Below are 72,089 nucleotides of genomic sequence, written 5' to 3'. Positions count from 1 at the left end.
ACACGAACTCAGTGCATATTACCTAAGTACATTGTGAAGAAGTGCACTCTTCCCGCTGCAACCTTGAACGTTACTGAGGGCAATGTCAAGACGCACAAGCCGATTAAACCCTCTTATAGGCCAATCTCTCTCTTGAATCCAGAGAGTAAGGTGTCTGCTAAGATACTGGCCGCCAGGATAGCCAGCGTGATCACTAGCCTAGTACATCAAGATGAGATGGGATTCATGCCAGGATAAGCCACCTGTCTTAACCTCAGATGCTTTCACATGTGACTAGACGTAACGAAACGTAACCATGAAAGATCACTGACATAATGTCAATGCATACAATAATACAAAAATATTGGAAATTATCTATTGATAGCAAAATATATTGACTTCCTATACTAAACCATAAATACCAAGAACACAAATATCTTCATTAAAATTATCGATTTTTAACATATCAAAAACAGAAATATCAGATTTAAAAATATCATTAGCTTTAAATAAAAGTATGATATATGAAAAGTATCAATTCAGACAGTATTGATTACAATAGTTTTGCCAAAATAATTAAATAATCATTAATAAATATACAAAATAACACTTTTAACTTAAAACAATTACTTCTAATAAACTAAAAACATTTTATATACATGCATTTTATGCACACGCAAAAAGCTTTTACTCGGGGGCGTGGCCAGGCAAGATGGCAGGGTGGATGTGATCCACAACCGCTCTGCCACCACGTAGCTGTTTCTACCGCAAATAGTAGCCAAATGTATCTGTGAATCACCGCAATCCGGTCCCAAAGCTACAGACACCTACTGGAGTTCGAACTGCAAGCGAATCCGGGAAAAAGTGAGGAAAACCGAGGTCAGCCGTGCTTCCCAAGATGGTGCCGCCAGCCATGGGTCATAAGTCTTGGGCTATAGCTGGCCCGAGGGGAGATCACAAAGAGGGGGAAGTGGACGGCATCCTGTGTGGCCCTCGAAGGACACCGTGGGTGCTGAAACATGCACCGGTTGGTGATTGGCGCTGATGGAGCCTACAAAAAACTTTCGGGGCTGGGGAAGGTGCCACTGGCATGCCAGAGCTTGCAGCCCACAGCCTGCTGTGGAGACCCAAAGGTGAGTGAAGGTGCATCACAGGATTACGGCTGGCCATGCGGGGGGCTGGCGGGGCCTTTATCTGCAACAGAAAGGGACTGAGATGTTAGGGACTGGAGACCTGGCCCATACCGTGCCTGACCCTAAAATGGTAAACACAACGCAGCAAGCGCTGGAATGGGGAAATTGATTTAAATAAGAAGGAGACAACCAGTCCCCCATGCCGATGGTGTGACTTTTGGAAACCAGGAGATGAAGTTCCAGGGCCAGACCACTCACAGCGGCATAATGCATGTGTAATGAACTCTGCCTGACCCTAGCGACCATTGCAACAACTCGGCTGCAGGAAATTATTTCAGCGGAAACCAGTTAACCCTTTGGGGAGCCAACAAGGTTGCATCCCCTCTGGGGCTAACCCTGGGCTACGCGAGCTTGTGTAGTTGCTTTTCGCACCCATTCACAATGAGTTTTTCTTGTTCGGGAATGCTTTGTGCGTGTTCGGGACGCTGTTTGCCTGCTTGGGCTCGCAAACTTGGCCATGTCTATATTTTGCATTTTATTTCTACTTTTACTATTTTTTTAACTTTTCTACTGGTTTATATTACTTCTTTCTTTAAGCTCCTACCTCTTCCCCTAACTTTATTTTTTCCTTCTAACTTTTGTTTTCTGCCTTCCACACACCCCAAAACTATGGCAAAGGGTAGCAGCAGCACTAGCAGCGTCTTCAAGGGCAAGGCGCCTGCGCCCAAGAGCCGCCTGCCTTGCGGCAGACTGCACCCTGCAGGGGTGCAGGTCCAGCAGCTTTTTTACGAGGCGGAGATTTCTTGTTTTCTTTGTGCAGCGCCGCCTCCCCTTGACCTTGGCAGCAGGCGGCTGTCCAGGCTCCGGGTACCCTACCCTGGACCGTCACCGCCGGTGGGCGAAGGTGCGTTGGGCAGTGTTTCGCTGTTGGCCAACTCAAAGCCAAGGCAAGCAAGGAAGGAGTGGATGCATGGGTGATTGTTGGTGAAACAAACAAAGGCTTGTTGAGAGATTAAGAAGAATGATAGACATTTACTTTGAATGGATGTGATAGAGCGCTGGCTCACCTGCTCAACATACTCACCTGGGCCCATATATCTATGTATATATTAAACAGGTAAACCTACACACTCTATTCAATTGTTTTTTTTTACCATTTAGATTTTACACAATTTATCTTACCAATCCAAGTCACCGATACCTATGTCCTAAAGGATCAAGAGAGTTAGAGAGAAAATAGGTAGCAATAATAACATGTAATATTTTTATGAATAACCACAAACTCAGAAAAAAGTTTTAAATCTTTATCTAAGTATTTTTAGAAAAATGATAACATGAAATTCAGATTAACTTCTTATTCTTTAGAATAATGCAGATTTATGAAAAATATAACATTGCAAATGCATTTGGAGAAAAATATTGTTAAGCATTTAGACAGAGGGTGGGCAAGAGAAAAGGAAAACAGAACAATGACAAACCCACACTTTATAGTTTCCTATTTCGGTGTGATGACCAATCCTGGTCACGGGCTGAATCAAAGAGTAAAATAATCCCAAGTACAGGTGCCAGCAGGTAAGAACAGGTGCAAGCCAGAAATCAGAACCAGGACATGATACGGACCAAATTGGATCAGGACAGGACCACCACAGGTTAATATTCGCATCACAGTTAAAGTTCAAACGCCAGCGTTGAAAACCCTCTCTTCATCGATCTCCTTACCAATTACCCTGATTGGATTATCAAATCTTCTGAGAGAGTGCTCCACCAGAAACTCTGCTCTAGAGCACCTATTGAGTGCGTTTGGTCAGTGACAGGTCAGCTATTCGGACAAGTCGGAAAATCTAACTAACTAAGCCTACCCTAGTTATACCATTTTTCAGGTCATAGTTGTACCACCCCCAAATGTTGCAAATGTGTAAATCCCACAATGTTATTGGACAAGAATGAGGAGTAGCCATCACACCATATTTTTCTAGAGGCAACTTGTCAATCATGTATTCATGACATCCCCTCCCATAACTTTATCAACTCATGTTCTTTTTATTCTTCCCGGTAATGAAATGTATCAAATGTTTTATTTTAATAAACAATTTTATCAATTCAGCTTCCTCTGTCAAGGCAAGAAGTTCATTCTTCTCCGCCTTCCATGTCCGTCTTGGCCATGATTCAAGGCTACAGCTTCTGTAACTTCAGGACTTGTCGCGCAGTCGCAGGTTATCCAAAGATGGAGTTCAGCAAAGCATTTAGGCCCATTCAGTTAATCATGTAAAAATAGAAAAGAACAGTTTTAGAGACACAGAATAAATTAATACACTGTATACCACTTCTTTCAACTCTACTCCCATTATTTTATTTTATGCTATTGCGTTAGAGATTATGCGAAACAGACAGCCTAGCAAGGCAGCGGTGCAAGCTTCTTGCACGTTAGGACACATAAGGGCCATCTTAGTTCTACTGCGCAGAAGCAGAAGTTTTCCCTCCAAGCATATCACATGGGGATGACAGACTCATGCGCAGTAGAAAATCCCGCGTAGCAGCAGCCATTTTAGTGCAGGCGGATTATTGTTAGTAAAAGCGCATTAATAAGCTTCCCCTAATATGTCGTGTAATGCAATATTAATAAGACAAAAACATGTTAATTAGTACATTAATGTTATTACAAGAGGGTTGAGTACAAGCAAGTCACTTTACATGTAAAACATTGCTCCATCAATCCCCTCTTTGATGATATTTATATCATCACTAATTAATGAAACAGATGCCAACTTTACACTTCACCCATTTCAATTTCTTCAACCTTTCTGCTATTATTCCTTTAATTCTTCATATGAAAGTCTTTCACCTTTTTGTATAAATGTCCATTATATTCTTCTAATTCTATTTAATTGATATTTCTTTTCTTTTCTTTTTTATTTACTGCATATGTCTTCTTATGTTTACGACATTTACAACAGATTATTATTCCAAAAATCATTAGGGCTATTCCCACCATTGGTATTAGTATTTTACCTACAAAACATTTCCCTATGTTAGAAAACCAACTACCTATGGAGAAGAGACCATACATTAATCTCTTCCATGCACTATCAACCTTCAGTGGTTGAAGTTCTTTTTCTAAATATGTAATATTCCTTACATTCCTTTTCAGTTCTACACGTTTATCAGGTATGTAAGTGCAACAATGTTGCGCCCTTATCATTCTGCAGACTCCGCCCTCTTTTGCCAACAATGTATCAAGAGCAAGTCGATTTTGTAAAACCATTGATCTTACTGCAACTAATTCAGTATTGATCATCAAAAATCATCCAGCAGTGTCAGTTGATAAACGATCCACTACTGTTGACAATTTGCAAATTCTTTCAGTATTTAAAACCACTCCCACTGAAGGTATCAATGCACTAAATATGTCACCTACAATTTCTGCTATACTAGCTCTTTTACTGCGTATTAGTTAATTAGTATCTTGATTGCTTCCAGTGATTCTATTTGTGTGGTATACCTTTGGGAATACTATTCCAAAATAGCAACTCCCATACCAATAATCAGGCAATTTGTAATATGCTTTGTTCCCACAAATATAACAAATGCCAGGAAATACTGGTTCAGTTCCATCTTTGAAACCCCAACCCCCAATTACTTTATAATTGTGTTCACATTCACTAGAACCAATGAATATATTGTTAAAATAACTTGTTTTCTCCCTGTGGAGACAGAGTTTCCCTTTCTTTTCAAAGTCCAGTAACATAGCAGCATGAGTCTTGCCATTTAAGGTGTATTCTTTGTTTTCTGCCCATTTAGGAATTTCTCGTTTCTTTTCTGTAGCTTTTCTTTGGAAATCCTCTCTCCTTTTCTCAACTAAGTTCAAAAATATTTTCTCTTCTTTATGTAAAATGAATGTTAACTTATTTGTGTGTGCCTCAGCTATATCTATTGTACCTATTGTTAGAAAATGCTCTCCCATATAACGAGCTATGTTACTTTTACTATGTACAGGATTCAGGTTACTATGAATAGGAAGTTCAGAAAAAAATCACATCTAAATTAGAATTATAATATTGTAGAGGTCCTTTCTTGTAAAATAAACTAGCTAAAATACTACATGAAATACCATATGTCAGGGGCAAATGGTGATAAGTAACGCCTTCTGCTACAGACAATGGTAGCTTCATACACAGATAGCAATCGCTTATTTCCATTGCCTCTTCATAATGTACTAACAGATTTGTGAATACATTCAGGTGTGTTCTATTTCTAACTTTATCGTAATGCAATCCTTCCTCATCTGATGCTTCTACTTCTACTCTTTTCTGCCTAAAATGATCTATTCTTACGTGTATATCTGAATTTTCAGGTACATCTATTTTCTCATTAATGTTAGTGTCATTCTTATCACTTTTACTCATTAGATAAGGAATAGCTACTGTCAATCCTAACCATACTATGAGTATTATTACTACACTACATGTGCATATTCTACAGCATGTTTTTAAGCAATCTCTTTTCGGTTTACCATTAACAGTATTATCAGCCATTTTTTCGATTAAGGAGACATAACCCCTCTTTGAGACTTTTCGCAGAATTTTAACCTGCGAATTTTCAAGTTGGTCTCACTTCTTCATCTGCTAGTTCATCAATTAGTTCATCATCTTCTTCATCAATCAATTCTAGTTTTTCAAGATCTTCAAGAATGACATGAGTCCATTCAGGGCCTCTGAACTTATTATTCAGTCTTTTCAAACGCGGACTTCTTCTTTTTGGTTGTTCTGTGGAAAGCCTTGATATTTCGATTACTTGCTCTGGTTTTTCATTTATTGATTTGAGACGAAATTTCAGTTTCTTGACAAAACCAGGCCAATTATCTCCTTTTCTAAGTCTTTTAGATGGCACTGTTTTTCTTCGATTGTTCTTTTGTTCTCACTCAGTTGCGGCACAATTCGTGTATCTTCGTCGTCTGTAGTCCTCTCTATCTTACTTGGTCCAGGTCTTGCTTCTGTTTCTTCTGCCTGGATGCTAATCTGGCCTTGTTCAGGTATGTGCTGCGATTTACTTTGATTTGGTTTGTTTTCTTCTTCCTGAACACATTTGTCTATATCTATCTGGTCCTGCTCAAGTATCTTGATCTCTTGCTTCTCTTCTTCCTGAGCCTTCGCCCTTTTACCTATCTGTCCCTTCTCAGACTCTGGAACTGTGACAGGTATCTGGAATGTCTGAGTATATTGATCTTTCCTTGTCTGATCCTCCTCAGAATTACTTTTGGCTTTGATTTTGGTAATCTGAGTACGTTCTTCTATTCCTGACACATCCTCACTATCACTCTGTCTATCTAAGTAGGTTTGGCTTCTGGTTCTCACAACATCTACAGGAATGTCAATTACTGGAATCCATTCATCCTGAATAGTGTTCGGTTGTTCATCATCAACTACTTCGGAATCACTTTCTCGAGACTCCTCAGCTATACAACCTTCAGCTTCAGTTTCGTCAGGTTCAGCCACTCTTTTTGTATGGCTCACATGAATCCAATTTGGAACTCCTTTATATTTTACTGCTGTAGTGGTAAACAATATCATTTGTGTTGGTTTGACCCACCTTGGAGCTAGGCAAGATTCTCGTGTGTGCTCCTTTATTACAACCCAGTCACCTGGAATCAGATCATGTGCTGGAGTTGTTTGCCTGGTGACGGCGTCTTCTCCAACCTGTTGAGAGATAGAACGCACTTGGTCAGCCAGTTCTTTGCAGTACTCTAGTACTAAGTCATCAGATATATTTATCAACTTATGTCCTGGCACACATGCCTACATCATTGCTCTTCCCATGAGTATTTCATGAGGACTCAAGCCTGTTTTTCTGTCTGGAATGCTTCTGAGTCCCATCAGAACAAGAGGTAAAGCATCTGGCCACTCTAATCGGGTTGATTCATAAATCTTTCCCAATCTTGTCTTGATTGTGCCATTCAGTTGTTCTACCACTCCAGAAGCCTCTGGCCGGTATTCATGTAGGAGAGTAGGGTCTGCTTTCCTATGGTCACCCCATTTTTTTGCTTTTTGCTTCACTGGTTTTCGACTTAATGTGGCTGTGGGCCTGCTAATCAGACCCACAGCCCTGCTGTTCTCTCTCTAAATTCACACCATGTACTTTAGGTACATCACCAATTGGGATTTGGGTCACTCTTATGAGTCCCTGTACAGTGTACTATAGCTACCCAGGGCATAGGTGTACCCAAGGCCTACCAGGGGCTGCAGCATATCTTTTGCCACCCCTGGTTGGCCATCCAAAATGACACAACTGGCTGATCACTCAGCTGGGGCAAGGTCGTGTAACCACCCGTTGCTTAGATATAGTCTTCCTATGTCTAACCTTATATCTGGACACATATACACCTATAAGTCACTCCTATGGCAGGCCTTAACAATCCTGAATGCAGAGTGCTTGGTTTTATGTGAGATGGTGCTCTAGCATGAGCTGAGACTGTCTGCAGCTTTCGGAAGCATGTCCTTACAGCTGTTCTAGGATAATGCCATACCATATACTCTTAAGTGCATTATGAACCTCGCGGTTAAATGCTATCTTTGGTTTGGCTTTATCAAAACACGTCGTGTAAGGTGTCATACGCTTTGGAATACTACCCCCTCGCCAGTTCTGGCGACTGGGGTAGCATTCCACCCTTCTAGAGGGAGAATACATGTTACTTTCATTAATCCCGGTTAAAGTAAACCAGAGCCTCAGCATCACAAAATGGATGCTGCTGCCACAGACACAAGTCTGACCTCCTGCTGCTGGGAGCCCTTCCAGCGAGGGAGGCTTGGACAATAGGTTTCCTGTCACAGGGAGGTGCTAGCACCACCACAGACAAGCTATAGTGTATTGGGGCAGGGAGTAAGCATGGGCGGATCTAGCGGATCTCGCGTACGCGAACTTGCGGATTTACGGATTCGCAATCCGCGAAGATCCGCGAACTCTAGCGGATTTGCGGATTTTCCCGTTTTTTGTGTTGGCGCGCGTTCGCGCCGATTTTGGGACAAGTTCGCAATTGCGAACTTACTTTTCGGCTCGCAACGGCCGCGACTATGTTGTTTCAACGTCTGGTTTATCATCACAGGTTCACAGCACCCTCTGTTTCACCACTGCCACCCTCTGGGACACCCATGCCACCCTCTGGTACATCCTCACTGCCACCCATTAGGTTTATTTATCACTGTAGATTATGGTGGTTGAAAAAAGCAAGCACACCTGCCCTTCTTCAACTGCCATCAATTAATTTGTGTTTCATTAATGTGTCAGTTATTTAGAAAGTTCCAGTCTGGCTGGCACCTGCTTCCTTCCTTATCTGTAATTTGCTTTTTGTTGCAGTGAAATTTTTTTTTCACAGGACCTTTATGGTCTACTTGTAGCTATTCTATGAGCCTGCTGTTTGGGTCATAGCAGGGTCATAGAATAGTTGCAAACTTTGGAGGGGCCCATCAGGAAGCACTACCTTGAATGTTACTAATGTTAAGTTTGAACTTTTGCACCTGCTCATTGCTTTCAGTTTAGCTAAAATCGTTTTTTTCTGCAATTTCGCGCGTTTTTTGGGGCGCGAATCCGTGCGAGATCGATTTCGGAAGCCGCGAATACGTGCGAATACAAAATTGTTTTTGTTGTGACGTGTATGTTCGCGTGATCTTGCGCGTGTTCGCGAGGCGCTTCTAGCTATACGTTTGCCAAGTTACCCTATCGGTCGTACACGGGCGCGGCCATCTTGTTGGCGTGACGTAATTCCGTTTCCGCCCGCTATGTGTAATCTCGCAAAGTGTGCTGCTCGCTAGTACAATTTCGCGCGTACTCGCAAGGAAAATCTCGCGCGAACTTACCCACGCGGTCGTGAACGGGCGCGGCCATCTTGTTTCTCATTCATTGCTATGGTTCTGGGCATGCTTTCTCTATCCTCTCTCAATCTCTGCCATCCTTTGCTTGTTTGAAGTTTTTTTGATCTAATTTTACTTATTATCTATCCCTCTATTTTTCTAGCTCTATATTTTTGTGTTTTCTGCAGCTTTTAGTTACTTTTAAACTACTTTTTTAAACTCTTTTCTTTTCTTCTTCACTATTCTATTTCTTGTTTATCATTTAACTCTATTTCTGCCCAGACCATGGTAAAGGGAGCCGGGAAGCACCCTGAGAAGGGGAAGGGTCCCGCACCCCGTGCCCGGCTCCCGTGCGGGCGTTTAAGGGGGGAGCAAGTGGTCCCGAGGGAGATCTTCAGCGCGGAGGAAGTGGCGGCACTGATCTTCCATGTCCAGCGCCGCCTCCCCAAGACGATCCTGGGAGGCGGCAAGATCGCGACCGGCTATGGCATCCGGGAGCGTCGCAAGCGGTGGGAGAAGGTGTGCCGGGCCATGTACAAGATCTCTGGGGTCCGGCGCACATATAACCAGGCCACCCACCGCTGGACCGATGTCATGGACCGGGAGCGGGACTTGCTGGACGCGCTCGGCGTAGAGGTCCCCGGGCTTGGTGAGTAGTAGTAGTAGTACATTTACTACTCTGTTTTATCCTGCTCTGTTATTTGCAAATCTTTGTTCTTTACCAAGAGCAATAATGCTGCCGATTACATTGAGGTAAATTATATTTCAAAATCTTCTATGCATTTCAGGTGCACTGCTCTCCTTCTCAGTAGCCTTGCTTGCTACTATGCTTATTTGTTTTGTATGTTGTGTTCAGAAGCATTTCATTGGCCTGAGAAATTATGTATGAGTGTAGTGTAAAGAAAAGAACTGCATACTGCTAGACAGTAAGGGTCATATTTTCAATTACCGGCGCATCCCTGCAAAGTAGCAGGGATGCGGCAGTAATTGTGTGCCATGCCACCACCACCCATTGGCCCAAAACGTCACAGAAGCCTTACGCATCTGTGCCGTAAAGGCAGCGCATTGCTGGAGTTGCGTGCCAACGATGGCGCAGCTCCAGCAATGCTCTGGGGTACCCTATCTCCCCAATGCTGCATCAAGCCGTACGTCGGCTTCAAGCGCGCAGGGTTTGAGTCATGCATCATTGTCCTAAAAGTGACTGATTGACATCTTGTAGATTTCCCTCAGCCACTTTTAGGATTCGTTCCTGCGCAGGTACGCCCTCCCTTGCGCCGGAACGCCCCCTGATGGCGCAGGGCTTTACAACGTGATGCATCGCCCATATGGCCATATGTGTTTTTTTTTAATATATACGCCGCACCAACACCATGGCGAGTCTTTTGTTCTGCCGCTGCGTCAGAAAAGGCACGCAACAATGGAGGAAAATGAGCCGCAACTTCCGCAAGGGACTTCTATCAGCCCCAACAGACTGAAGTCCAGTCCTTCCTTTAGACACATGGCTATAAGAAGAAATAGTGGCGGTGGTGGCGGGTGGATTGATAGTTTGAGTATTCACTGATCTGCAAGCAGGATGGACTTTGTCTGTCACGTGTTGCGCACTGCTGCCTGCAGTGCCAGGCCTAGGCAAACCTCTTTAGTAGTCTGTTTATTGAGTTACATAGGAACTTTCTAAGTCAACGTTCCGCAAATCAGGCAATACGAATAACGTAGTATACCACATGAGATAGATCCCGTGGAATAGTTGTCTATCTATTTCCTATTTTTCCAAAATATGTTGTTATTGTTCTTTTGAAATGTTTGATTTGGTTGAAAAATCTCATCCATGTTTTCTGGTTTTTCTTTCTTTCATGTTGTACATCAGATCCCCCCAAGGGCAAGAGGACACAGGAGGAGGGTGCTGAGGATGCAGGCCAGGATCGGGCAGGCGAGGGCTCCTTTGCTGGCCCCAGTAAGTTTACATTTTAATAAACAGTACCTATTTTTTCCTAGCGTTCCTCATTCGATTTTTTCTAAATCGTCTTTGATCTTCTTGTAGACTGGATATAAATTCTTATCCTGCCTCGAATATGACTCCCTGTGGTATTACTAGACTATTCTTATTAGTCTGTCTGTGTAGCTAACTAAGATTGGACATTTGGCAATTCCATTGGACTCCCATTATATTCAGCAATACCTCTATGCACTGTCTCCTTACTGACTAGATAGTGTGGCAGAGTCATTCAGCTCCCGAAGTCACCGATTATAGATCCCCAATGATCTCTAGATTATCGTACGCAGGACAAGAGAGTAGTACGGAGTCACAGCACAGTCAAGAAGTGTCAGAGGCACTCATGCTTGCAAAAATTCCAAAACCTTTAGCTCATCCACTCTAGTCTAGAGGAACAAAAACCACAGAGTCTATTTAAGTTTAAAAGCTTTATTAAAAGTAAACACATTTATTAAAATCTACTTTGTCATAAAACTATTTAACTGAAAACGGAAAAGTGGTTAGTGCTGACGATTAATTGGACACATTTCTTGTGGTCGAGCCGAGCTCTCACCTGGTTTGAACTTGATCCTGGTCGTGTTCTTAGGACTCAGGAGTCAAGCTTCTGTCTGTTAGGAGAAAAAGTGGTGCGTGTTAAAAATCAAAAGCAAGCATTCATCAGTTGTGCATAAAAGTGCAGCAAGACAACAGCCTTCCCTGGAAAATGGGACATTTTTACTATGGAGTAGACAGTCACAAATTATTACATTGTATTCTGTTTTTTTAACATTTCTCCTAGACCAAATATTATATAGTAGTAAATGGTGTATTCTAACATTCTTAAATGTACTTTGTAGGTGTAACATCTGGTGACGGGGCCAGCGCGGAGGTGGCTGTGTTGGACCAGGACTCGGAGGCCTCTGGGGAGGAGGCGGTACAAGAGCCGGCGGACGTTCCTGTGGGGGATCAAACGGTGGTGGCGGAAACAGGTAAGCTATATATTCCTTACTTATTGAGATTGAAGACTGCATAGTGTGCTTTCTGCACGGGTGTATTACAATTACAAATCAACCAGGTAGTAGCCTCCTCGAAATGTACTTCGACTTAGCTGTGAAGTTTTTGGTGAGAAGAATCCCAATAAGTTCTTAGACGAACGTGATGGATGGGATGAACGAAAAGCGAAAGAAGGGTGTAAGTAAGTGGGACGCGAACTTGTATGATGGCTGGCAAAGAAGAACGATATGTGTTTGCTTGGCCCCCGAGGTGGCTGGGAAGGAAAGAATATGGTATGGTGCATGGCTGGATCAATGATGAAGCAAGGATGGGTGGAAGGACAGCAGCCTGGGTGGGTGAAACAGAAACTGTATGTGTGCGTATACTTTGACTGAATGGATGCCTGGAGCATGGTATTCTCTGACTCTTAGATAGCACATGTGTATCTAGAGAGAGTAGATGGTCGCCAGGTGAAGTAAGTGTTACCTTGAAGAGCATGTACCACCGCACCCGCACGTCCGTTCCAGTGCAGGGAAGGCAAGGAAAAGAAATTGTTAATGTGTCCAATACTACCATGAATAGTAGCAGTACTTTGTATTGCGTTTGCATTCACAGCATATATCTGGTTATTACGGTGGACACTCCGTACCTCTCTTAATAACTTTAGTTTACTTGTAGTACGTCATTCATGTGTGGGTGTATCACTGTTCACTCAATATTAAGCAAAGCACCTAAAGTCATCTCATCTGTCATTAAATACGTCCCATGTGAAGTGATAGATAATCAAATTAGTTAGCTTCTTCATTTTCCTTTTCTAGTACTCATTTGCACTGTAGGGTGAAAGGTAAATTAATTAAGCAGTAGCCCTTGTAACAGAGTATTCTCAGTGCCACCCGTAATAGAAAAGTAATAGCTTCACCACCTGCATGTACTGGACCGGTACAGTAACGCAAGTCTGTCTCACTCATCATGGTGTGCAACTTTTTTTCTCGGGTGCAAGTTCACTGTGCTGTCCATGTCATTCTGCCGGCTTGCATAAGATAACGTACCAATTTCCCTAAACAAGAGAGAAGAAGAAGAATAAGACTGGTGTACTGTCATAGTCGACTGTAATGGAAGTCCATAGTGGTCGTAGAATTTGTTCATTAAACTACCACTAATGTTAGTGCAAGGATGCAGAAGTGGGAGGTTACATAGATACTGTCCTCAATAGTTATGTACTGTGCTTTCAATTTGCTACTTGTACTCTGTGACCCAACTTTCGGCTCAATCACTTTGTGTTATTAATAAGGAGCATTGGTTACAGACTATGTCTTTCTTTCTTCATATAGTTGCTCCTTCCAAATCAACAACAAGGAGGGAGCAGGCTAGATTGGCCCGGCAACGGAGGCTGGAGGCCACAGTCGCCGAATATCGGCGGCTGGTGGCCCTGGAGGAGGAGGAGGAAACGCAGTCGAGCGGGGGTGCAACAACGACATCCTCGACTGTGACCACTGCATCCTCCTCCGTGACTAAGCCAGCGGGACCGAGCCGGGCTAAGAAAGACGACCGCCACCGCCAAGCAACCGAAATACCAGCTGCCCCCCACAGGAGCTGCAAGGACCGCCAACGCCGCCTACGAGTCCGCATGTCCAACCTGGAGCAGGAGGTCCTGAGGTATAAGAACTTGGTTAAGGGCCTCCGCTCCGAGCTTGCCACCCTCCGCAAGGAGTATGATGCCCATGCCGCATCATGCACCAGCACCAGCACCCTCCAGTAGTGGAGTGTCCCTTGCCCTTTTTTTATAGACTTTTGGGGGGTGGGATTTGGGAGTTGGGATCGTTTTGGGACGTTTCAGAGACAATCGTTGGGGTTAGGGTGGGTGAGGGAGATTATTTTGTTAGGGCTAAATAAATATATTTTTCAACTTTATCTGACCATACCTGTTTTTTACTGCTTTTCAGTCTGGTGGGTGGGGGGCGGGGGTGTAACAGTAACTTTGTTTTCCTGAACAGTCGTAGGACTTTAGTAGTACAACCGTCAATCTCTTGTCTACTCCGAAATAATACTCCATTATACTACCTCCCACCAAACGCTTATCTTACCTGTAATTTGTGTTAGAAATTAGGGCTAGGCCCAGGGCTGGCTCCAGGTGAAATGGGGATTAACGTTGTCAATCCTGGGCGGGTGACATTTCCTCATTGCGGTGGTACTAGTGGTGTGACACAGTGGCAGTTGCATGCCTATGGAAAAAAAGAAAACAAAACCTTGTTTGTCCTCCTTACTGTAGCATTACAACGGTTACGGTACGATCGAGAAAATAGCAGGTGACAGTACACTAGAACAGTGCCATAATGTAGCCTAACAAATGGTAAAGTATTTGCTTGCAAGTATAACTAGTACTTGCGTTGAATTTATTTGACATTGGCTACTACTACTAGAAGATATAGTACTGAAGCTGAGTAAGTCTAGAAGATATCCTCGTATTCCTTCACCAGCCTGTTGCTGCCATGACCTTATCCTCCCCAGCAAGTGTGTGGAATTATTGATGTCATTTTAGTCAGACATCAAGCAAAACAACACAGCCCGGGGGAAGAGGGTTAGGGTTTGTAAAATGGATGGGAATGGGGGTTTCTTTTTGGGTAGGTTTTGTTGAGAGAAGAAAAAAAAAAAGCAGAGCATGGACAAACAATAATTGAAGATACAGACAATCTTTGGTTACAAACTAAAGGTAAGCACATGCAGTCACACTCATAGAATAAAAGACAACAATGGATACTGTATCTGTATTGCGTATGTTGTTGGAGTTGTCCTGTTGAATTTGGTAAGTAATAAGCATGCAGCAAACAATTCCTCTTATTGGCGGCACTCCTCCATTCCAGCTGACGCTTCGTCCATCAATGTGGTGACCACTGACAGAAGACACCCTGTCCACTGCCTGCCTGGCGGATGTTGACTGAAACCCGGCCTGTAATTATTGAACGGAAAACAGGAAGTGCTATTACGATACCACTGATAAATAAATAAAAGGTATGTACGCTGTGTGGTTCAAAAAGTGACACTTTGATTTCCCTAATAGACAGTACAATATTTTTGAAATTGCGTGCTCTGTCTGAGTCACCTTTTTAAGGATCAATAAGTATGGCCAAAATATTATAGCGGATCTTTCCCCTCAAGGTAGGTGTACTACTGTGTTTTAGAACAAAATTTGACCTTCCCAGCAATGCTCCCACCAAGACCCTTACTAAAGCCAGTCGCAAAAATATAGAAGAACCCCAATCATATCTCCAAAAACGATGCCTAGCAGAAAAATGGTTACAAAACGTACTTTGAAAGTAACAGTAGGCCCAAATACAGACCGTGGATTGTATTCAAACCACTTGCAAGCAAGCAAAAGTATCCATAGCCAGCATCGCTCCAACAGTGCTCTACAACAACAGAACTGCGTTGCAATAGAACCCCCCGAAACACATGCAATCCTGCTGCTAGGGCTAACCCTAACGAACCCTAACTTACAAAACGTGCCAAAACTGGTGTTTCCTTATGGATTTTGTCCAACAAACTTCTAGCCGGTATTAGACCTTCCCAGGAATGCCCCAGGCAAGACCCGCCAACCCACCCGCAAAAAAACACCCGACACAACACCCCCAAACAGCGAAAAAGCTAAATCTCATACTTACAATGTCTCTCGGCCTTCGGTCAAAACGCGGCGCTGTGCAGCTAGGTCATCATCATCATCAATCATCATAACTCCTGTTTTCCACCACGGATTTCCTGAAAAGCAAATGCAATCAAGATTAGACTGTCGCAGCAGTGCTTCGACAGAGACCCCGGCCGCAACCCACCCACGAACAGCAGGAAGCCCCCCAAAACGCTACATTGAGCAAGATGTCAGAAGAAATAGCAAAAAAAAGGCTGTTCCTTATGGATTTTGTCCAAAACACTTCTATCCGGTATTAGACCTTCCCAGGAATGCCCCAGGCAAGACCCGCCGGCGCCAACCCACCCGCAAAAAACCACCCGACAACACCCCCAAACAGCGAAAAAGCTAAATCTCATACTTACAATATCTCTCGGCCTTCTGTCCAAATGCGGCGCTGTTCAGCTAGGTCATCATCATCAATCATCATAACTCCTGTTTTCCACCACGGATTTCCTGAAAAGCAAATGCAATCAAGATTAGACTGTCGCAGCAGTGCTTCGACAGACACCAAAAATTACCCACAAACCCCCGGAACCCCGCCAAAGAGCACCTCAAAGGCAAGCAAGTCAGCAAAAACGGCAAGAAATTTCCACCTCATATTTGGTCCAAAACACTTTTGTCCATTATTAGAGCTTCACAGCAATGGGCCCAAATCCGTCAACTCACCCGCAAAGAAGTACAACACCCCCACAAGTGCTGAGTCTTTCTTCATTGGGCGTAATCCAGCACTCTGCTTGGAGGGAAATCGCAGTCTGGAGGAGGAGGATAGAGGATCATGTTCTTCGGAACTTGTGAACCTGAGGAATGTAGACTGCGGCACCTTCAAAGCAATAAGCAAACAAGTGAAGACAGTTCTGATGATGGTCTTGTTTTTGGGATTAGGTGAGTAAAGTTTGAATTTAATTAACTGTGCAAAACAAAGAAAGAGAGACACAAAGCACACAGGAATAAAAGTGAATAAGGACGAAAAAGAAAGTTCTTGATTGATTGTCTCATTTTCAGGGCTCGGTGTCAGGGAATAAGAACAAGATTTCGTCATCATACTCTGCGAATTCAGGCTGGATGAGGTCAGTGCCACCGAACAGAGAAAAAAATCCCCTCATCCACGTTGCCGTCCTCCTCGTCTTCATGCGGCGTGCTTTCTCGTACTTTGTAATCTGGTGGTATGAGGTGCTGATTCATCTTGATCATTGTCAGCCGCTCCACATTTTTGGGCGAGAGGCGGCTCCGTTTGGGAGTTACAATGCCACCAGCAGCACTGAAAACACGTTCAGAAGACACACTTGCGAGTGGGCAAGACAAATAGTTTATAGCCAGGTTGTAGAGCTGTGGCCACAATTGTTTTTTGCCATGCCAATACTGCAATGGCTCCTCATTAAGAAAGACCACTGTTGAGTCATTCATATAGTCCTGCACCATCGACTCAAGGTCATCAACGGTTCCTCCACTTTGCTTACTTTTTGCTGTGGCTGTGACATTTTTTCGAGAACCATACCCAAGCAAACTTAGCCAATCCTCTACAACAGCCACTGTTTTTGTTGTGTGTGGTGCAGATGATCCAGTTGCCGGTGTCTTTAACGGCTGAGAGGTTACTTGTGCCCCAGCCACAGGTGCAGAAGTGGATTCTTGTGACTGGGGATGGCCTGCTGATGCTGATGCTGATGTACTGGCTTCTCCTTCAATAACCTGCCGTTCTTTTTCAAACCTCTTGGCTGACAAGGCTAACCAATGTTTGTACTTTTGAACATCTGCATCATCAAAAGGAAAGAATGCTTCGCCTGCCAGCGCCTTTTTGTAGCGTGGATCCAGAATAGTAGCACAAATGTAATGCTGATCTGACTTGATCTTTTGAAGACGTTCATCACCACGTAGGCGCTCTAATAATTTCTCTGACAAAATGAAATGGTTTTTTTTTTCTTCATCTTCTTTTTCAAACTCAGAAGACACCGCCATCAGTTGGTGCTCCAGCATGCACAACAATGGGATAGCTTTTCCCAAATTACAGTCCTCCTGGCTGACTGCACGCGTGAAGAACTCAAAAGGACGAAGCATGTCTGTCAGGCTTTTAACTATGTCCCATTGCGCCGCACTCATCCGCAGGTCCTCCTTCTGAGATGTACCCTCTGTGAAGAAATATTGATCGAGTACCGTATACTGCTCATACAGACGCTCAAGCATGTAGAAGGTTGAGTTCCAACGTGTTGCCACCTCCTGGATGAGTGCTTTCACTGGCATTCTACGTTGAAGTAGCAGTCTCCGCAGATGCTTCCGGGCCTTAAAAGAATGGCTGAAATGGTTGCACATTTTGCGGCAGGTGGCCATTACCGCGAACGCTGCACTGTCTCTATCACTCAAGAATTTTTGAACTACCAGGTTGATACAGTGCGCCAAACATGGCACTCTGAAATAGCCACCCTCCGACATGGCCTTAACTACATTGGAGCCATTATCCGTGGAAACATAACCAATCTTGCGTTTTAGGGGGGATAGCATTGTCAAGACCTTTTTGTTAAACTCTTGCAAAAGGTTTTCTGCTGTGTGACTTTTCTCCAAGCCAAACATGGCTAGTGTTGCATGTTTCCGAGCAGCTTTGAAAACTTTGTCCGGGTCAACATCTGCGTTTAGCTTTGCTTTAACACCTGAAAAAGAGACCCAGTGTGCAGTGATGCACATGTAATCATGGCCTGGGCCACTGGTCCACATGTCTGTTGTCAGATGTATTGTGTGAACAGCACTCTTCTGCAAAGCTGCCCCAATCGCCTGCAGCACATCTTCATGTAGTGCTGGAACCGCAACTCTGGCAAAATAGAACCGGCTCGGAACTTTCCATTTAGGGCAGAGCGTTGCCACTAATTCAAGAAAACCTACCGCTTCTACAAAAGAAAAAGGTAGAAGGTCCACAGCTAGCATTTTAGCCAGCTTAGTGTTATACAGACGCGTCAGTGGGTGGTTGCGTTCATATGGCACGTCTGAAGTAAGCATTGTTCTAATGTTGGCCTGGACCAAGCATTTACGGGCTGATAATGACTTCGTTGACCCAATTTTGCTCGCTGGTGAACTTTTGTGCGTTGGTGTCTCACTCGCTCCAACACTCTTAGTGTGCCTCACATTGGGTGTGCTGCTGACAGGGGTACTGGGTGTAAGGGACGTGTTTGACACGTCTTCTTCCTGCTCGTCATCATCAGATGAAACATCAACGTTTCCTTGATTTTGGCCTTTCTTGATCGCATCTAGGTGCGCAAACCATTTGACAGCGTGCTTTCTCTCAAGATGACCACTCTGGCCGCCGGTACCATAGTTGGTACCTGACTTACCACGACTAACTGCAAGCTTACAAAGGGTACAAATGGCAAACTTTGGATTTTTGGGACAAACAGTAAAGAAGTCCCAAACTGGGGACTTGAAGTGTCTGTGGGACCTGGAGGAGGCGGCGATACTGGTGGTGGTGGTCATGAAGCTAATGCCAGATGAAGTGGAGGATCTGGATTGCCCAACATTTGTACGTTTTGCACTTTCACCGCCACTAATTAAGGTCGAGGTTGACGGAGGTCTCTTCTTGCCAGAAAGAAATATCGAAGCGGGACGAGTTGGTGTACTACTTAACTCCAATGATTGTGGTGTTTCCACTGCCTCCTCATCGACAACATCATCATCATCATCATCACGCGCAGCAGCTCTTCGGGCTAGGGTCAAAATGTCTGTTTGCTGCATGCCCGCTGGGGCTGCAGTGACCTTTATGATGACTGGGTCGTCGTTGGCAGAGTCTTCATCAACAGCAGTATCCGCCACTTCTTGTTGAGCCTCATCACACTCCATAACTCTGAGACTTTGGACGAGCTTCCTTTTACGCTTAACTACCTTTGTTGGATCATGGTGTGCCTCACTCTCAGACGGCTGTGGTGCTGGTTCCCAAGTTTGATCCGTATCATCAGAAGGAGGTGTGCTTGAAGAGGATGTAGACACCACCCTTGATCTCTTCCTTGCTAGGGGTGTGGAAGACAATGAAGGATCATCAGGAGGAGTGGCTTCCTCAAATGATACCTCGCCTTGATTGTCGATTTCCTGATGTGCCCCTACTTCGGGAGGAACAACTATTGTGGGCACTTGTGACCCTCCATGCACCTCTGCTTGCGCATCTCCTTGCGCTGCCTCTCCTTCCACATGTACTTGGGCTTGTACTTGCACATGTGATTGTTGTTGCGGCTGTGGTTGTTCAACACTCGTCAGATGAGGTACAACAACCTGTGTTGATTGAGGGACATTGCTGCTGCTTTCTTGCGATGAGCCAACATCACTGGTCGATGGTGATTGAAGAACTATACTGGCTGCCTCTGCAGCACTCAAGGGCTTGGACTTAAGTTGGCGTGGTGGTGGTGGTGGCACTGAGCCCAATGGAGCGGGGGTGCTGCTGCCAGCTTGGTCCCCAGCAGATCCCGCTGCTGCTGCTGCAGGCATACTTTTTTTTTTACTCCCAAAAAAAGGGGCGGGCGGCACACCAGTCTCCTTGGTAACTTGCTTCTTCTGCTCCTTACTGGCACGTTTCTTGCTAGAGGAGCTACGGGTTACTTTTTTTGGGGCCATCCTCTTCAGAGCAGGTCAGCAGGCAGCAGTTGCACGAGTTGCAGAGGGTTCTGTGTCCAGACGTGACGTCGCGTGACGTTATGCTGCACACACCGCTGCAGGACTTCTTCCTGGCACTGGTGGTTCTCTTGAGTCTTCTTGTGCACCTAAAAGCAATGGAAGACAGAGGAACATCAGTTCAGTTATACACCCCAAAAAATCGACAAAACACAGAAAAATGAGCACAATCCCATGCCATCCTTGATGTTTACATTGAAGACACCCCACAGAAAGACTACGGACATGCAAGTATGCAACACTCACTACCCCTGGGCATAATGGATGAAAAGTAGGCAAAATAAGTGCAGGCCTCAGACACTGCCTCTCCTCAAAATGGCCCCCTTACACCCCAAGCACATGTTGCCTGTACCAGCCAGCACTCAAGATGGCCACCACCACCACCCACATGGCCAGTCCACATCAACAGTACACCCCCAAAAAACAGAAAAACAGCCAGAAATCATCACAATCCAATGCCATCCATGATGTTTACATCAAAGAGAGTGAGACCACACCACAGGCACACTCAGTCCATGCACCACCACCACCCCTGGGCAAGCAAAAGGCCACACCAGCAGCCCCCCAAAAACGACAAAAAACAATAAAATAAGCACAATCCCAGCCCATCCATGGCCTCAATTATGTTTAAATTCAAGAAGACACCCCACAGAAAGACTAGGCCCATGCAACACTCACCACCACCCCTGGGCAAAGGGCCACACCAGCAGGCCCAAAAAAACGACAAAAAACAAAAAAATCTGCACAATCCCAGCCCATCCATGGCCTCAATGGTGTTTAAATTCAAGAAGACACCCCTCAGAAACACTAGGCCCATGCAACACTCACTACCCCTGGGCATAAGGGATGAAAAGTAGGCAAAATAAGTGCAGGCCTCAGACACTGCCTCTCCTCAAAATGGCCCCCTTACACCCCAAGCACATGTTGCCTGTACCAGCCAGCACTCAAGATGGCCACCACCACCACCCACATGGCCAGTCCACATCAACAGTACACCCCCAAAAAACAGAAAAACAGCCAGAAACCACCACAATCCAATGCCATTCATGATGTTTACATCAAAGAGAGTGAGACCACACCACAGGCACACTCAGTCCATGCACCACCACCACCCCTGGGCAAGCAAAAGGCCACACCAGCAGCCCCCCAAAAACGACAAAAAACAATAAAATAAGCACAATCCCAGCCCATCCATGGCCTCAATTATGTTTAAATTCAAGAAGACACCCCACAGAAAGACTAGGCCCATGCAACACTCACCACCACCCCTGGGCAAAGGGCCACACCAGCAGGCCCAAAAAAACGACAAAAAACAATAAAATCTGCACAATCCCAGCCCATCCATGGCCTCAATGGTGTTTAAATTCAAGAAGACACCCCTCAGAAACACTAGGCCCATGCAACACTCACTACCCCTGGGCATAAGGGATGAAAAGTAGGCAAAATAAGTGCAGGCCTCAGACACTGCCTCTCCTCAAAATGGCCCCCTTACACCCCAAGCACATGTTGCCTGTACCAGCCAGCACTCAAGATGGCCACCACCACCACCCACATGGTCAGTCCACATCAACAGTACACCCCCAAAAAACAGAAAAACAGCCAGAAATCACCACAATCCAATGCCATCCATGATGTTTACATCAAAGAGAGTGAGACCACACCACAGGCACACTCAGTCCATGCACCACCACCACCCCTGGGCAAGCAAAAGGCCACACCAGCAGCCCCCCAAAAACGACAAAAAACAATAAAATAAGCACAATCCCAGCCCATCCATGGCCTCAATTATGTTTAAATTCAAGAAGACACCCCACAGAAAGACTAGGCCCATGCAACACTCACCACCACCCCTGGGCAAAGGGCCACACCAGCAGGCCCAAAAAAACGACAAAAAACAATAAAATCTGCACAATCCCAGCCCATCCATGGCCTCAATGGTGTTTAAATTCAAGAAGACACCCCTCAGAAACACTAGGCCCATGCAACACTCACTACCCCTGGGCATAAGGGATGAAAAGTAGGCAAAATAAGTGCAGGCCTCAGACACTGCCTCTCCTCAAAATGGCCCCCTTACACCCCAAGCACATGTTGCCTGTACCAGCCAGCACTCAAGATGGCCACCACCACCACCCACATGGCCAGTCCACATCAACAGTACACCCCCAAAAAACAGAAAAACAGCCAGAAATCACCACAATCCAATGCCATCCATGATGTTTACATCAAAGAGAGTGAGACCACACCACAGGCACACTCAGTCCATGCACCACCACCACCCCTGGGCAAGCAAAAGGCCACACCAGCAGCCCCCCAAAAACGACAAAAAACAATAAAATAAGCACAATCCCAGCCCATCCATGGCCTCAATTATGTTTGAATTCAAGAAGACACCCCACAGAAAGACTAGGCCCATGCAACACTCACCACCACCCCTGGGCAAAGGGCCACACCAGCAGGCCCAAAAAAACGACAAAAAACAAAAAAATCTGCACAATCCCAGCCCATCCATGGCCTCAATGGTGTTTAAATTCAAGAAGACACCCCTCAGAAACACTAGGCCCATGCAACACTCACTACCCCTGGGCATAAGGGATGAAAAGTAGGCAAAATAAGTGCAGGCCTCAGACACTGCCTCTCCTCAAAATGGCCCCCTTACACCCCAAGCACATGTTGCCTGTACCAGCCAGCACTCAAGATGGCCACCACCACCACCCACATGGCCAGTCCACATCAACAGTACACCCCCAAAAAACAGAAAAACAGCCAGAAATCACCACAATCCAATGCCATCCATGATGTTTACATCAAAGAGAGTGAGACCACACCACAGGCACACTCAGTCCATGCACCACCACCACCCCTGGGCAAGCAAAAGGCCACACCAGCAGCCCCCCAAAAACGACAAAAAACAATAAAATAAGCACAATCCCAGCCCATCCATGGCCTCAATTATGTTTAAATTCAAGAAGACACCCCACAGAAAGACTAGGCCCATGCAACACTCACCACCACCCCTGGGCAAAGGGCCACACCAGCAGGCCCAAAAAAACGACAAAAAACAATAAAATCTGCACAATCCCAGCCCATCCATGGCCTCAATGGTGTTTAAATTCAAGAAGACACCCCTCAGAAACACTAGGCCCATGCAACACTCACTACCCCTGGGCATAAGGGATGAAAAGTAGGCAAAATAAGTGCAGGCCTCAGACACTGCCTCTCCTCAAAATGGCCCCCTTACACCCCAAGCACATGTTGCCTGTACCAGCCAGCACTCAAGATGGCCACCACCACCACCCACATGGCCAGTCCACATCAACAGTACACCCCCAAAAAACAGAAAAACAGCCAGAAATCACCACAATCCAATGCCATCCATGATGTTTACATCAAAGAGAGTGAGACCACACCACAGGCACACTCAGTCCATGCACCACCACCACCCCTGGGCAAGCAAAAGGCCACACCAGCAGCCCCCCAAAAACGACAAAAAACAATAAAATAAGCACAATCCCAGCCCATCCATGGCCTCAATTATGTTTAAATTCAAGAAGACACCCCACAGAAAGACTAGGCCCATGCAACACTCACCACCACCCCTGGGCAAAGGGCCACACCAGCAGGCCCAAAAAAACGACAAAAAACAATAAAATCTGCACAATCCCAGCCCATCCATGGCCTCAATGGTGTTTAAATTCAAGAAGACACCCCTCAGAAACACTAGGCCCATGCAACACTCACTACCCCTGGGCATAAGGGATGAAAAGTAGGCAAAATAAGTGCAGGCCTCAGACACTGCCTCTCCTCAAAATGGCCCCCTTACACCCCAAGCACATGTTGCCTGTACCAGCCAGCACTCAAGATGGCCACCACCACCACCCACATGGCCAGTCCACATCAACAGTACACCCCCAAAAAACAGAAAAACAGCCAGAAATCACCACAATCCAATGCCATCCATGATGTTTACATCAAAGAGAGTGAGACCACACCACAGGCAAACTCAGTCCATGCACCACCACCACCCCTGGGCAAGCAAAAGGCCACACCAGCAGCCCCCCAAAAACGACAAAAAACAATAAAATAAGCACAATCCCAGCCCATCCATGGCCTCAATTATGTTTAAATTCAAGAAGACACCCCACAGAAAGACTAGGCCCATGCAACACTCACCACCACCCCTGGGCAAAGGGCCACACCAGCAGGCCCAAAAAAACGACAAAAAACAAAAAAATCTGCACAATCCCAGCCCATCCATGGCCTCAATGGTGTTTAAATTCACGAAGACACCCCTCAGAAACACTAGGCCCATGCAACACTCACTACCCCTGGGCATAAGGGATGAAAAGTAGGCAAAATAAGTGCAGGCCTCAGACACTGCCTCTCCTCAAAATGGCCCCCTTACACCCCAAGCACATGTTGCCTGTACCAGCCAGCACTCAAGATGGCCACCACCACCACCCACATGGCCAGTCCACATCAACAGTACACCCCCAAAAAACAGAAAAACAGCCAGAAATCACCACAATCCAATGCCATCCATGATGTTTACATCAAAGAGAGTGAGACCACACCACAGGCACACTCAGTCCATGCACCACCACCACCCCTGGGCAAGCAAAAGGCCACACCAGCAGCCCCCCAAAAACGACAAAAAACAATAAAATAAGCACAATCCCAGCCCATCCATGGCCTCAATTATGTTTAAATTCAAGAAGACACCCCACAGAAAGGCTAGGCCCATGCAACACTCACCACCACCCCTGGGCAAAGGGCCACACCAGCAGGCCCAAAAAAACGACAAAAAACAATAAAATCTGCACAATCCCAGCCCATCCATGGCCTCAATGGTGTTTAAATTCAAGAAGACACCCCTCAGAAACACTAGGCCCATGCAACACTCACTACCCCTGGGCATAAGGGATGAAAAGTAGGCAAAATAAGTGCAGGCCTCAGACACTGCCTCTCCTCAAAATGGCCCCCTTACACCCCAAGCACATGTTGCCTGTACCAGCCAGCACTCAAGATGGCCACCACCACCACCCACATGGCCAGTCCACATCAACAGTACACCCCCAAAAAACAGAAAAACAGCCAGAAATCACCACAATCCAATGCCATCCATGATGTTTACATCAAAGAGAGTGAGACCACACCACAGGCAAACTCAGTCCATGCACCACCACCACCCCTGGGCAAGCAAAAGGCCACACCAGCAGCCCCCCAAAAACGACAAAAAACAATAAAATAAGCACAATCCCAGCCCATCCATGGCCTCAATTATGTTTAAATTCAAGAAGACACCCCACAGAAAGACTAGGCCCATGCAACACTCACCACCACCCCTGGGCAAAGGGCCACACCAGCAGGCCCAAAAAAACGACAAAAAACAAAAAAATCTGCACAATCCCAGCCCATCCATGGCCTCAATGGTGTTTAAATTCACGAAGACACCCCTCAGAAACACTAGGCCCATGCAACACTCACTACCCCTGGGCATAAGGGATGAAAAGTAGGCAAAATAAGTGCAGGCCTCAGACACTGCCTCTCCTCAAAATGGCCCCCTTACACCCCAAGCACATGTTGCCTGTACCAGCCAGCACTCAAGATGGCCACCACCACCACCCACATGGCCAGTCCACATCAACAGTACACCCCCAAAAAACAGAAAAACAGCCAGAAATCACCACAATCCAATGCCATCCATGATGTTTACATCAAAGAGAGTGAGACCACACCACAGGCACACTCAGTCCATGCACCACCACCACCCCTGGGCAAGCAAAAGGCCACACCAGCAGCCCCCCAAAAACGACAAAAAACAATAAAATAAGCACAATCCCAGCCCATCCATGGCCTCAATTATGTTTAAATTCAAGAAGACACCCCACAGAAAGGCTAGGCCCATGCAACACTCACCACCACCCCTGGGCAAAGGGCCACACCAGCAGGCCCAAAAAAACGACAAAAAACAATAAAATCTGCACAATCCCAGCCCATCCATGGCCTCAATGGTGTTTAAATTCAAGAAGACACCCCTCAGAAACACTAGGCCCATGCAACACTCACTACCCCTGGGCATAAGGGATGAAAAGTAGGCAAAATAAGTGCAGGCCTCAGACACTGCCTCTCCTCAAAATGGCCCCCTTACACCCCAAGCACATGTTGCCTGTACCAGCCAGCACTCAAGATGGCCACCACCACCACCCACATGGCCAGTCCACATCAACAGTACACCCCCAAAAAACAGAAAAACAGCCAGAAATCACCACAATCCAATGCCATCCATGATGTTTACATCAAAGAGAGTGAGACCACACCACAGGCACACTCAGTCCATGCACCACCACCACCCCTGGGCAAGCAAAAGGCCACACCAGCAGCCCCCCAAAAACGACAAAAAACAATAAAATAAGCACAATCCCAGCCCATCCATGGCCTCAATTATGTTTAAATTCAAGAAGACACCCCACAGAAAGACTAGGCCCATGCAACACTCACCACCCCTGGGCAAAGGGCCACACCAGCAGGCCCAAAAAAACGACAAAAAACAATAAAATCTGCACAATCCCAGCCCATCCATGGCCTCAATGGTGTTTAAATTCAACAAAACAGTTGTATCATGCACCCATAACCAACCCTGGTCCTACTGGATACTGTGGCTACCCACAATATAATTTATTTAATTTTCTGAAAAAGTTCAAAAATTGTACTTGCAGCAACTGTAATGCCCCAAACAAACTTACTTGTGAAAGTTGATTTCTAATCCAAAAGTGATCCAAAGACAATCAAAAAGGCCTCAAATCCAAATATCCAGCAGCACCCACAAAAAGTAATCCTTCCAGCTCCAGATCCAAATGAAAGTGACCAGGAGATGGACAAAGCACTGGGAGGAGCCTGCTGGACAGGAACAGGAAGTTGGAGACTGTAGGGCACTTCCTTACTCCCCCCCCCCAAAATGGACTCCTTGCAAAAAAAAAAGGCCATGCAAATGTCAACCTGAGGAGTGATTCTGATAAAAATCATAATTTTCTGAAGGTTTATCCTGTTTGCTGGTGATTTTCTTGTGCGAAATTGCAAAATCTCTATTTCGCAAGTGCGAGATTGTTCCTTTCCGCCGCAACTACGTGTTCGCAATTGCGAACTCTCGCGAGGTGTGCTGTGCAAGGTGGCAAGCCGCGAGTACGTATTCGCGGGCGACAAACTCCCGCGGGAACACGCAGCAAGATCTAAAATGGCGCGTCACTCGCAAAGAAAAACAACTCGGCAAACGCTAAAATGACGGAAAGTGAACGCCGTGCACCACGCCGCGCGCCGCAACCAAGCAAAAAATCCGCCGCGAGCGGATTCACGGATTTTCGACAAATTCGCGAGCGTTCGCGGATTGCGAATTTGCCGAAAATCCGAAAAATCCGCGAGCGGAGCGGATTTTACGCCCATGCTTAGCAGGGAGGGCTGAATGAAATGAGACACTGCCTGGGGCACACAAGGTGTCCCATGCATAGTCCAGTTCAAACCAGTGCTGGGGCACTCCAGCCCCATCTCTGGCGCAAAACTGGACAAAGGGAAAGGGGTGTAACCACCCCCTTCCTGGGTCCCACCCATAGGAGGGACCTAGCAGGTAATCCAGTCCCTAGATTTGGTATATAGGTAGGTGCTGTGTCCTTAGACTTTAAATATATCCTGACTGAAACTTTGATACGAAACTCTGGACCTTCGACATCCTACTCGACGTAGAAGACTAAAGAATCTCCCTTGAGGTCAAGGAGTGACCACCCTGTGCAAGCAGGCACCATCAATTGCTCAACGGTTTGCTTTGTCGTTGCTCCCGCCAGAGCTTGAACACAGAGCCTGACAAGACCCGGACTTCCAGACATCCAACAGCCCGATCCACAGCCACAGCAAAGCTGAGACCCGTGGAGGCGACGAGAGACGTGGGACCGGCCATTTTGGAAAGCCAGTGAATTGCTTTCCGTGCAACTTCTGAGGCACCCTCGAAATTGTGCATTGGGGATTGAGAATTCCCAGCCCCGAGCACCAACTGCACCGAAGATCACCTCTCCACACTCACTGAGTGCTGCGTGGGGCCATTTTTATTATTCAGTCTTTTCAAACGCGGACTTCTTCTTTTTGGTTGTTCTGTGGAAAGCCTTGATATTTCGATTACTTGCTCTGGTTTTTCATTTATTGATTTGAGACGAAATTTCAGTTTCTTGACAAAACCAGGCCAATTATCTCCTTTTCTAAGTCTTTTAGATGGCACTGTTTTTCTTCGATTGTTCTTTTGTTCTCACTCAGTTGCGGCACAATTCGTGTATCTTCGTCGTCTGTAGTCCTCTCTATCTTACTTGGTCCAGGTCTTGCTTCTGTTTCTTCTGCCTGGATGCTAATCTGGCTTTGTTCAGGTATGTGCTGCGATTTACTTTGATTTGGTTTGTTTTCTTCTTCCTGAACACATTTGTCTATATCTATCTGATCCTGCTCAAGTATCTTGATCTCTTGCTTCTCTTCTTCCTGAGCCTTCGCCCTTTTACCTATCTGTCCCTTTTCAGACTCTGGAACTGTGACAGGTATCTGGAATGTCTGAGTATATTGATCTTTCCTTATCTGATCCTCCTCAGAATTACTTTTGGCTTTGATTTTGGTAATCTGAGTACGTTCTTCTATTCCTGACACATCCTCACTATCACTCTGTCTATCTAAGTAGGTTTGGCTTCTGGTTCTCACAACATCTACAGGAATGTCAATTACTGGAATCCATTCATCCTGACTAGTGCTCGGTTGTTCATCATCAACTACTTCGGAATCACTTTCTCGAGACTCCTCAGCTATACAACCTTCAGCTTCAGTTTCGTCAGGTTCAGCCACTCTTTTTGTATGGCTCACATGAATCCAATTTGGAACTCCTTTATATTTTACTGCTGTAGTGGTAACCAATATCATTTGTGTTGGTTTGACCCACCTTGGAGCTAGGCAAGATTCTCGTGTGTGCTCCTTTATTACAACCCAGTCACCTGGAATCAGATCATGTGCTGGAGTTGTTTGCCTGGTGACGGCGTCTTCTCCAACCTGTTGAGAGATAGAACGCACTTGGTCAGCCAGTTCTTTGCAGTACTCTAGTACTAAGTCATCAGATATATTTATCAACTTATGTCCTGGCACACATGCCTACATCATTGCTCTTCCCATGAGTATTTCATGAGGACTCAAGCCTGTTTTTCTGTCTGGAATGCTTCTGAGTCCCATCAGAACAAGAGGTAAAGCATCTGGCCACTCTATTCGAGTTGATTCATAAATCTTTCCCAATCTTGTCTTGATTGTGCCTTTCAGTTGTTCTACCACTCCAGAAGCCTCTGGCCGGTATGCATGTAGGAGAGTAGGGTCTGCTTTCCTATGGTCACCCCATTATTTTGCTTTTTGCTTCACTGGTTTTCGACTTAATGTGGCTGTGGGCCTGCTAATCAGACCCACAGCCCTGCTGTTCTCTCTCTAAATTCCCACCATGTACTTTAGGTACATCACCAATTGGGATTTGGGTCACTCTTATGAGTCCCTGTACAGTGTACTATAGCTACCCAGGGCATAGGTGTACCCAAGGCCTACCAGGGGCTGCAGCATATCTTTTGCCACCCCTGGCTGGCCATCCAAAATGACAAATCTGGCTGATCACTCAGCTGGGGCAAGGTTGTGTAACCACCCGTTGCTTAGATATAGTCTTCCTATGTCTAACCTTATATCTGGACACATATACACCTATAAGTCACTCCTATGGCAGGCCTTAACAATCCTGAATGCAGAGTGCTTGGTTTTATGTGAGATGGTGCTCTAGCATGAGCTGAGACTGTCTGCAGCTTTCGGAAGCATGTCCTTACAGCTGTTCTAGGATAATGCCATACCATATACTCTTAAGTGCATTATGAACCTCGCGGTTAAATGCTATCTTTGGTTTGGCTTTATCAAAACACGTCGTGTAAGGTGTCATACGCTTTGGAATACTACCCCCTCGCCAGTTCTGGCGACTGGGGTAGCATTCCACCCTTCTAGAGGGAGAATACATGTTACTTTCATTAATCCCGGTTAAAGTAAACCAGAGCCTCAGCATCACAAAATGGATGCTGCTGCCACAGACACAAGTCTGACCTCCTGCTGCTGGGAGCCCTTCCAGAGAGGGAGGCTTGGACAATAGGTTTCCTGTCACAGGGAGGTGCTAGCACCACCACAGACAAGCTATAGTGTATTGGGGCAGGGAGGGCTGAATGAAATGAGACACTGCCTGGGGCACACAAGGTGTCCCATGCATAGTCCAGTTCAAACCAGTGCTGGGGCACTCCAGCCCCATTTCTGGTGCGAAACTGGACAAAGGGAAAGGGGTGTAACCACCCCCTTCCTGGGTCCCACCCATAGGAGGGACCTAGCAGGTAATCCAGTCCCTAGATTTGGTATATAGGTAGGTGCTGTGTCCTTAGACTTTAAATATATCCTGACTGAAACTTTGATACGAAACTCTGGACTTTCGACATCCTACTTGACGTAGAAGACTAAAGAATCTCCCTTGAGGTCAAGGAGTGACCACCCTGTGCAAGCAGGCACCATCAAGTGCTCAACGGTTTGCTTTGTCGTTGCTCCCGCCAGAGCTTGAACACAGAGCCTGACAAGACCCGGATTTCCAGACATCCAACAGCCCGATCCACAGCCACAGCAAAGCTGAGACCCGTGGAGGCGACGAGAGACGTGGGACCGGCCATTTTGGAAAGCCAGTGAATTGCTTTCCGTGCAACTTCTGAGGCACCCTCGAAGTTGTGCATTGGCGATTGAGAATTCCCAGCCCCGAGCACCAACTGCACCGAATATCACCTCTCCACACTCACCGAGTGCTGCGTGGGGCCCTTTTTATTATTCAGTCTTTTCAAACGCGGACTTCTTCTTTTTGGTTGTTCTGTGGAAAGCCTTGATATTTCGATTACTTGCTCTGGTTTTTCATTTATTGATTTGAGACGAAATTTCAGTTTCTTGACAAAACCAGGCCAATTATCTCCTTTTCTAAGTCTTTTAGGTGGCACTGTTTTTCTTCGATTGTTCTTTTGTTCTCACTCAGTTGCGGCACAATTCGTGTATCTTCGTCGTCTGTAGTCCTCTCTATCTTACTTGGTCCAGGTCTTGCTTCTGTTTCTTCTGCCTGGATGCTAATCTGGCCTTGTTCAGGTATGTGCTGCGATTTACTTTGATTTGGTTTGTTTTCTTCTTCCTGAACACATTTGTCTATATCTATCTGATCCTGCTCAAGTATCTTGATCTTTTGCTTCTCTTCTTCCTGAGCCTTCGCCCTTTTACCTATCTGTCCCTTCTCAGACTCTGGAACTGTGACAGGTATCTGGAATGTCTGAGTATATTGATCTTTCCTTATCTGATCCTCCTCAGAATTACTTTTGGCTTTGATTTTGGTAATCTGAGTACGTTCTTCTATTCCTGACACATCCTCACTATCACTCTGTCTATCTAAGTAGGTTTGGCTTCTGGTTCTCACAACATCTACAGGAATGTCAATTACTAGAATCCATTCATCCTGACTAGTGCTCGGTTGTTCATCATCAACTACTTCGGAATCACTTTCTCGAGACTCCTCAGCTATACAACCTTCAGCTTCAGTTTCGTCAGGTTCAGCCACTCTTTTTGTATGGCTCACATGAATCCAATTTGGAACTCCTTTATATTTTACTGCTGTAGTGGTAACCAATATCATTTGTGTTGGTTTGACCCACCTTGGAGCTAGGCAAGATTCTCGTGTGTGCTCCTTTATTACAACCCAGTCACCTGGAATCAGATCATGTGCTGGAGTTGTTTGCCTGGTGACGGCGTCTTCTCCAACCTGTTGAGATTTAGAACGCACTTTGTCAGCCAGTTCTTTGCAGTACTCTAGTACTAAGTCATCAGATATATTTATCAACGTATGTCCTGGCACACATTCCTACATCATTGCTCTTCCCATGAGTATTTCATGAGGACTCAAGCCTGTTTTTCTGTCTGGAATGCTTCTGAGTCCCATCAGAACAAGAGGTAAAGCATCTGGCCACTCTAATCGAGTTGATTCATAAATCTTTCCCAATCTTGTCTTGATTGTGCCATTCAGTTGTTCTACCACTCCAGAAGCCTCTGGCCGGTATGCATGTAGGAGAGTAGGGTCTGCTTTCCTATGGTCACCCCATTTTTTTGCTTTTTGCTTCACTGGTTTTCGACTTAATGTGGCTGTGGGCCTGCTAATCAGACCCACAGCCCTGCTGTTCTCTCTCTAAATTCACACCATGTACTTTAGGTACATCACCAATTGGGATTTGGGTCACTCTTATGAGTCCCTGTACAGTGTACTATAGCTACCCAGGGCATAGGTGTACCCAAGGCCTACCAGGGGCTGCAGCATATCCTTTGCCACCCCTGGCTGGCCATCCAAAAAGACACAACTGGCTGATCACTCAGCTGGGGCAAGGTTGTGTAACCACCCGTTGCTTAGATATAGTCTTCCTATGTCTAACCTTATATCTGGACACATATACACCTATAAGTCACTCCTATGGCAGGCCTTAACAATCCTGAATGCAGAGTGCTTGGTTTTATGTGAGATGGTGCTCTAGCATGAGCTGAGACTGTCTGCAGCTTTTGGAAGCATGTCCTTACAGCTGTTCTAGGATAATGCCATACCATATACTCTTAAGTGCATTATGAACCTCGCCGTTAAATGCTATCTTTGGTTTGGCTTTATCAAAACACGTCGTGTAAGGTGTCATATGCTTTGGAATACTAACCCCTCGCCAGTTCTGGCGACTGGGGTAGCATTCCACCCTTCTAGAGGGAGAATACATGTTACTTTCATTAATCCCGGTTAAAGTTAACCAGAGCCTCAGCATCACAAAATGGATGCTGCTGCCACAGACACAAGTCTGACCTCCTGCTGCTGGGAGCCCTTCCAGCGAGGGAGGCTTGGACAATAGGTTTCCTGTCACAGGGAGGTGCTAGCACCACCACAGACAAGCTATAGTGTATTGGGGCAGGGAGGGCTGAATGAAATGAGACACTGCCTGGGGCACACAAGGTGTCCCATGCATAGTCCAGTTCAACCCGGTGCTGGGGCACTCCAGACCCATCTCTGGCGTGAAACTGGACAAAGGGAAAGGGGTGTAACCACCCCCTTCCTGGGCCCAACCCATAGGAGGGACCTAGCAGGTAATCCAGTCCCTAGATTTGGTATATAGGTAGGTGCTGTGTCCTTAGACTTTAAATATATCCTGACTGAAACTTTGATACGAAACTCTGGCCCTTCGACATCCTACTCGACGTAGAAGACTAAAGAATCTCCCTTGAGGTCAAGGAGTGACCACCCTGTGCAAGCAGGCACCATCAAGTGCTCAACGGTTTGCTTTGTCGTTGCTCCCGCCGGAGCTTGAACACAGAGCCTGAGAAGACCCGGACTTCCAGACATCCAACAGCCCGATCCACAGCCACAGCAAAGCTGAGACCCGTGGAGGCGACGAGAGACGTGGGACCGGCCATTTTGGAAAGCCAGTGAATTGCTTTCCGTGCAACTTCTGAGGCACCCTCGAAGTTGTGCATTGGGGATTGAGAATTCCCAGCCCCGAGCACCAACTGCACCGAAGATCACCTCTCCACACTCACCGAGTGCTGCGTGGGGCCCTTTTGCATTTTCCTGCTCGACGCGTCTGTCCGGTCACTTGCCCGTTGGCTAGTGTCCTCTGTGACGACGAAACCCGAAATCTACACCACTGGCCTTGTTGCTCCAGACTGGCCCTTGCTTCCCTGCAAAGAAGAAGCCCCTCAGTCCTTACTGGCCTGAGTAAGAAGCCACAGAACACAGAGCCTGACAAGACCTGGACTTCCAGACATCCAACAGCCCGATCCACAGCCACAGCAAAGCTGAGACCCGTGGAGGCGACGAGAGACGTGGGACCGGCCATCTTGGAAAGCCAGCAAATTGTTTTCCGTGCAACCTCTGAGGCACCCTCGAAGTTGTGCATTGGGGATTGAGAAGCCCCAGCCCCGAGCACCTACTGCACCGAAGATCACCTCTCCACACTCACCAAGTGCTGCGTGGGGCCCTTTTGCATTTTCCTGCTTGGCGCGTCTGTCCGGTCATTTGCCCGTTGGCTAGTGGCCTCTGTGACGACGAAACCTGAAATCTACAAGGCTGGCCTGGTTGCTCCAGACTGGCCCTTGCTTCCCTGCGAAAGAGAAGCCCCTCAGTCCTTGCTGGCTTGAGTAAGAAGCCATCTTTGACTGCTGCGTGGGTTGCATTTGCCAAGGCCTGTTGACTCTGAATCGAGAACCGACATGGCCGACAGCGAGAGCCTTTGTGGGACAGTCCGTATCCAGGCCCTGGTCATCGTAGACACCTCCTGGTCCACGTGGCTGCAGAGACAAGCTTCACAACATCACCTGATTTCTTCCCGATATCGCCTGGTTCCATCCTGGTTCCTTCCTGGTCACTGAATAGTGACCCAGACCCTGTCCCCTCTGCTTTCAGGTACTCTTCATCCTCGATCCACCCTTGGATCCAACTGGAATCTTCTCTCCTGGTCGCCTGCAGCATCTTTTCTCCAAGGCTCCATAGAACTCCACAACGAAACCCGACACACTTTGGGACCTATGCACCCGCTTCCTGTGGGTGAGGTAACGCGAGTACTGCGGTGCTCCTGTGAAGATTAACTCTCCTAATGTCCTAGTTTCAAGTGGTTAGCTTCTAGTCCAGTCGGAAGACTCCTAATTCCTTAACTTTGTAACTTTACGCACCCATTGACTTCTATGTGTGCACGTGTGCGCAATTAGACACTGCACACGCATCCCGTGGGCCTCCTGCTCCCTAACAACTGTTAGTCCAGTGTAGCCCCAGCGATTCCCAAGGCCCTAGGCCTTACCATTGTTCGTGAAGTGGTTCTTATACCACTATTTTAGTATATGGTTTAGCGGGCCACCAGGGCCTATCCATATTTGTGCAACTTATTGTATGTTATATTAAGTTTCTTGTTATGCGCTTGTGCCTCTGACCTCATAAAGAGGTCAGAGGATTGATTTAGAAATAAACACATATATATTTTGAATATATAACATGTTTGGTGTCCTTTCATTTGGTATTAAAGGGATTGCATGTGGTAAAACAGCTGGCTTCACATGCCCTCTTGAGTTAAGCCTAAGACTGCTTTTGTCCATGCTACCACTAGGATAGCTGGTCTATAAGGTTGACCTTACAACCATCACCATAAGGGTTGTTTGGACTGGTGCAAGGTGCTCACTAGAATAGTGAACATCATATACCAGGCCAACTTCTCACATTGGTGTGCAGCGGTTGGGATTTGAGCTTTGATGTTGTTTTACCAATTGTAATCTTTGAGATATCATTTGAAAGATCACATTAGGTACCATAGGTACATATAAACAAGACTTAGAATACATAAGTTCTACTGAACTTAGTTGTTGTAGACCAAAGGGCTTAGCACACCCTGACTACAACTCCTAGAGAGGTTCTAGTGGGAAACACATAGTGTAGGTAGGTGCACACACCACACCTCACTAGAATCATGTCTAACACAGGTGAGCCAGGTGTGACTCTCCCTGTGGGTGGTGACCCTCCCAGGGCACCCTCTAGATATGAAATGCTCAATTTCCAAGAGATGAGACATTTGTATACCTCAAGGAGATTGAAACAGGGTTCCAACCCTACCATCCCCCACCTAATAGAACTCTTAGAGAGGGCTGATGCTGAGAAGGCCTCTAAACAAGGTCCCTCAGTTCATGCAGATGATGCATCAGATACCACTATCATAGGTGAAGAAGGAGATGAACCAGAGGAAAAATCTGAAGAAGAGGTTTTCCAACACAGCCAGGTCCAAGTTGGGAGGCTTAGCCAGGCTAACCTGAGCCTACATGGGGCTGAACATGGGCTAGCCCCATAGAGACCTATTAGTAGACTTAACCAGGGGTATGAGAGGAGGAGGTCTCGCTCAGGTGACTCCCACCACTCTCAGGCCTCTAGGGGATCCAATACCCTTGCTCAGAGAGGGATGACCTCTCCTGAAAGGAGAGAGCATCAGGCTAGGATGAGGGCAGCTAATCTGAGGATTGAGAGGCAAGAACTAGATGTTGCCCTTGCCAAAGAGAAGCTTGCCCTAGCTAGCGAGCAGAAGTTGAGTGGGTCAATACCCACTGGTAGCAGCAATATCTCTAAGGATAAAGAGAGGTCCCATGAGAATACTAGGCACCTGAGTAAGATAGTGCCCCCCTATAAAGTTGGGGATGACATCCACACATGGATAACTGCTTTGGAAAGGGCCTGCAAAGTACAGCAGGTCCCCCAGAGTCAGTGGGCAGCTATCTTGTGGCTCTCCTTTGAAGAAAAAGGCAAAGATAAGCTCCTCACAGTTAGTGATGCAGATGCTAATAACTACCCTGTCCTGAAGAGTGCTCTAATTGATGGGTTTGGCCTAACATCTGAACAGTACAGGTTGATGTTCAGAGATACCCAGAAGACACAGACTCGGGACTGGACTGATTTTGTTGATTGTGCCACTAAGGCTCTGGAAGGTTGGTTACTGGGGAGCAAAGTTAAGGACTATACATGATTGTATAATTTGATAATGAGAGAGCAAATCCTTAATAATTGTCAGAACCAGTTGTTGCACCAACACCTGATTGACTCAGATCTGACCTCTCCCCAAGAATTGGGAAAGAAGGCAGACAAATGGGTCAGAACCAGGGTTAAGCAGAAGCCCCAGAGCCAAAGTGGTGATCAGAAGAAGGCAGACCAAAAGGGTGGGGATCAGGAATAAAAAGACCAGAAGTGCTCATCAGGCTTTTCTTCTCTTCTACATACCCAAATAGAATCCCAGCAGTACTGTGGGTTTCGCAGGTACGTGATCAGCTGACACGAAGAACCTAACAGGAGGTGTGCGGGTATGTTGCAACTTCGCCACCTCAAGGTAAATGTGTTTTAAATGATCCAAGTGCACTACGGGTAATTTGTTATTACCATGTTTGTTTTGTACAGCGATTTTTAATGTTATCCACACGCCATTGTCTACCACTGCAGGTGTTGAACCGAAAACACAGTGGAATGAGTGAAAGGATGAACCCCTGTAAGCCCTGATGAAGTTGCGAAACAAGACAGCAATGAAACATGTTGGCAATTCAATATTAGGTTGGGTACAACAGAAACCAATTTTAGTTTGAAAGGTTTGCAGCCCAGAATAAAAGTCAAAGTGGCCAGCAAGCTTCTCAATTTTAGTGGTGAAAATTACACTTTTGATTTTTCACTAGGGGTGTTTGTGTTGATGTGTGTACAAGTGGGAGTTATTATTTGTGTCTCCTGAATAGTGAAATTATCTGTTGATTTCACTTCCTTTTCTTTTCTCTTCCTTTCACGAGTGAGAGAGAGTCATCAATGATGATAAATGGGTAAACTGGTAATCACTAGCCAGTAACCCCTTGTGGCGGTTCTTCCGTGAGGTGCTCTCTCTCTCTCCTCACATTTTTTCATTGTATGTAATGTGGGGTTTGTAGGTAGCAGTTGACGCCTTTTATTTATGAATCTGACACAGTGACATATACGAATAAATATAATTCATATAAATAGGGAATGAAAGAATATTGACTATCCCAAGATGTCACGTTTATATTGAAAGATGTGTCCTGAAGAAGGAGTCTCTTGTTGTTTATATAGGCCTTCAGTGGGGGGCAGCCTCCTCCTTCTTTCCCCCTGGGCTCCAAGTAGAGTGAGGTCTTCATCAGGCCCCCAAAATTCTAATGAAGGGGGGTCCCAAACTTCCAAGAAGAAGAAGAAAGAAGGTCCAAAGAAACCTTAGTGTAATTACTGTAAAACTGCCTCTCTCTGGTTTAGTGAGTGCACCAAGAAAGGTACAGCCCCTACCTCTGCATCCCCTAAAGCAACTGCACCCCCTAGTACAGTCAGCAGTGATAGTTCCCAACCCAAGGCTATAGTGGGGTTAACCATGGGTACTGAGGTGGATTCTGGCCTAGTCAGGATTCCTACTCAGGCTGTTCTGATCTGTGATGTGGACATGGCTATGTCCACTGCTGTGAGTCCCAATACTTTGGGAAAGTACAGCCAGACACCTTTGATAAATGATAAAGTGACTCAAGCCTACAGGGACACATGTGCCAGTGTCACTATCGTGACACCTAACTTTGTGGACCCTGGACAGATTGTATTGGGTGATAATTACCTGGTGACCAATGCTAGCAATGTCACTACTACACATAGTGTGGCAGTTGTTAATTTCTCCTGGGGAGGGGACTCTGGCCTCAAAAGAGTTGTGGTAAGTGCAGACCTCCCTGTTGAATGTCTTTTGGGCAATGATCTGGAAAACTCAGTACGGTCAGAAGTGGAGTATAGGACTCATGCAGAGATGTTAGGCATATCAGCTCATGTCCTTGCTGTGACCAGGTCACAGGCCAAACAATGCCAAACTGAACAGGCCTTGGATCCTGAAACTATGGACCAAGTGCCATCCAAGAGAAAGAGCAGTAGGGTTAAGGCAGTGCCTTCCCGCCTGACCTCAAGTGAGGATCGGCCTTCTCAGGAAGCTGATTCTGAAACTCCTGAAGGAACTGTCCTGGAGGAGCTTGAACCTGAACAGGTTGTGTTTCTGGGGACAGGGGGACCTTCAAGGGCAGACTTGAGGTAGGCTCAGTTAGACTGCCCCTCTCTTGAACCCCTCAGACAGCAACCTGCTGCTGAGGCTGCTGGGAATGCTCAAGGTACCCATAGAGTGTATTGGGATGATGGTCTCCTTTATTCAGAGGCTACAGACCCCAAGCCTGGTGCTTCAAGGAGGTTGGTCATACCTCTGCAATTTAGGGGCTTCCTTCTTACCTTGTCCCATGATATTCCCCTAGCAGGACATCTAGGCCAGAACAAGACTTGGGACAGGCTTGTCCCTCACTTTCACTGGCCCCATATGTCAGAGGATACTAAGGAGTTTTGTCGCTCCTGTGTGACCTGCCAAGCCAGTGGCAAATCAGGTGGCACAACAAAGGCCCCCCTCATACCACTACCTGTGGTGGGGGTACCCTTTGAAAGAGTTGGGATTGACATTGTTGGACCAATGGATCCCCAAACAGCCTCTGGGCACAGATTTATACTGGTGGTAGTGGATCATGCCACTAGGTATCCAGAAGCTATTCCCCTAAGGACCACAACAGCACCTGTTGTGGCCAGAGCCCTCCTGGGAGTTTTCTCAAGAGTGGGCTTTCCAAAGGAGGTCGTGTCAGACAGAGGTGCAAACTTCATGTCTGGGTATTTGACTGCTATGTGGAAGGAGTGTGGTGTTAATTACAAATTCACTACACCCTACAATCCACAGTGCAATGGGCTTGTTGAAAGGTTCAACAAGACCCTCAAGGGTATGATCAAGGGTTTACCTGAAAAGCTTAGGCGGAGATGGGACATCCTTCTACCCTGCCTTCTGTTTGCTTACAGAGAGGTCCCACAAAAGGGGGTTGGCTACAGCTCTTTTGAGCTTTTGTTTGGACATTCTGTAAGGGGACCCCTATGTCTGGTGAAGGAAGGATGGGAGTTAGCTCTCAAAAAGCCTAAACAAGACAGAGTGGACTATGTACTTGGTCTCGGCTCCAGGATGGCTGAGTATATGAAGAAGGCTTCTAAAAACCTTGAGGCTAGCCAAGAACTTCAAAAAGCTTGGCATGACCAAAATGCTATGCTGACTGAGTACCAGCCAGGACAGAATGTGTGGGTGTTGGAGCCAGTGCCCCCAGCAGCACTCCAGGACAAATGGTCTGGACCCCACACCATTGTTGAGAAAAAGGGAGAGGTCACCTACTTGGTGGACCTTGGAACCCCTAGGAGCCCCCACAGGGTGCTCCATGTCAACAGACTCAAAGCATATGTTGACAGGGCAGACATGGGCTTGCTCATGGCTACAGATGAGGGACAGGAGGAAGAGAGGGACCCTCTCCCAGACCTGTTGACTCAGAACCCTGATGATGGTTCAGTTGATGGTGTGTCCTTAGCTGGCAGCCTCACTGACCAGCAGCAACAGGACTGCAGGCAAGTTCTACAGGCCTATAGACATATGTTTTCATTGACACCTAGTCAGACTAACTGGTGCACCCATGAGGTGGACACTGATGACAGTCTGCCTGTGAAGAGTAAGATCTACAGGCAACCTGACCATGTCAGGGACTGTATAAAGACTGAGGTACAGAAAATGCTTGAGTTTGGAGTAATTGAGCCATCAGTGAACCCCTGGGCCAGCCCAGTAGTCCTTGTACCAAATCCTCACACCTAAGATGGTAGGAGAGAGGTGAGGTTCTGTGTGGACTATAGAGGTCTCAAAGCTGTCACTAGGACAGATGCTCACCCAATTCCAAGAGCAAATGAGCTCATTGATAGATTGGCTTCTGCCAAGTTTCTGAGCACATTTGATTTGCTGGCTATTGGCAAATCAGGTTAGCTGAGGTTGCCAAGGCCAAAACTGCTTTCTCAACCCCAGGAGATCATTATCAATTTGTGGTAATGCCCTTTGGCTTGAAGAATGCAACTGCCATTTTCCAAAGGTTGGTGAACCAAATCCTCACTGGGTTGGATGACTTGTGTGCAGCTTATCTTGATGATATTGCTGCCTTCAGCTCCACCTGGGAGGATCACCAGATCCACCTGAAGAAGGTTTTAGAGGCCCCTGCAAAAGGCAGGCCTAACTATCAAGGCCACAAAGTGCCAGATAGGGCAGAGTAAGGTTGTGTACCTGGGCCACCTTGTAGGTGGGGGTCAGGTTCAACCACTGGAGAGTAAGATCCAGACCATCAAGGACTGGGCTCCTCCAACCACCCAGGCACAGGTCAGAGCTTTCATGGGCCTGTCTGGGTACTACAGAAAATTTGTCAAGAATTATGGGTCCATTGTGACACCACTCAATGCCTTGACTTCAAAGAAGATGCCAAAAAAGGTTCAGTGGACAGTTAGCTGTCAAAAGGCATTTGATGACCTGAAGAAGGCCATGTGCTCTGCACCTATCTTAAAGAGTCCTGACTACTCCAAAGAGTTTATTGTCCAAACATATGCTTCTGAGTTGGGGGTGGGAGCTGTGCTTTCACAACTTAATGTAGATGGTCAAGACCAGCCCATTGCTTTTATTAGCAGAAGGCTGACCCCTAGAGAGAAACGTTGGTCAGCTATTGAGAGGGAGGCCTTTGCTGTGGTTTGGACCCTGAAGAAGTTGAGACCATACTTGTTTGGCACTCAATTCAAAATTCAGACAGACCATAAGCCCCTCTTGTGGCTAAATTAGATTAAGGGTAAGAATCCCAAACTGCTCAGGTGGTCCATTTCCCTACAGGGGATGGACTTTACAGTGGAGCACAGACCAAGGACTGACCATGGCAATGCAGATGGTCTCTCCAGGTACTTCCACTTAGAACATGAAGACACAACTGGTCAAGGTTGGTCTAATGTCCCTGCGTTTGGGGGGAGGTTATGTAGGAGAGTAGGGTCTGCTTTCCTATGGTCACCCCATTTTTTTTGCTTTTTGCTTCACTGGTTTTCGACTTAATGTGGCTGTGGGCCTGCTAATCTGACCCACAGCCCTACTGTTCTCTCTCTAAATTCACACCATGTACTTTAGGTACATCACCAATTGGGATTTGGGTCACTCTTATGAGTCCCTGTACGATGTACTATAGGTACCCAGGGCATAGGTGCACCCAAGGCCTACCAGGGGCTGCAGCATATCTTTTGCCACCCCTGGCTGGCCATCCAAACTGACACAACTGGCTGATCACTCAGCTGGGACAAGGTTGTGTAATCACCCCTTGCTAAGATATAGTATTCCTATGTCTAACCTTATATCTGGACACATATACACCTATAAGTCACTCCTAAGGCAGGCCTTAACAATTCTGAAGGCAGAGTGCTTGGTTTTATGTGAGATGGTGCTCTACCATGAGCTGAGCCTGTCTGCAGCTTTCGGAACCATGTCCTTATAGCTGTTCTAGGATAATGCCATTCCATATACTCTTAAGTACATTATGAACCTCGCGGTTAAATGCTATCTTTGGTTTGGCTTTATCAAAACATGTTGTGTAAGGTGTCATACGCTTTGGAATACTACCCCCTCGCCAGTTCTGGTGACGGGGGTAGCATCCCACCCTTCTAGAGGGAGAAGACATGTTATTTCCATTAATCCCGGATAAAGTTAACCAGAGCCTCAGCATCACAAAATGAATGCTGCTGCCACAGACACAAGTCTGACCTCCTGCTGCTGGGAGTCCTTCCAGCGAGGGAGGCTTGGACAATAGTTTTCCTGTCACAGGGAGGTGCTAGCACCACCCCAGACAGGCTATAGTGTATTGGGGCAGGGAGGGCTGATTGAAATGAGACACTGCCTGGGGCACACAAGGTGTCCCATGCATAGTCCAGTTCAAACCGGTGCTGGGGCACTCCAGCCCCAGCTCTGGCGTGAAACTGGACAAAGAGAAAGGGGTGTAACCACCCCCTTCCTGGGTCCCACCCATAGGAGGGACCTAGCAGGTAATCGAGCCCCTAAATTTGGTATATAGGTCGGAGCTGTGTCCTTAGACTTTAGATATATCCTGACTGAAACTCTGATACAAAACTCTGGGCCTTCAACATCCTACTCGACGTAGAAGATTGAAGAATCTCCCTTGTGGTCAAGGAGTGACCATCCTGTGCAAGCAGGCACCATCAAGCGCTCAAGGGTTTGCTTTGTCGTTGCTCCCGCCGGAGCTTGAACACAGAGCCTGACAAGACCCAGACTTCCAGATATCCAACAGCCCAATCCACAGCCACAGCAAAGCTGAGACCCGTGAAGGCGACGAAAGACGTGGGACCGGCCATCTTGAAAAGCCAGCGAATTGCTTTCCGTGCACCTTCTGAGGCACCCTCGAAGTTGTGCATTGGAGATTGAGAAGCCCCAGTCCCGAGCACCAACTGCACAGAAGATCTCCTCTCCACACTCACCGAGTGCTGCGTGGGGCCCTTTTGCATTTTCCTGCTTGATGCGTCTGTCCAGTCACTTGCCCATTGGCTAGTGGCCTCTGTGACGATGAAACCTGAAATCTACACTGCTGTTGTGGTTGCTCCAGATTGGCCCTTGCTTCCCTGTGAAGGAGAAGCCCCTCAGTCTTTGCTGGCATGAGTAAGAAGCCATCTTTGATTCCTGCGTGGGTTGCATTTGCCAAGGCCTGTTGACTCCGAATCGAGAACCAACACTGCCGACAGCGAGAACCTTTGTTGGACAGTCCGTATCCAGCTCTTGGTTATCGTCGACACGTCCTGGTCCATGTGGCTACAGAGACAAGCTTCACGACATCTCCTGATTGCTTCCCGACATCGCCTGGTTCCTTCCTGGTTCCTTCCTGGTCACTGGCTAGTGACCCAGACTCTGTCCCCTCTGCTTTCAGGTACTCTTCATCCTCGATCCACCCTTGGATCCAACCGGACACTTCTCTCCTGGTCGCCTGCAGCATCTTTTCTCCAAGGCTCCATAGAACTCCACGACGAAACCCGACATACTTTGGGACCTATGCACCCGCTTCCTGTGGGTGAGGTAACGCGAGTACTGCCATGCTCCTGTGAAGATTAACTCTCCTAGTGTTCCAGTTTCAAGTGGTTAGCTTCTAGTCCAGTAGGAAGACTCCTAATTCCTTAACTTTGTAACTTTACGCACCCATTGACTTCTATATGTGCACGCTTGCGCAATTAGACACTGCACACGCATCCCGTGGGCCTCCTGCTCCCTCACAACTGTTAGTCTAGTGTAGCCCCAGCAATTCCCAAGGCCCTAGGCCTTACCATTGTTCGTGATGTGGTTCTTATACCACTATTTTAGTATATGGTTTAGCGGGCCACCAGGGCCTATCCATATTTGTGCAACCTATTGTATGTTATATTAAGTTTCTTGTTATGCGCTTGTGCCTCTGACCTCATAAAGAGTTCAGAGGATTGATTTAGAAATAAACACATATATATTTTGAATATATAACCTGTGTGGTGTCCTTTCATTTGGTATTAAAGGCATTGCATGTGGTAAAACAGCTGGCTTCACATGCCCTCTTGAGTTAAGCCTAAGACTGCCTTTGTCCATGCTACCACTAGGATAGCTGGTCTATAAGGTTGACTTTACAACCATCACCTTAAGGGTTGTTTGGACTGGTGCAAGGTGCTCACTAGAATAGTGAACATCATATACCAGGCCAACTTCTCACAATGCACAGTGCAGCTTTTGCTCAATTTTAAATGCTTCACAGATTAGACCAATTATTTCATTATTGAAATGTCTTCCTCTGTCTGACTCAATCGTTACTGGAAAACCGAAACATGGTATGAGCTCTCTTAGTAGTAGTTTTGATGCTATCATTCCTACGTGTAGGGTAAGCTTCCACCCATTTTGAAAATAGGCAGACAATGACAAGAACGTACTTCATTCCTCTGCAAGGGGGTAACTGAATGAAATCATTCTGAAGTCGAATAAAAGGACCTTCTGCCTTTCCAATCTTTCCTGAAAACACTACAGTTCTTTTCCCAGGATTTATTTGTTGGCACACCAAACACCTATGACAAAGACTCTCTGCAACGTTCCTGAACCTTGCATTCAACCAAGTTTGTCTGACTAATCTAATCATAGCGTCTCGTCCTAGATGAGAATCACCATGATACATCCTAGCCATAGGAGCAAGCATACAGTTTGGCAACACAGGCCTCCCATCAAGGTAAACAATGACACCATCTCCAGCCCTTCTCTGACATCCTATTTTTGCCTAATCTTCCTTTTCTTCCTGGTCTGCATCATTTTGCAAATCTTTCACTTCTTCCTATGTTTTCACTCTCTCAAGCAACATAAGTTGGCAGCTGTTTCTTTTTGGTTCAATTTTCGTGTTTATTGCCATTTTATTTTTGGCACAATATTGAGCTAGTTGGTCAGCATATCAATTACCTGCTGTCACTTTGTCGTTGCCAGATTGGTGAGCAGCACACTTGACCACAGCTACAGTTTCTGGTAATTGGATTGCTTTAAGCAAATCTTTCACAAATTTTCCATTTTTGATAGGAGCACCTGATGAAGCCAGAAACTCTCTTTGCATCCAGAGTTGACCAAAATCATGCACGTCTCCATAGCAATATTGACTATCAGTAAAAATGGTTACTTTCAGATTTTTTCGAAATTTAAAAGCTTTTGTCAATGCAATTAGTTCTGCTGCCTGTGGAGATTTTACTCCTGGTAAATATGATGCTTCAATTGGACACCATAGAGTGCAAACTGCGTAAGCAGCACTCAAACCTCCTTCTTCATGTCGCATACATGAACCATCTACAAATACTTCATGTTCTGAATTAATTAATGGCTGTTCTCTTATGTCCGGGCGTGGTTTAGTACAGTATTCTGTAAGATCAATGCAATTATGTTCGATTTCACTCTTGACCTCTGCAAAGTGCGATTCAGGTAATAATGTTGCTGGGTTAAGAATATTACACCTAGCAATTGTCACATTTTCTGCACCTACAAGAATCCGTTCATACTTAGTCAGCCGACTAGTTGTTAGGTACGGAGTTTTTGTCCTTGTCAATCAAATCACAACTGCATGTGGAACATACACCGTTACTGGATGTCCCATGATAATAGACTCACTTTGCTCTAGACTCGCACAAGTTGCTGCTACTGCTTTCAGACATCCTGGCATTGCTGCTGCCACTGGATCCAGAGTAGAGGAAAAATATGCAACAGGACGTCTCATCAGACCATGAGTCTGAGTCAAAACTGAATGTGCACAATTGTCTTGTGTAATGTGGAAAAGTAAATTTTGCCATGTTCTGTGTCCCTACGCCTCATCCATCATATGTTATGTGTGCATGACCAATATGCATATGTTATTCCCCATGTCTGATTAATGACGCAATTACAGTTGTGTCCACCTCTGGTATGTCAGTTTCCAGTCCTCGTGAATACTACGAATATCAGGCCTATGTAAAGTTATATTGCCACGTTTCTCAGTGTGCACGTTATTTCATTATAAAGTCCCCGTTTCCAGGCCTCAAAAGGGCCCGGACAACAGATTCAGCTCCTGTCTCCTGAAAGCCTCGCTGAGGAGCGATACAGCCCCCACCTGTATCCTCGACCCTTCACTTACTTCCTGCCTCGCAGTGCCCGGTGCAGCTTGGCTCTGCCTCTGAGTCTGCCAAGAGTATGTTATGATTCCAGCTATCAGTTCAGTCCTTCTTCTCTGCATTCCTAAGCTACTGAACTGCATCAATAGTTTCCGTCATTGTCTAGCCTATTCGGCTCCACGTTAGAGAAATACTGTATTAATGGTCATTTAATATTCTTCATCACGCACTACATGTAGAATAATGCATGGTCCAGTCTTAGAATCAAGTTAGCTTTTCCCCTCATGACTTCTAGTTTGTATCAACATGTTCCCTAAACCTCAGATACCAGATAGGGTTTAGGTACATGTCGCTCCGACCCTCCAGACTCAAGTCTCCGCTCCTAGCACAGAGTTCGTAGCCCCCAGCTTCTCCTAGTAACACGTCATTGTCAGTTTACGCGCACCACCAGGTTAGAGGTCCCGGCTCCTTAGGTAGCCCCCTCCAATGATTCCGCCCATTCATGACATATTCTGTTACGTTTGCATCACATGTCTATGTATACTCCCAGTTACACCTACTTTTACTGTTATCTCTCGCGACTGCTACGCGTCACGCCTTCTGCTCCACCCACTGTTACGCCTACTGCAATGTAATGCTATGTGTTTGCGCTATGTATATAAGTTGATGTATTGTTATTAAAAGTTAGCGCGCTCATCCCAGACCTAGCCCCGGCAGCTGCCGGGCCACTCTAGCCCTGCCATTCTGTTCCTATGCAGGTTGTCCTGATCCTGTCCTTTATGCTGTAATAAACCTGCAGAAACTCCTACTACCTCGAATCTTGACTCTTATTTTATTGAGCTATCTGTTATGATTTATGCCTAGTCAAAAATAGGGTATTATTTATTTATTTACCACATAATGGCGCCCGAACAGGGACTTGCCCTTTCCCCACGCGTCGGTGAAGCCACGCCGACCCCCTGACCCTCTGCAGCCGTGACGGAACCATACCGGCCACGTGCAGATATTTCTGCCTCAAGTATCCCTCAGGCCCACGGAGGAGACGGAGGAGGCGGTCCAGCATCCGAACGAGACGGTGGAGGAACGCGGCGAGTCCCGACCAGAGCCCAAGCCAAGAGTCCAAGGTCCGAGGTATCCGGAGGCCCACCCGTAACTGAAGTCCGAAGTTCGTCGTCCGTCGTCCAGTCCAGTCCGAGGCCTTTCCGTTCTTGCTGCCCGGTGAGTACCATTGCTGGGGTAGTATCTAGACAGGACCAATCTAAATTGACTCCTGGTCCGTGGGTTGGTGGTGCCCAGACTCACAAACGAAGTGTTCACCTAGGTGGATACGGGTCTTGATGCGTCCCTTTATGGGACCGGTATGTTCCGTACTGTTATAGCAGTGCATCCAGTAACTCTAGTCTGTTCCGTTCTCGAGAAATTCTGTTCTGTTTCTGTTCTCAGTATTCCAGGTAATATTCTGTTCGACCTGTCATTTATAATGTTGTTCAATGTATTTCCAATGTCGTGGTATGCCTGAATTGTTTTCCCAATTGTTATTGTTTTTCGTGTATTGTATTGTGTTCCGATTCAAGTTTACAATGCCGCTCTTTTCCAAGTTACGTCAGTTAAAAACTAGAAAGGGTTTATTAGAGGAAGCAGTTCCTGTCCCGCCCAGGGACAGTCCAGGTCATTTTATGTATCAGAAACATGGCATAAGCGCCATATTGTATCTAGATTTATGGGTAGAGTATACCAAACAGTTAGACGAAAAGTATAGATGGCCCGTATCGGGTACATGGGATGCCGAATGTATCATGCGAGTAGAAGAAGCATTATGGAAAAAGAAAGCCAGACAGTCACAGAAAGATGCCATCGAGTTATGGCGTAAGGAAGCCCATAGAAGGACCGAGAAAGAAGTCAGAAAGTCAGAGTTAAGTAGAGAATCCCAGGAACGAGCCCAAGAAAGAGAATTAATCGAGACAGGTGAACAAGTCAAAGCCGAACAGTCAGACAGACAGAGGCATGCCCTCATTAAGGGTATGTATCCTCTTCTTGCCGAAGGTTTGCCAAAAGCGACCCCAGAGGCATCTAGTAATTTCCCGCCACCATTAGTTCCGACCAAGCTACGTCACAAACCGACCGCAGCTGATATTTTTATTTCGTCCTATCTGGACGACACAGTCCCCGAATATGCAAATCCTGTTCGCGCTCCGCCAGTCCCTGTAAACCAGGTAGTTCATGCTCCTCCAGACACCGGGGTGCCCTTAACAGCTTCCCCGGTCCAGCCCGCCATACAAGTCCAGCCCACGTTACAATTACCGACCCTGCCAGGACGAAGGATGTCAGTCGACGATTCTAGTCTAGGGGCCGCAGGAGGAGGTCTTCCTCAAACCCCGCCGCCACACAAGCGTTTAACATTACTCGAATTACATGCTCAAGCGTTACAGCGCACGCCTAAACATCAGTCTGTTACAGAAATCAGGCAAACCCTTAACGAATGTGTCTATGATCCAGTTCCAGGCGAATATAATATGGTTTTATATTCCTTACGTGTAAGGAGAGTGACCGAGTATCTAGTCACCTTACCGAATATGAAAGAAGATCTAGACAGAATATATCGTTTCATCCGTACAGGGGATGATCCAGAAAGTATTGGCGAGATTATGTCTCAAAGGAAAGCCGAGATCCAGCTCATGATATTAAAGTTCCTGATCAATTGTCTAATAAGAGAACAAGATTACCCGTCTAAAGATTCCGCCGAGATGAAAATTCTGACAAGGTGGAGTGATAATATAGCCGAGGGTAAGCACAAGACCGTCAGTGCTATGGAGAGTATGTACAAGAAAATCCGTAAAGAAATAATAAAGATACACGAACAGCGTAAAGCAGCACTAGTAAGCGAGAAAGAAAGTATCTCTGATCCTGAAGAGGAAGAGAACGAGAATCCCGCCAGAATAGCGTATGTAGGAAAATCTAGATTTCCAGATCGCCATTTACGTCTAGAACACAAGTCTATTGTTCATCATCCAGCACCAGAACAAGGTTCTCTAGAACAAGTATTCCAAGCTACCGATCACGAGTCGGTTACAGTGAATTAAGTACTATGCACGAACAAGAACTAGCCCGATCAGCAGTCCGATGGATTACTGATTCTACCACTTTTCCAGACGAAATAGTGGCACAAATGTTTCTGAAACTGCCCCCAGCCGAGCAACGACTGGTGGGTATGTATATGATCCAGTACCTCATTACTCTGTATGAGGGTCAACACTCTGATCCAGGTCCGTTACACGATATCCTGAACGAGTTACTCCAGTATAGATGGAGAGGTCTAGGTACCGATTTAGTTAGTGTCATTCTAGAACAGCGTCACAAGTATAGAACGTTTCTGAATCCGCATTTTGTTCATGTTTCACCCCCAGAAAGCAAATCATTCTACATAGACAGACAGAATCCGTTACGAGAAGTCCACCCAGTCCAAGGGGCGGGTGGCGAAATGCAACGAGTGTTTGTATACACTCCGATTTCAAAGATGGAACTTCTTGAAATGAAGAAATTAATTCCCTGTCATGACAAAGATCCAGCAGGGTTCCATAGAGAATTAAAAGACATGCTCCGTATGGGAGAATACACTTACCCAGATATCATTAAAATGTTAAAGGTCCTGCTACCCGCAGGGGTGTATGAAAAGCTAAAGGAAAAAGAATGGGAGGTGGGAGAGAAAAAGATCGATTGGGCAGTCCTAGAAGCAGAAGACAAGGCACGGGTACCAGGTACCGGTCTTGGAGATAAATGTAAAGAATTACCAGAATTACTGATTCAAGTTTTACCCAGATTATTGACAACGAGAAAAGAAGACTGGGATGCAATCTCAGCCTGTAAACAGAAACAAGATGAAGATATTAGTGATTTTTATTCTAGATTTGAGAAATGTTTCAGTATTAACAGTGGTCTCAAGACAAGTAGTGAGTCATACCCTCACCTTTTCGTTACTAAATTAGTCGAGAATTCAAGTCCACAAATTAAAAACCGAGTTCTGAAAGTCGAAAGCACCTGGCAAGCAAACACCCCGTCCCAGATGCTCCAGATGCTCCAGTATCACCAGAATAGAATCAGGGAAGAGCAAGAACACGAAAGAAAACGTATGAAAGACACGAAAATGAAAGTGCTAGTTGCACAATCTATTCCTCAAGACAGTCAGAAGAGGGGTCCGAATCAAGCCAGTCATCCTGCAGCTCCCGTTAAAGGGAACTGCAATTATTGTAAACAGCCAGGTCATTTTATAAACGAGTGTGCAGTTCTGAAACATAATATAGCTACTGGTAAGACTAAAGAAAGACCACGTCCGCCTAGACAAGAACAAGTTTCACAGACTCATCAGCCACAGAATGCACAACAGACAGTTCCCGCACCGCAGCCCATTGCTGCAACACAGCACGTTACATCGCAGATGTACCAGTATGCTCAGACAGAGTATCCAGAGTACCAGCCATATTCATGAAACAGCCTAGAGAGGGAGGTAGGCTTGCCTCTCATCGAGATACCTGTAGATCAAGAAGGTCCCTATGTTCACAGTCAAGTATTAGGGAAAGACAGAAAGTTTTTGATCGATACAGGGGCAAGTAGGACCACAATCAGTCACGCCGAAGTTCCAGGGGCTCCGCTCTCAGGCTCAAGAAATGTTTCCCTTGGATTTTCAGGAAAGCCAATAGTTAACGAGATTTCAAAGCCAGTCACTCTAGAAGTAGGTCCATTGTCCCGTACTACTGATCTGTTACTTACTAAGTCATGTCCAGAAAATCTATTAGGCATTAAGACACTGAAAGAATTAGGTGCAGTTATTTGCTGTTCCCCAGAGGGAATACGTCTGTTCCTACGTGACTTCAAGGGTCACTATGTATTACGAGATTTTGATTCCAGATTGTCTAATGTTCCGCAGCATTTATGGGCGCAAGGTCCAACTGATGTAGGTTACATGCAAATCACACCCTATCGTGTGACTCTCAAACCAGGTGTAGTGTTACCCCGAATCAGACAGTACAGATTGCCACCTGAGGCTGTAGCAGCCTTATCCAAAATTATTGACGAGCTCATGGCTCAAGGAGTAGTTGTAGAAACTGACTCCAATGTATGTAATTCTCCGATCATTCCAGTCATGAAACGTACTGATCCAAATGCACCTCCAGTATATCGATTAGTGATTGATTTACGAGAGCTTAACAAATGTATTATTCCTCAGTACCCAGTTGTCCCAGACATTTCTTCCCTGTTAACAGCTATTGATTCCGAAGCTACGTTTTTCACTGTCATAGACCTCAAGAATGCATTTTTCAGTGTTCCAATTCATCCAGACAGCCAGTTTCTTTTCGGATTTTGTTTAAATGGAAGGAGCTATATGTTCACACGCGCTCCTCAAGGTTTCACAGAAAGCCCTAGTATTTACAGTCAAGCACTCAAGAGACAACTAGACAACATTCACATGCCAACTGACACTGCCCTACTCCAGTATGTCGATGATCTACTGATCACAGCCCGTTCTGAACGTGACTGCGAGCGAGCATCACTTACAGTTTTGTGTTTTCTAGCCGAGATGGGGCACAAGGTGTCCCCTTCTAAGCTTCAATTCTGTGTCCAGCAAGTGGTATACTTAGGACACTTACTGTCCAAGAGGGGTAGGCAGTTGACACCAGACCGTATCCAGTTAATAGCGAGTCTTCCTCAGCCCAGAACCCAGAAGGAGGTACGTGCCTTTATCGGCCTTACTTCTTATTGCAGACAATGGATTCCCCAGTATGCATTTCTAGCCAAGTCACTGATACAGTTAACGACACAGGAGGCAGCCGTATCGACTGTCCTCCCTTGGACATCTGAACATACACTGAGTTTCAACGAGTTAAAGAAAGCTTTATGCCAAGCTCCAGTTCTAGCTACACCGAACTACAGTAAGCCTTTTACACTTTTCGTTACTGAACGCGAAGGTACAGCATTATCTGTTCTCACACAAGATCAAGCAGGACAATACAAGCCCTGTGCTTATTTTTCGAGCACATTAGATCCAGTCGCCCAGGCGTTGCCTGCGTGCCTCAAGTCAGTTGCAGCCACAGCACTAGCTATCAGACAAAGTGATTCCATAGTTTTAGGACATTCCCTGACAGTACAAGTTCCACATTCAGTAGAAGTTCTTTTAAACCGAACACAAACTCAGCACTTGACAATTGCACGTTTAACAGGTTATGAATTGACACTGTTCCAGCCACACATAGAAATTAGACGCTGCAACGTCCTGAATCCTGCTACACTGTTACCATCAGTTAGTTCAAATCCAGCCACACATGACTGTGTGGAAGTAGTTAACATTACGACAAAGCCAAGACAAGACCTGACAGACATTCCGTTACCAGACCCCGACCTGACACTTTATGTGGATGGTTCATGTATGAGAACTAGTACAGGAGAACTAGTCGCCGCGTATGCAGTGACTACTGACACTGAAGTTATTGAAACACACCGTATTGATACCCTGTCCGCTCAAGCAGCAGAGCTAGTCGCTCTGACACAAGCCTGTATACATGCCAAGAACCTGAAAGTTAATGTTTACACAGATTCACGTTACGCATTCGGAGTTGTACACGACTTCGGAGTGCTCTGGCAGGAGAGAGGTTTCATGACTTCTCATGGAACCAAGATTCAGCATGGTCTCCTTATTCAAACCCTGTTAGATGCCATACATTTACCGACATCCATTGCCATCATGAAATGCAAAGCACATACGAATGTTACTGACATTATTTCCCAAGGTAATGATCTAGCAGACCGCACAGCCAAGCTTACAGCACAGAATCCAGACATTCCAGTTAACATAATACATACTCCAGATCCGATTACATGCATGACAGTTAAGGACCCTACACAGGATGTCATAGATATCCAGTTACATGCTACTCCCGACGAAATCAAGAAATGGTCTGAACAAGGAGGGGTCCAGACAGATCAAGGATGGTTAACGAAGGGTAGAGCCACATGGTTTCTCCCCGATTCTATGGTTCAAGTCATTATCAATACCGCACATAGTCCAGCACATTTAGGAGAAAAAGCTATGTTAGACAGTATCCAGAACATTTGGTTCAACAAGCATTTACGAGCTGCAGCCAAGCAGAAAGTCCGTACCTGTATGATATGTTGTCAGTTTAATCCAGGTAAAAGTGTCCCGGTGGAACAAGGTGGTTTCCAGCCCCCTGACCACCCTTTTGAGGTCCTCCAGATGGATTATATTCAGATGGAGCGATGTCGAGGTTTCAAGTATGTCCTTGTAGTTGTATGCGCTTTGTCCAGGTGGACAGAAGCATATCCAGTCCCAGATTACACAGCCGCGACCACTGCCAAGCAGTTGGTTCGTGAATTCTTCCCTAGATACGGACTCCCTAGAGTCGTATATTCTGACAACGGCCAGCCATTCTCCTCTGAACTGATGAAGCACGTTTCCCTGTTGTTAGGGTACCAGTGGAAGTTTCATTGTGTACGCCATCCTGAAGCAGCCGGTCTAGTCGAGAGACATAATCAAACCCTGAAAATCCGTATTGCCAAAGTTTGTAAAGAAAAAGGTGTGGACTGGCTAGTAGCTCTGCCAGTTGCTTTGTTTTATATGCGCATGGTCGCACATTCCAGATCAGGTCTGTCCCCGTATGAGGTCGTATTCGGCCGCCCCCCTAATATGTGGGGTACTCCTAGACCCCGAAGTATTACCGATGTTTCATGTAATATGCTGACAGATTACCTAGCTTCCTTGATGTCTGCCCTCAACTCATGTCGTTCACAGGTTGCTGCCGCATTTCCAGACAATACCGAGGTGGCACCGCATGAAATCGTTCCAGGTTCCCTAGTGATGGTCCGGAATTTTGACCGATCAAGTCCGCTGGAGCCTCGTTGGAAGGAGCCCCGTCAGGTCCTCCTCACCACCCGTACAGCCGTCAAGTTGGAAGGCAGAAAAGGATGGATCCACCTTTCTCATATTAAACTTTTTAAAGGATTGAAATCCGTTTCTAAAAACATTCCCCAGGATTCGAAAGATTGCCAGAACATTGTTTTAAAGGACTGTCCCGCAAAAGACATTACTACAACCCCTCCCTGGTTAGAGAAAACTCCGCAGCAGGAGTATAAGCAAAAGCTCAGGTCTAATAAGTCAGTCAGTTTGATTGTATAAGTCCTCCCCTAGGTGAAACGGTTAGACTGTTTCTGACATGTATAAAATAGACCCCCATAGTGAGAGAGTCAGTCGAAGTTCAATTCAATGTATCGTTTTTCTGAGTTTCGTATTATTCATCAGCATCTTGATTTCCTGCACCAGCTATGCGTTCTATCTGTATTTTCCAGTTCCTCATGTAAATATGTCTGCTAATACTACAGTAGAGCACACGTTTAGTGATCTGCCTCCTCACGAATATTCATACCGCCTCGCTATGCGCAACAACACATTTATCCGTATGTTACATTACTCACACCAGACCAGCAATGCCACTAATTGTTGGGTGTGTGGTCGACTCCCCCCTTTCCAGACACCGAAGGGAGTTCTGCCACTCTTTCCTTATCCATTCTCACATAATGGTTCGTGTGGAGCATGGTCCACGCTAACGTCATCCTCAACAGATATGTCTTTTCTTAACAGTACATGTTTTTCAGACAAGCAAGGTTTCCCCCACAGAACAGGTTTAGATCTAGAAAATGAAGTATATAATTTAGGTAATTATTCGTCGAATTTTATGGTCCTGAATGTTCAGTCTGATACTACTCCAGGCTTACCTGCTATTTCAGTACTACCTGTCAAAGGCGAATTATGTGTCCGTAGTCATGGTTCTGTACATGTAGGACATAGTGAATGTACTACTGTTATCCAGTATAGTGACAGTGGGAAATCTGTTTTCAAAGCTTCACGTCATTCTTATTTTATTTGTGGTCAGACCGCATATGTCCGTCTGCCCCTCGATTGGGAGGGAACCTGTTACATTGCCTTCCTACTGCCACCTGTTTTCCTAGCCCCATCTGATTATCACAGAAACACACATCTAGTACACATTAGACATAGAAGGGAGTCCCCAATTGTCGATTATACTGAAACTACTCTAGAACAGTATACAGATTTTAATAAAGGTTTCTTCTTCTTTGTAGGACCTGTCCAGAATAGTAAACTGATCCGTAGGTTAACAAGAACCCTTGAAGCTGTAGTAAATGAGACTGCCTCTGCTCTAGGTAACCTAACCGAAGAACAATCTGCTATGAGATTTGTCGTTTTGCAAAATCGTCTCGTCCTTGACGTCATACTGGCCGATAGGAGCGGGGCCTGTAGAGTCATCGGATCTAGTTGCTGCATTTTCATTCCAAATAACGCGCCGTCTGTTTATTCAGCTATAACCAGACTCCATAAAATTGCCCATCTGTTACACCAAGATCCAGGCACCTGGACATGGTCCGGTTGGTTCTGGAATATAATTTCCGCATGGGGATGGAAAGTCCTGTCCTTTCTAGGTATTGCAGTAGCGATCATATTCAGCTGCTGCCTCTGTATACAATGTGGCCCTGCGATTTGCAGCATGTGTGCTACCTCTTGTATTCCTAGTCCCAAGCCCCGTTCTAAATCCCGTTCCAAGACAATTCGAGACGAGCAAATGGTACTGTATGAAATGATAGATGGTATCATGAATATTGATGTTTCCTGATGGAAGCGTAGTGACAAGGAGGGAATGTGGAAAAGTAAATTTTGCCATGTTCTGTGTCCCTACGCCTCATCCATCATATGTTATGTGTGCATGACCAATATGCATATGTTATTCCCCATGTCTGATTAATGACGCAATTACAGTTGTGTCCACCTCTGGTATGTCAGTTTCCAGTCCTCGTGAATACTACGAATATCAGGCCTATGTAAAGTTATATTGCCACGTTTCTCAGTGTGCACGTTATTTCATTATAAAGTCCCCGTTTCCAGGCCTCAAAAGGGCCCGGACAACAGATTCAGCTCCTGTCTCCTGAAAGCCTCGCTGAGGAGCGATACAGCCCCCACCTGTATCCTTGACCCTTCACTTACTTCCTGCCTCGCAGTGCCCGGTGCAGCTTGGCTCTGCCTCTGAGTCTGCCAAGAGTATGTTATGATTCCAGCTATCAGTTCAGTCCTTCTTCTCTGCATTCCTAAGCTACTGAACTGCATCAATAGTTTCCGTCATTGTCTAGCCTATTCGGCTCCACGTTAGAGAAATACTGTATTAATGGTCATTTAATATTCTTCATCACGCACTACATGTAGAATAATGCATGGTCCAGTCTTAGAATCAAGTTAGCTTTTCCCCTCATGACTTCTAGTTTGTATCAACATGTTCCCTAAACCTCAGATACCAGATAGGGTTTAGGTACATGTCGCTCCGACCCTCCAGACTCAAGTCTCCGCTCCTAGCACAGAGTTCGTAGCCCCCAGCTTCTCCTAGTAACACGTCATTGTCAGTTTACGCGCACCACCAGGTTAGAGGTCCCGGCTCCTTAGGTAGCCCCCTCCAATGATTCCGCCCATTCATGACATATTCTGTTACGTTTGCATCACATGTCTATGTATACTCCCAGTTACACCTACTTTTACTGTTATCTCTCGCGACTGCTACGCGTCACGCCTTCTGCTCCACCCACTGTTACGCCTACTGCAATGTAATGCTATGTGTTTGCGCTATGTATATAAGTTGATGTATTGTTATTAAAAGTTAGCGCGCTCATCCCAGACCTAGCCCCGGCAGCTGCCGGGCCACTCTAGCCCTGCCATTCTGTTCCTATGCAGGTTGTCCTGATCCTGTCCTTTATGCTGTAATAAACCTGCAGAAACTCCTACTACCTCGAATCTTGACTCTTATTTTATTGAGCTATCTGTTATGATTTATGCCTAGTCAAAAATAGGGTATTATTTATTTATTTACCACAGTATCGCAAAATAATGCAAAATCTTTTGTATAGTCAGGCATTCCCAATGCTGGAGCTGAACACAGACAATCTCATAATTTTAGGAAAGATGACATGCTTCCATCATCCCATTCTACTGGGTCCTTTGCTCTTTTTCTTGTCATTTGTATCAATGGTTTTGCTAAAACTGCAAATCCCACAATCCATTGCCTACAATAACCTACAACCCCAAGAAACATTCTGATTTCTTTCTGTATTTGAGGTAGATTCATGTTTTGAATTATTCTGATTCTCTCAGAGGTAACCCTTCTGACACCTCTCTCTATCTGGTGCCCCAGATTTTTCACTGATGTGGTACAATACTGCAATTTCTCAGGTGATACTTTGTGTCCACCTTTCCCTAATTGATTCAACAAAGCAATTGTATCAGTAATAACCCTGGGCAAAGGACTTCGCTCCGTCCACGGAGTGGGCGTAGTGTTGCCCACTTCGCGCTTCGCAAAGTAGGCGTAGTAGGCAACACTACGCCCACTTCGTGATGGTGCAAAGTTGCCTGCCACCCGCCTCCCTCCTGCCCTCTTCTACACCCGTATTATTACTATTAAACACAGTAGAATAAAAGAAAAAGGCACCTACATGGATGCGGCATCCAGGCACTCCCTCTTCCTGTTGACGCGCCGACTTCTTCAGAGGAATGCACATGTGCGGGCGCCCGCGTACGCGCATTCCTCGCAAGAAATGCGCATGCGCGGGCCCGTAGTCCTGTCTCAATTTTCATGCACATTTTGTCACATGCCTAGAGCAGCATATAAAGGGGAGTGTCTATGTGGAGCCCGGTGCTTGTTATCTACTTTGTTGATGCTCACCCGAAGGATTGTGTTTCTGGAGTCTTCAGTGCCTCCCCCTACCCTCGTGAGGATCGTGGTTCGTTTTGGGATCCCTTCAATTCCTGTCTGCTCTTGGTTTCGAGTCAGACAACATATGGGGCCATCGCGGTAAAATCGTAGAATTCCGCGGATGGTCCTGAACTATCCTAGAAGCATTGTGGCAGCCATGAGGAGCCTTATGATTTTTTAATAAGACGCATTGAAATTGGATTCCCCTGTTTCTGGACAGATAAAACGCGATATCGCCTTACCGGTGACTCGCGTCTTTTGCTTTTCCTGATCTTTTGTATCCGCTTCACCTCGTTGTGTGGAGTTTGGGTCAAAACGCGAGTGTGTGATTACATCGCGTTTTTCCTTCTTGTTTAGTAGTGGCCACTATTTTTGTTGTATTTTCGGGCTGCTTCAGTTTTGGCCTGGAAATAGTAGGGGTTTTTCTCTGTTTGCAGAGTTTTTTCCCCTGGAATGGTATTTAGTACTGTCTATGAGAGGAGTGGTATTCTGGGACATTGATGTCTTTAAAGTTTCCCTGGACCCCAGTATGAGGACACATCACTAGCCTGGACTGGTAAGGGTTTCTTCAGTTATACTACGGACTGGGCTTGTATGTGCATGTTTATTGAGACACCTACTGTATGGATAAGGATTGTTGTTTGTCTCCTTGTACAGGTGCTGTCCGTGCCCTATGCAATATATAATAGGAGAAGGAGGAAACCAGAGGTGTGTTTTCCTGTTCTCCGTGTCTTGTCTTTTTTCTTTTTTCCACCCTCCCCCGTTACCCCAGTGATAGGTTAATATGCAATTTGCCTTGCCTGTAATGTATGCCCTCAGAGAGACCCAAATTACATGTTGTACCGGGCTTAAATTTAAAGCTAGCAAAGAAAATTAAAAAATAGTGGTCGGGATCAATTAATAAACAAACAACAACACAACACACAGTCGTAATGATTGAAGAGAAAAAAGGAATCAAATTAATTAAAAGACGAATGATGAATGATACTAAAGTTACTGTATTATCCTCGTCCAATTGTGGAGTTGCATCTCATCATTTTTCTTGGTCCTCCCTTCCATGGACGCTCCACACATCAATCTTGGGTGCCACTGCCTGCCTGATCCGGATTGGTAAGGTAAGTGTGAGTAGTTTCTCCCCCCAGCATAGCACAAGGTAAAGGCCAGCCTGTAAGTGTAGAAGAAGAAAAAAAGGGGTTTTGAAAAATAAATGAATTAAAAAAAGCCTCAATTATGGTGGAGTGCAAGAAGACAAGACTCTTGAGAGAGCACTTGCAGACTGAGGTGGCTTGGATACATCGTGTCTACTCTGTTTACAGCATTAAGCTACAACAACAACAGGACTGGAGTCAGAAAAGAACAGACCCGGGCTGTGACCCAACCTCCATTTACCTTAAATTTTGACAGAGCCAGACAAAAGGCATATACAGAAACCTAGCATTTTCCAAATCAAGTGACTAAATCAATGCGCCGCTGTCAGTCATACCACTACACCCAACTCCACCACTACGGACATGTAGCCTAGGTCTGCTGTGGTTCTTGTTGAATTGTTGTGTTTACCTTTCATGCCACTTCATGAAATGCAGTTATTCCATCAATCATCCCCGATCCTACTGACTGACTGGGGGCAAAGATAGTATGGACATCATCATCGTGTGGTACATGTTGTCCAACACCAACTCAGTCTGTAGTGACTCTGATTAAGTCCATATTCCATATTAAAAAATTGCAATGGATATCGGCCTGCACCTTCAGTAGTAGAAGTACAATGCGGTTATTTAACAACAAGGAAACATTGACTGTCACTTGAGTCACTTTTACTTTGTAGATTAACTAGTAGGGTTCGACTTCATGCACATTCGCTCAGAGTCAGCAAGCATCCAATGCAATGCATGCCATCATTCATTAATCATTACCTGTCTTGCTCTTCTCTTTGGCTGTCAGATCAGATACCTAGCCTTCTGACAGTGATGAGTTAACTTTTTGATGCCTGCCCAAGTTCTGACAGTGAAGAGTTGTGGATGCCTGCGGACAGAGGTTACTTCGGACAGTGATTAGTTTCGGCTCGGAAACAAAATGGAGGATAGTTATAGTCACGTTTCACTACTTATAAAGGGACTGTTAGAGGTAACATTTCTTGTACTATTCTCTATCCCCTTCCAATGTCTGGCTTGATGGAAATGCATTTAGGGCGAGTCAGGAAGATGGAGCAGGACTCTGAGGAGTGGAGTGGACAGTTATGCACAGATGTGCAACTCCAATAGGGAAATAATAAGAGAAGACGGTAGTGATGGATTTGTTGTGATTTGATTTGAACCAGAAAGACAGATACACACACAAATAAAGGAAGGAAGAAAGTAACAATTTGAAAGCCTAGTTGTCAGGGAAGAGGAGCTCATCCTCAAACTCTGGTGGTTCAGTCAGAAGTAGGTCATGTAACCCACTACTTATGTCATCAAAGTCGCTCTCCTCTTCCTGCTGTGATTCACGTGTTTTGTACTCCGGTGGTATAAGGTGCTGATTCATTTTGACCATGGTTAACCTCTCCACAGTTTTGGGCGAGAGCCTGGTCCTTTTTAAAGTTACAATGGCACCAGCAGCACTGAAAACATGCTTGGAAGAGACACTTGCGACAGGGGAAGCCAGATACTTTATCGCCAGCCTGCGGAGCACTGTCCATTGGCTTCTTTTCCCATACCAATACACCAATAGGGTCGATCCATGGATCATCCAGATAGGCCTGGACCGTCCGCTCAATGCTCAGGGGTGCTCCGATGTGCTCTACCTCTTTTGCCTTTGCAGATTCAGCACTAGACTTATCATAACCCTGCTGTATAAACTAATCAGTTGCCGATTGTACTGTGGATGATCCTGTTCTTGCTGTTGTTGATGTTATTGGTAGTGTTGGTGTCGGTGACTGCTGGGAGGCAAACGCGCTGCCCTCAAGCACAGAAGTAGAACTTGACTCTGGAATGTGCTCTGCAGTACTTGTTCTGGCCTGGGGCAGGGGGGCCTCTATTTACCAGCTGTTTGTTTTCAAAGTCAATGGCTTGCTCAACTATCAAAGTGTTGTACTTGGCAACATCCACTTCTGAAAAAGGAATTACTGCCTTACTGTTCAGAAATACTTTGTACCGTGGATCCACAATTGTGGCAGTAATGTAATGTGGATGTGACCACATGTTATTGTGAATCCTTGTATTGTCAGATAAGCGAATGGCTAAGGATTCTGCCAAATAATATGTGTTTTGTTTGTCATCCACACCCGCCTACATTTCAGACACCTCCTTCAGCTGTTGCTCTAGCATGTGCAACAATGGGATAGCTTGGCCCATAGTACAGTCCTCCCTGCTGGCTTCACGTGTGAAGACCTCAAAAGCAAGTAGCATCTCTGTCAGGCATTTAACGAGGTCCCATTGGCCCATCTCAATAGTCATGCCTCTAACAGTAGTATCCCCTAATCTTGTCATGTCATAAGCATTGAGTGGTATGTTTGCTCAAACAGACGATCAAGCATATAATAAGTTGAGTTCCAATGTGTTGGCACCTCCTGGATGAGTGCTTTGACTGGCATTTTATGCTCACGTTGAATGACCCTCAGCTGCTTCTGGGCTTTATAAGAATGGTCAAAATGTGTGCATATTCTTCTGGCAGGTGGCCAGTAAGTTGCTGACTTTGCATTCATTTTTCAGAAAGTCTTGAACAACAATGTTAATTAAGTGTGCCAAACACGGGACCCTGAAATAGCCACCATCTTTCATGGCCTTAACTACGTTACTGCCATTGTCTTTGGCAACAAAACCAATGTTACGCCCTCGTGGGCGCAGCCACTCAAAGTCTTTGATGTTAAACTCCTCCAAAATGATTGCAGCAGCATGAGATTTCTCCATGCAAACATGGCTACAGTTGCATGTTTGCGAGTGGCATGAAAAATATCAGCAGCGTCAACACCAGCAGATATCTGCATCTAACCCCCACAAAAGAGATCCAGTGTGCAGTGATGCACATGTAATCAGTGGCTTGGCAACTGGTCTACATGTCTGTTGTCAGGTGGATACTATGAACAGCACTCTGCTTCAAGGCTTTTCCAAGCAATTCCAGCACATCGTGGTGTAGTGCTGGAACAGCAACTCGGGCAAAATAGTAGTGGCTAAGAACGTGCCATTTTGGGCAGATTGCTGTCACAAATTCCAGAAAATCCGCCCCTTCAACAAAAGAAGAAGGGAGAAGGTCCAGTGCTAACATTTTAGCCAGCTTTGCATTGTACAAGCATTGTACAAGCGTGCTATTGGGTGGTTGCGTTCGTACTGCCCCTCCCCCCTAAACATTCTGATAATGGTAGGCTGCATGATTTTCCTTAGGCTTAACTGTGCACTTGTTTTCATTGAGGTACTCCTTGCTGTCCCAGGCTGACTCTTACTCTTGTGCCACTGAGATGATGCTGAAGAAGATGTGGGCGATGATAACACTGCACTGCTGGGGACAGGGATACTTTGTGTACCACTACCTGTCAGGTCTGCCGTGGTTGCTCCTCAGGATCGAGTCGATGCTATAAAGGGGCCCACCTCTCGATCGTCCCAAGTCCGCCTGACAAGTGTCACAGACTGTTAAGGAGATCAAGCGGGGGAAAATAGAAATGTCCGGAGGGGAACAGCTGGGCAACTGGGACCTCGACCTGTAAGTACAGAAGCAAGGGGTAAGTATAATGACAACCCTACCAGTGAATAAATGTTAAGGTATCTAACACTTGGTACCTCACCTGTATACCCTACAGGCATGCGTGAACGAATGGAGAATCTACAGGGCTGCTTCTAAATCCCCTGGCATGCGCTACTAGAAGACATAAGACAGAGAACATTAAACAACCCCCATGTTCCCTCCCATCAGGTGACCGGAATCTTGAAAAAGCAGCTATGATATTAGGACACCTACCCAGTTTTGGGATAAAGAATACCCAAACACAAATGCCCAAACTATGCACGAAATGTGATCACATCCATTCGCGGTCCGTACAAAACAAAAGGCTCCTCCTCCTAGGAATTGTATGATAATATTGTTCACTGGGCAGTTCAGGACAAGTCAACCCCAGTTATGATGCATACAATCCCTTTTTGTTAGGTGTTGATAGAAATGAAAGGAACACAAATATGCCCAGCATAAAATATAAACAAAGCGTCTCTACAGATCCTTCTCTGTAAGCGCTGAGGAATGATATAGGGCGATGACTGGTATCGCGGCACCCAAGCCCAGGTGTCCTGCAAAACCCAGATCAAAAGCTAACTGGTGAATATAGATAGGAGAAGTACACCAAACCTTGGCTCCACCAGCGAGAAACTAGCCCCACACTTGTTTGTTAGAAAAACCTGATTCTCTGTAGTCCGGTGTCCAAACGGGCGCTTCCTAAGCCCCACCAGAGTAATCCCAGGAATCAAATGTTCAGACGTCAGAGGACTTCTCCGTAGTAGGCGCTTCCTAAGCCCCACCAGGGTATTCCAAGCACACAAGTAAAGCAAGGTGATACACAGCGCTAGTAGTGAGCGCTACCAGCCCCCACCTCGGGAATTCGAATACCGGATAGCGCGAACAAACGCTTTCCGCCGCTGCAACCAAAGAACCTTCCAAAAGAGACAGGAAACAACAACCAGAGACTCTCCTCGCCAAACAGGAATAATCGGCAGCGCGCCTCCAATGAGACGCAGTATTAACCACTCCAGTCGCACAGCGTCATAGGAACGCGCCGCCGCAAAGGATCATGGGATATGTAGTTCCCCAACCTGTTCAGTTCCAAGGAGCAGGCAGTGATTTACCAGCGGTCGGGGGAATCGTGACAGTACACCCCCCCCTCCGACATTCACTGACTGCCACCAGGCTTCCCAGGATGAGACAAGTGGAACCTCTGAACCAGCCGAGGAGCATGAACAGCACCAACCGGCTCCCAAGAGTCCTCCTCCGGCCCGTAACCCTTCCAAGACACCAGGTACTGGAGTTTCCCCCTCACCCTACGAGCGTCCAGAATACGCCGCACCTCATACTCCACCTCCCGCTCAACCCTCACAGGCGCAGGTGCCACAGGGCCTGGACCCCGAGCAGGTTTGAGCAGCGAGACATGGAATACCGGGTGTATTCGGAAGTGTGAGGGGAGTTTCAATTTCACCGCCACCGGGTTAACATGGCGCATCACCTGGTACGGACCGATGAACCTTGGGTTGAACACGCTGTACTTCCTGAAACGAATGTTCCGAGTGGACAGCCACACCCAATCCCCCTGTTTGTACTCAGGACAATGCCTTCGGTGTTTATCAGCCTGGGATTTGTATCTCAGTTTTGCTTTTTCAAGATTCCGCCTAGCATGCAACACCGTCTTCCTCAACCGCACTAATCTGGACTGCAACTGTGGAATAGGAGCATCAGTGACTGGTACACTCAAGGGTGCGAACCTGGGGTGGAACCCATATGTACAGAAAAACGGGGTATGCCTAGTAGAGGAATGAACTGCGTCATTATAGGCCACCTCAGCAGACCACAACCATTCCACCCATGCCTCAGTAGTGGTGTCAACAAAACACCGCAGGTATTGCTTGAGGGTCTGATTCAACCTTTCGGTCTGCCCGTCCGTTTGTGGATGGAAGCTGGTGGACAAAGAAGAGGCAATACCTAATCGGTCGCACCAGACCCTCCAGAACTTTGCGGTGAATTGTGCTCCCCTATCGGAAACGATAACCTTGGGAAGGCCATGCAACCGAATCACATGTATTAGCAGGATATGGGCTAATTGACTAGCTGAGGGAACCCCTTTATAGGCGATGAAGTGGCCCATTTTCGTCAAGTAGTCCACAACGACTATGATAGCCGTCATCCCTTGGTCTTTAGGGAGACCCACCACGAAATCCACAGAGAAGCTCTCCCAAGGGCTCACAGGAGTGGGCATGGTTTGTAACAGCCCTTGTGTTGGTCGATGATCGCTCTTAGATTGCGAACAGACGTCACATCGTTGAACCCAAGCATACACATCCGGTCTGATTGTTGGCCACCAATAGGATCGTAGCAGTTTTTCCAAGGTTTTCATCCCTCCAGTGTGTACGGCGCATGGCAGATTGTGGCACCATCGAAACACTTGTTGTCTTAAGGCGAGCGTGGGGAGAAGGAGCTGGGACCCCTTTCTCGGCAATCCTTGCCGTATTCTCCATTCCGGGTGTAGACGGATCCATGTTTTCCAAGCAAAGGTCTGGATACCTCTCTTGACCTTGTGGAGAAACTCAGCCGTGTGGATCACCCCTACCACTTGTCGAGGTTCTATGATGCTGGTCTCTGGGGACGCCGTCAGTTCTGGATGACTTTCTTGCCGCGTAAGAGCATCGGCTTTCCGATTGTCACAACCCGGACGGAAGGTTACCACGAAACGAAACTCTGAAAAGAAAAGCATCCATCTTAGTTGTCTGGGGGTAAGGTGTCTGGCTGCTCGCATAAACTGTAAATTACGGTGGTCGGTGTATACAGTGATTTGATGTGAAGCGCCCATTAGCCAATGCCTCCATTCCATGAAGGCGTCTTTAATCGCGAGCAGTTCCTTCTCCGCGATGGTATAATTGGGTTCTGCTGGATTTAACTTACGCGACATGAAGGCGATGGGGTGGAGATGGCCGGTACTCTCATTCCTTTGCGAGAGGACTGCTCCCACCGCTAGTTCGGACGCGTCAGCCTCAACCACGAAGGGGAGGTCCGGTTCGGCATGGACCAGTATCGGTGCTGACGTGAACGCGGTTTTCAACCGATCAAAAGCGTTCTGTTCTTCCTTCCCCCATACAAAGGGGGTGTTCTTCCGAGTCAGTTTTGTGAGCGGTGTGACCATATCGGAAAAGTGCGAGATAAACCTCCGATAGAAGTTCGCGAATCCAAGGAGTTTTTGGATGTCTTTCACAGAGGTAGGTCTTGGCCACTCCACAATGGCCCGTACTTTTCTTTCGGCCATTATCTGCCCCGATGGAGTGAGCATGACTCCCAGAAATTCCACCGTGGTGACGTGAAACTCACATTTTGTTAGTTTACAGTACAGTTGGTTTCGTCGTAAGGCCTCCAGCACCTGACTCACATGTTTGATATGTTCAGGTTCATCATTCGAGTATATTAAAATATCGTCTATATAGACTACTACAAAGATATCCAAGTAGTCTCTCAGTACCTCGTTAAGGAAAAACTGGAAGGAGGCAGGGGCGTTGCATAGCCCAAAGGGCATAACCAGGTACTCAAACAGCCCGTACCTGGTTTTAAACGCGGTTTTCCATTCATCTCCTGCACGTATGCGTACCAAATGATAGGCTCCCCTCAGGTCCAATTTCGTATAAATCCTGGCAGATCGTACTTGCTCTAACAATACCGGTATTAATGGGAGAGGATATTGATTCTTTGTTGTTATGGCGTTTAACGCCCTGTAGTCAATACAACAGCGTAATTCCCCGTTGGCCTTTGGTATAAAAAAAAGCGGGGAAGCTGCTGGAGATCTTGATGGTCGGATGAATCCCAAGGCAAGGAGATTATCCAGATATTCCCGAAGATGTTTGGTTTCAGGTTGTGACAACGCATAGATTCGACCACAAGGAACCACTGACCCTGGTGTTAGGACAATGCGGCAGTCATATTCTCTATGCGGAGGAAGGACTTCCGCTTTCACCTTACTGAATACCTCCTCATACTCCTGGTAACATCGAGGAAGTTCTACCTCTTTTTCAGCGGCTGTAGAGATCATATGAGTGACTGCAAGTATCCTGGAAGGTCGATGAGACTCCTGGAGGCAGTGGTCAAGGCAATAAGAGGAGGAGAACACCATAGTCTGTTCATTCCATTGTATGGTGGGTTCATGCTTCTTCAGCCAAGGGAGTCCCAATATTATTCCATAGGTAGGGGCCTGGATGAGGTTGAACGAAAGCCGCTCCACATGATAACCCCCATACCACATTTCGTACTCCGGGGTGTGTTGGGTAATAGGACCGGATTCCAACACATGACCGTCTACTGCAAATACGTCTTCGGAGACGGATTTATCCACCGGAGTTACTCCCAACTTCCTTGCTTCAGTCAAGTCCATAAAGCAACCTGTGGCTCCCGAATCTACCATGGCCCGGACCTGCTTAGGGTGTTGATCGATCCATAATTCTATGTCCACGAAGAACAGATGTTTTCCCTCGAAATCCTCCTCTGTTATTGAAGGGATGAAATGTACACTCGAGTCCCTCCCTTCCTTTGGACTCAAGCGTTTGAGTTTTCCGACCCTTTGTCCACTGTGGATACTACTCCTTGTCCTGCACGATAGCGTCCTCCCTTTGGTTTCACAGGACATTCGCGCAGGAAGTGTCCTTTTTTACCGCAGTACAGACACAGCCCGAATTTGCGACGATGTTCTCTTTCACTTGCGGTGAGGGATGCTCTCACCACTCCTATATCCATGGGTTCAGGTTTCGCCTCGGCTTTCTCCCCACCGTTTGGTTTCTCCCCGAACAACAAAGGCCTGTCCTTTCTTCCCGTCTCTCCTTTTCTCTCTCTCAGCCGGTGGTCCAGACGTAAGGCCAAATCTATTAGGGCCGCACATGTGGTAGGCTGGGGCTCAACTTGTGCAATGACGTCTTTTAGGTTATCTGTGAGCCCTTGGTAGAACAGAACCAACTGTTTGGATTCAGGCCAATCGGTTTCAGCAATTAACCTCCTGAAATGGTTTAGATATGTCACTATATCGGAATTACCTTGCTTAAGGACAAGCAACTCCTTATCTGCGGAAAAGGTTTCTGCTCTCCTGTCGAAGGTTTTTTCAAATTCTGCCCGAAACAAGTCCCAATCGTACAGGATCCCATCGTTATTCCGAACGATAGGGACCGCCCACTGAGCTGCCTCGCCACCCAAATAGGAAATCAAAAAGGAAACCCGTGATTGGTTAGTAAGAAAACATTTGGGCTTACAGGTGAAATGCAACATCACCTGTGTCATGAACACCTGCACCTTCTTTCTATCTCCCATAAACCTTTCCGGGGGGGCTAAGGGTACAGGGGAGGGCATTTCCACCACCACTGATGCAGGCTGAGGGACAGGGTTTCCTGCATCAAACGGATTCCGCTGCATAGCATCCATTCGTGCCTGTAACGCTGCAGTATCCTGGCGGGAGGCGGCTAGTTCCGCCTGTACTAAGCCTAATGCGGTTAGTACCTCATCTAAGGAGGCCATCCTTTATGTCAACCCAACCGGGAGGAGCAAATACTCTTGGGCCGATTATTCTGTCAGGTCTGCCGTGGTTGCTCCTCAGGATCGAGTCGATGCTATAAAGGGGCCCACCTCTCGATCGTCCCAAGTCCGCCTGACAAGTGTCACAGACTGTTAAGGAGATCAAGCGGGGGAAAATAGAAATGTCCGGAGGGGAACAGCTGGGCAACTGGGACCTCGACCTGTAAGTACAGAAGCAAGGGGTAAGTATAATGACAACCCTACCAGTGAATAAATGTTAAGGTATCTAACACTTGGTACCTCACCTGTATACCCTACAGGCATGCGTGAACGAATGGAGAATCTACAGGGCTGCTTCTAAATCCCCTGGCATGCGCTACTAGAAGACATAAGACAGAGAACATTAAACAACCCCCATGTTCCCTCCCATCAGGTGACCGGAATCTTGAAAAAGCAGCTATGATATTAGGACACCTACCCAGTTTTGGGATAAAGAATACCCAAACACAAATGCCCAAACTATACACGAAATGTGATCACATCCATTCGCGGTCCGTACAAAACAAAAGGCTCCTCCTCCTAGGAATTGTATGATAATATTGTTCACTGGGCAGTTCAGGACAAGTCAACCCCAGTTATGATGCATACAATCCCTTTTTGTTAGGTGTTGATAGAAATGAAAGGAACACAAATATGCCCAGCATAAAATATAAACAAAGCGTCTCTACAGATCCTTCTCTGTAAGCGCTGAGGAATGATATAGGGCGATGACTGGTATCGCGGCACCCAAGCCCAGGTGTCCTGCAAAACCCAGATCAAAAGCTAACTGGTGAATATAGATAGGAGAAGTACACCAAACCTTGGCTCCACCAGCGAGAAACTAGCCCCACACTTGTTTGTTAGAAAAACCTGATTCTCTGTAGTCCGGTGTCCAAACGGGCGCTTCCTAAGCCCCACCAGAGTAATCCCAGGAATCAAATGTTCAGACGTCAGAGGACTTCTCCGTAGTAGGCGCTTCCTAAGCCCCACCAGGGTATTCCAAGCACACAAGTAAAGCAAGGTGATACACAGCGCTAGTAGTGAGCGCTACCAGCCCCCACCTCGGGAATTCGAATACCGGATAGCGCGAACAAACGCTTTCCGCCGCTGCAACCAAAGAACCTTCCAAAAGAGACAGGAAACAACAACCAGAGACTCTCCTCGCCAAACAGGAATAATCGGCAGCGCGCCTCCAATGAGACGCAGTATTAACCACTCCAGTCGCACAGCGTCATAGGAACGCGCCGCCGCAAAGGATCATGGGATATGTAGTTCCCCAACCTGTTCAGTTCCAAGGAGCAGGCAGTGATTTACCAGCGGTCGGGGGAATCGTGACACTACCAGAGAGAATGCCTCCCTGTCCTTCCTCTTCCACCATGAACAGATCTTCTACTTGTTTATCCCCACCAACAGAAATTGTTGCAGTTCTTATGCCGCGAAGGTGGTTCTCCCAGTCGATCATTTGGTGTTTTTTCAGATGGGTTATTTTGCCTTCGGTGCCATAGTTTGTACCAAGCTTACCCCGACTAACAGAGGTATTACAAATGGAGCATTTAGCAATGTTCCCCTCCTTTTCACTAACTGTAAAGAAGTCCCAAACTTGGGAGATTAACTTTTGCCTCCGGCTGGAGATGCCACTTCCAATGCTGGATGAATTGGAGGGTGTGCGTCGAATTTGACTCTGTGCTGTAGGTCATTGCCGGGTCTTTGCTAATGCAAATATGGAAGCTGTAGAAGGTATTGATGTTACCTGTGTTGGAGATTCGCATGCTACATCACTCGCAGAGATTTTGGATAGAGTAATAATGTTCGTGATGACTGGCTCATCATCATCATCCTGCTGTTCTACATCAACCTTCATAAGTGTAAGGCTTTCTGGAACCTTCCTTTCTCTAGCTTGATCTTGGGACGTGTCTCCCTCTCAGACTCAGTTTGTGGCTTCCAAGTGGCATCTAGATCATCAAAAGGGGGGCTTGGCAAAGAACTTGATGGACTAACCCTCCTTTTCCTTGCTGGAGATTTGGAAGACAATAGATCGTCTGAATGAGTAGCTTCCTCTTCTTCTACCTCTGCGTGAGGCTCAATTTCCTGAACTGCCCCTACTTCGGGAGGAACAACAACTACTATTGCGGGCGGTGGTTGCGGCTGTTGTTGACCACTTATCTGCTGTGCTTCCTCCTGCGTTGATTGGGTACTACTTTGAGATAGCATCTGTCTCGCAGCACAACGGGCGATGATGACACACCTCCTCCGCAGTCTTTTGTGCACCTAAAAGCAAAAAACCCAGAAGAACATCAGTCAAGGGAGGCAAGATGGCGTCCGCACGGTCAGTCGAGATGGATGTGTGCGCAGAACTCTCTCGCTGGCCCACAGGTTGAATGGTGCCGAACTGCTGTGCTAAAAATTGCTGAAACCGCTGAACGGCAGTTAAATACCTGGAGAGATATTTTCGCATGGATACAGCTGCGATAAAGCCTGGAAACCCGTTTGCTTCTCGACACGTAGATGCTGGCGGTTCTTTTCACGTTCCTGCAGACACGCCGTGCTTGGTGGGCGGTAACATGCTCAGGTGTTGCGGCTTGGCTCAGAGAACGCCGACTTCCCAGCGGGTATACGTAGAGGAGGACGCAGATTGTGAAATCCGTAACGGCAATGGCTCCTAAGGGCACCCGCAGGGTGCGAGTCCAGGAGATGGCTGGAAATAATGCAATCAATACCGGAGGGGAGAAGGACCCCTGCGGGGCGAGTGTGGAAAGAAACATCGCCGGGAATGTGACGGTTATGGAGACACCGGCAGCCGAGAAGAGGCAAACGATCCCGGCTCTCTTTACTGAGGCAGAGGAGAAAAGGAAGGGTAAGACTCCCAAAATGCCTGCTGAGAGTCGAATTACAGAAACTTTAGCTGTATCTCTTCAAAATGAGCACACATCTTTGCTAGTAGTAGCAGCAGATTTACGAAGCACTTTTGACGAAGGGGCCCGCAAGATAACTGTAATTGAGACTGATACTTGTATTGATAATGCTGATAACGCTGACAATGAGATACTATTAATTAATGACATACCGGTGGCGACTAATGAATCAGTCAAAGAACTGGCTATATTAGAGGCGTCTTCGGCTTCAGCTCACGGAAGGGGGGTTATTAGTGAGCCAGAGGCAGGGAACTTTTATTCAGCCTCAGAAAACTCTGTCTCCTCTTGCGAAGACTTAGTGACACAATACTCGAAACAGATGTGTATGGGAGATGAGGAGAGCGAGACAGAATATGAAGAAGCAGATGACAATATAGGGGATAGCCCTAATACTGTAAAAGGGGCAGAGGACGATTCATTGATAGAAGGAGCTGCCGGTAGTTTTCAGGAGTGTGCAGAGGAAAATATTACATTAGCCACAATATATCAAACTATACTGCACCATATGGACAAGACAGAGCAGGACAGCTTAAAAATTCAGAACTCATGCCGCAAGCTGCAAGGGTCCATCCGCAGGTTAGTGAAATCACAATCTGAGTTCGGGGAAAGGTTTACGGAAGTGGAAACTAGAGTTTCTAATATTGAAGATGAATTGGAGAAGCAGAAGGTTATTACAGAGACTGTTAAAGCGGATAAAGAAGACATGCTATGGAAAATGGCAGACTTTGAGAATAG

The sequence above is a fragment of the Lissotriton helveticus genome, chromosome 12 (assembly GCF_964261635.1).
Source record: "Lissotriton helveticus chromosome 12, aLisHel1.1, whole genome shotgun sequence".
NCBI lineage: Eukaryota > Metazoa > Chordata > Amphibia > Caudata > Salamandridae > Lissotriton > Lissotriton helveticus.
The sequence above is the reverse complement of the archived record's forward strand: the minus strand, read 5'-3'. Positions refer to the sequence as shown.